General features: G+C 42.5%; 2 protein-coding genes across 2 annotated transcripts; both read right to left on the reverse strand.

The window, feature by feature from the left end:
* Positions 1-10,103: 10,103 nt before the first annotated feature.
* ANKRD33 (ankyrin repeat domain 33) lies at positions 10,104-25,924 on the reverse strand. Its single transcript, XM_020786081.3, has 4 exons — positions 21,731-25,924; positions 19,386-19,515; positions 14,971-15,111; positions 10,104-11,794 (listed from the first exon to the last, which is right to left on the reverse strand). The coding sequence occupies exons 1-4, from the start codon at positions 22,040-22,042 to the stop codon at positions 11,025-11,027; spliced, it is 1,353 nt and encodes a 450-aa protein (XP_020641740.3). The 5' UTR covers positions 22,043-25,924; the 3' UTR covers positions 10,104-11,024.
* Positions 25,925-41,897: 15,973 nt separating this feature from the next.
* On the reverse strand, positions 41,898-57,236 carry LOC144586327 (uncharacterized). Its single transcript, XM_078384398.1, has one exon. It carries the CDS (start codon positions 43,248-43,250, stop codon positions 42,399-42,401), a length of 852 nt encoding a protein of 283 aa, XP_078240524.1. The 5' UTR covers positions 43,251-57,236; the 3' UTR covers positions 41,898-42,398.
* Between the last annotated feature and the right edge of the window lie 14,853 nt (positions 57,237-72,089).

Genomic DNA, 72,089 nt, shown 5'->3' on the forward strand with positions numbered 1-72,089 from the left:
TCTCAGGGCAAGCTCTTTTAAGAGGATGGGAGAAAAAATAGATCTTGTTTTCTCTGATGGTTTTCATAAATAAGGTCCTATCAAATCCCTTCTTCCAAATGGTACTGAGTTTGCTGGTTCAGCCTGAATGGGTTATAAGTGTGCTGTGCACATTGTGTGTGTCTGGGAGGTAGTACAGTGGTGCCTTGACTTACGAATTTAATTGGTTCCGGAATGCTGGTTGTAACTCAAAATGATCATAAGCCAAAGCACCATTTCCCATAGGAATGCACTGAAATGCAATTAATCTGTTCCGGCCGAAGAAAAATTCATCAAAAACAAAAAACACTGCAAGACTCATCAGAAACGCGATTAATCTGTTCCGGCCGAAGGAAAGAAAAAAACAGAAAAGCAAACAAACATTGCAAGTCCCATCAGAAATGCAAACAAAAAAACCCAAAAAGCAAACAGAGAGTGCAAGACCCATCAAAAATGGGAAAAAACACACAAACAAACAAACCCCACAAGACCCATCAGAAATGGGGGAAACCCCCCAAAAAACACAAACAAACCCTGCAAGACCCATCACAGCACAGAAACATAACCCCCAGCCTAAAATCACACTCCAAACCCCACACAGAACAGTTTTTAAAATGTTCCATTTACTAACAGAAAAAGGCAAGGAAAAAAGGCGGGGAATTCAAATTGCTAACTGTTGGTGGCAGAGGCTGCTTCTTTGTAGCTCTTTCGCCCCAGCAGCTAGAGAGTGTGCAATCGGAGGAGGCTTCGGACTGCCTGGTAAGGTGCACTGGAAGCTCCGGTCGCAAGTAGAAGCAAGATTTTGCAGCCGGAACTGGTCGTAATTCGAAATGGTCATATGTTGGGATGTTCGTAAGTCGAGTTACCACAAAAACAATATTGTCTCATGTGAACACATTTTGCCATTTTTACAACAGCCTGTTTCTGTTATCTCACCAGGGTGTTTCCCCCTTTTTAAAGGTTCTGGTCCTGAAATCTCAGGGACTGGAAATCATTTGACATGGCATCTTGGTTGAACCAAATGTGTTAGGACTGTAATCCATCTGTCACTCATTTTCACAAGTGAAATGGAGAGTTTTATCTTGCGTGTCAGACTTTGTCAGTAAAAGTACACACAGGGTACACCCTCTTATCTCCCTTCAGTTCATTGTACCAATTTTTCCGTGTTGTTCTGGCTCACTCCTGCTATTGAAGCTGGGAGGGAAGAAAGATATCTCAAGCAAGCACAGGTAGAGCTGTCAGCACTGAGGTCTTTGTCTGCCAGTCTCAAGGAAGATTTGTTGGCCTAAACCGCTTCTCCTGTTTAGCAGGACTAGTTGAGAAGACACATCTCAAAGGGGAACAGCAACAGAGGAAGAGAATTTTGATTTGTGTGTGTGTGTGTGTGTGTGTGTGTGTGTGTGTGTGTGTGTGTGTGTTTGTTTGTGTGTGTGTGTGTGTGTGTGTGTGTGTGTGTGTCGGGTTGGTTAAAAGCCAGAGCACCATCTCTCTCCATTCCCAGATAATGCTAGGGCTCACCGACCCAGTGCAAAAGTGTTTGTGTGAGTGTTGCTCTAACTGACACAATGGACCCAAGTGCTGCTGGATCCATCCTACCGTTTGAAAGCAGAAAGTAGAAAACCAGTGTCATGACTCAGTAGCATTCTGGTGGCACAAAGCATCGCAGAAGTGCTGCCAAGTCAGCAGGGAAAAAGCAAACAAAGCCAAAAAAGAAAAAGAAAAAAAAAGCAACAACAAACCTCTCCCCTCCCCTTTCAACCCTTACTTGCACTGCATCTGTGATATCACAAGGGTGCACCCCCCAGTCTCAGATTTTGGCTCTGAAATCTCAGGGAACAGGACCTAGTACTGTACAGGATATACTAATACAAGACTTACAGGACTTCCTGAACTTAGTAGCCCTTTGGCACAGGAGGGAGAGAAGACTGAACATCTCTCTCTGTTTTGCTTTTTTTGGTCTGTTGAAGTCAGGTTCTTGCCTGCCCTTTTATCTATGAACAGCTCAGATCCATGAGTCTCATTGCCATGACATCTAGTTTGTCGTCCCCCCCCGCAACACTGACATAATGACAGTTTCTTTTATCTCCCCAATAATCCTTTCCCTCAGCTTCCCCCTTCCCTAGCAGACGCTGAAGACGAACTAGGACAGCGTGTACAGACTGAGTAGATATTTCCCGCATCCGTGTGCTGCACGCCCCCATCCCATATGCAAGCTGTGCTGGAGGAGTTAGATAAGGAAGAAAACATCTCAGAACATAAGAGATGAAATAGAAGGAGGGCAGAAGGGTTGCCTCGAGAAGAGGGCTTTTGCCCTCGATGCTTCTGCAGCTACTCTGCAGATTATCTAACACACAGTGAATGTAACCAGACTGGTGAAACAATGGGAAGGGAAAGGTGACTTCTCTGTCTTTTAAGAACAATGTTAGAATGTTCACGTCTCAATTCATCACAGACACAAAAATTGTTTTTGATGGTACGTTACTTTATTTGGATTTTTGGATGCCAGTACTGAAGGACTGTGGTATTCTGGGGATCAGTTCCAAGCCCCCTCCTATGGATTAAAAAAAAAAAGAAGAAGAAGAAGTATTGAGCGCTATACATTGCATGGTCTGTGGCTTCCTCTAGTGGGCAGTTCTGGTATTAATGCCCTGGGAATTCTTAAAAATGCATGTTTCGGGGGGATTTAATATTTTTAGGCAGTGGATAAGTGAATCAGCAGATACTGATCCCATGGATAGGGGTTCCTACTGTATTCACAACTTGAATTGTGGTTGCACTTCTGCTTCGCTTCAGTTCCCCTTTCTTGCACTCCCCACTATTCTGCACCAGGCAGCCATGCCACACCCACAGTCATGTCCTATGTTTCCATTTGTTCCTGCCCCTCGATTATACATGACTCAAAAATACTTTTCCATCAGAACCATAGAATAGAATCATAGAATCATGAAGTTGGAAGGGGCCTGTAAGGCCATCAAGTCCAACCCCCTGCTCGATGCAAGAAATCAAATCAAAAGGATATCCGCCTGGTGGTTGTCTAAGTTTTTCTTGAATGCCTCCAGTGTTGGAGCACTCACCACCTCTCAAGGTCACTGGTTCCGTTGCTGTACTGCTCTAACAGTCAGGACGTTTTTCATGATATTCAGCTGAAATCTGGCTTCCTGGAACTGAGTACAGTATATGAATCAGGTAAAACCAGCTGTTTGACTTTCACTGTACAACATTTATATTTAATATATTTTGAGGTTAAATCTCAACAGTTATATTCAGCTCGCACCTAGTTAACTTGCCAATCAGAATATAATGACGCATTTTGTCAAAAGATTTGCTGAAGTCAAGATATACTATGTCTACAGTATTTCCTCTGTCTATCGGGGAGGTTTCCCAATTAAAAAAAAAAAGAGATCAGATTAGTCTGGCAGGATTTGTTCTTGACAAATCTGCGTTGGCTTCTAGTTATTACTGTTTTTGCCCATGCATGCCTGCATGCCATCGGTACTAGGGGCTCCTCCCACTCAAAAGCATATACTCAGGAGTGTTTCTAAAGATTTTAGATGGCTCTGCTTTCCAAGAGTGTGGCTGATCTTGGCAAACACAAACCTACCTGCAGTGTCAAACACGGTGTTTCCAGATGTGTGCCCTGCTAGTCCCAAGTAAGTATAGATTGCAATCAAGGTACACTGAAGAATCAAACTCCCAACCTCTGGCTCTGCAGCCAGATACTCAACTCACTCATTCTGGAAGCTTTCCCAGGGGAAAAAAAGGACTCTATTTTTTAAGATTACAGTAGGGTTGAAAGACTAATTAGCTTCCAATGGGATTCAAGCATGCTTTCACATGAAAGAGATGGGTGCCTCCAGATGTTTTCACACTAGGGACCTTTTGGGCCACTGAAGCAACGTAGCAGGCAGCTGCAAGTGGGATTTAAACTGTGGGTTCATCATTCCGCACCACACTTGATAGAAGGCTCTAACCTTCACTGCCTTCATTGCAATCTTTTACTTTCCATCCCCACAGTAAAGGCAAGGCTGGGCGGACCTGATTCACCTAGTGCCGCAATCTGAAAGCAAGATCCCAAATGATTTCCTTCCACCTCGGTAGCACTTAGCACTTAGAAACATAAGAGAAATGGAAGGGGAGGGATAATTTATAGCAGAAATAATATACAGTGTGTGGGGGTGGGTGGGAGAGATTTGTCATAGAAGGAACTGTAGCTCTGATTTGAACTGAGGCAAATATTTCCCTATTCAGTGCTAATTACCTTTGCTTTTGATAAAAATCATGTTCATAGGAATACACAGTATACCAATGGAAAAACATAGTAATGCCAAGGAAGAACTTTTATGTTAGATGTGGACTATTATGGTACAATAATAAATAATAATTATGTGTCTTCAAGTCAATTCTGACTTGGGGTAACCTTTTCCAGGGTTTTCTGGGTAAAAAGTTCTCAAAACTTGTTTACCACTTGTTATTAGGCTTGTGTTACAGAGCAGAAACATTCTGGGGCAGCAAAATACCGAATTGCAAAGGTTTCCTTGTGACCACTGAGTGAATGTGTTTTGTTAATGGTGCATAAAAGGGCTAGTGCGCAAACATGGTTGCTAGAGTGTTCCCTGTGGAAGATAAACATTCCAGGACTCTGACCTGCCCTTGTCCAATTCTTCTATAAGGTTTGAAAAAGATAAAATTGGTTCCTGTGGGTTGTTCTGGTCTTGACAAATTACAATTCTCAGAATGCTTTGGGATAAATGATAATTATTCCCTTGGTGTCAAATGAATATAATTGTGTATAGCATAAAACCTACGCATTGTTCAAACATGCCTAGAGATATGTTAGACACAGCTATTTTACTAGCACAATTGTTTCTAAAAGGAAAGAAAGAATTCTGGACCTGTATTTGCAACATATTTCTTTTGGTTTAAGCTGCTTGTGGGTAGAGGACTAGTGCTATAAACTTTTTGTGTGGATGCAAAGAAGTGTGACAATTGCTTTGTTTGTTCCCACTAGAGCTCTTGTGGCTGTTTTCATACCTCTGTTAACAGTTGCTTGGAGATACTATGGAAATGCTGGGCTTAAAAAAAAATAGACTGCAGCTTGGCACATATTATAGGTTTAGGAATTTGCGTTTAGTTGCCATTTCAGCACATTGTGTAACATTGCTACAGAATGTTCTCGCTGAGCTGTGTTTTAGGAGCAGTGACGAGGTGCGGGAAAATGGAGCCTAGAGTTAGTTCGGATCTGGTAAATAATCGCTTGTGAAACCTTGTGGAAGTAAGACATGATTCTACATTTTCTACAGAAAAAAAGTTTTATTGATTTATAATATTTTTTCATGGAAATTATTTCATTATTGCTGCAATGAGATAATATCACTCGGGGGGGGGGAAGTAGAGGAAAACGTTCTTGTTCATTAAACATTTTAAAGCCGTCTTCTAGTGTGTAGAGAAAATCGTATTTGCCCACCAAATATGTACCAGTTCACCTCCCAAGTAGGAGGGGCAGCTGTCTGCTGATGGGTTGGGGAGGTGGCTCGACTTTACCAATGTGGTTGCATGTCCCAACTGAAGTGGTTAGACAGAGACACACTCCCACAAGGCCCAACTATAGATTTAATGTACAGTAATACATGGCTTGGCTTCCTAATTTGCTGATTTTTTCCCCTGGTTGTGTGCTTACATTTTAGAACAGCAGCCATAGTTTTCAGTCAAGAGCTTGATATGGATCAAGCATCCGGGGAGTTTTTTCTTTTTTAAGGTTTAACCTCTTTTCTTTGCATCACAGGCCGGAGGGACGATTCTTCTCCCCTTGTGGCAGTTTCCTGTAGGTGGGTGGCTACACACCCAGGCAGTCTCACGCTCTGCTGCATCAGGTTCTTCTGCCAGGGCTTCAGGTTTCCTTGCTGTGTCTCTGTCATGCTCATGCATTTTCAGGTATTTTTATAATGGAAAGGTGAGACAAATATTTTAGTAAATCTATAATAAACACTCCCTATTATCCTTGTGAATGAGGAGAATCCACAAAAGCCAGTAATCCTCATTCGTGATAAACTTTATTGATAAAAGCACATGTAGCAGCCAGTGTCAGTTTTTATTTAAGGCAGGTAACGTCAGGAGTTCGATTCTCCACTCTGCCTCCTGCAAGGAGAGCAGCCTATGTGGCCTTGGGTGAAGTTGCTATGTTCCAGCGTTACCCCTAGAAGAAGGGATCGGTAGACCACTTCAGAGTTCTCTGGACCTTGGAAAACTTGGGAAAAAATTGCCATAAATTGGAATTGACTTGATGACACATTATTATTATAATGGGGAGCAGGAGTGAGCCAAGTGACAAGCAGAGGGTTGTATATCATCCACCATGTCTGGTCCCTTTATAATGCATACACAAGAGCCAATGTAATAAATTATTATTATTATTATTATTATTATTATTATTATTATTATTATTATTATTATTATTATTATTATTATTATTATTATTATTATTATTATTATTATTATTATTATTATTATTACAACAGTAGTAGTAGTAGTAGTAGTAGTAGTAGTAATAATAATAATAATAATAATAATAATAATAATAATAATAATAATAATAATAATAATAATAATAATAATAATAATAATAATAATAATAATAATTTATTACATTGGCTCTTGTGTACGCATTATAAAGGGACCAGACATGGTGGATGACATACAACCCTCTGCTTGTCACTTGGCTCACTCCTGCTCCCCAAGTTATCTAGTCATTGAATCCTAGTACAGTATTAGGCAAAGTGAGGTGCGACTCTCCCGCAGCCATCGGAGGAGGAAAGCTCTCAGGATTATAACACTGACGCCATGCCATGCACTGTCCTCCTCTGACGGCTGCGGAGGGTCACGCTCCTGCTGCTGCCCATGAGGAGAAGGAAAGAAGAAGACAGAAGAGAAGGGAGAACAGCAGGTATGTGTGTTTAGGGGAGAAGAGGGGGCCCTCACCTTCCTGCAGCTGTGTGACTCTGCAATGCAGAGTCTGCAAGGGGGGGAATGTCCACTGTTGCGCCACTGCCTCATTGACCTCTGCCCCCCGCTGAATGCCTTCTTTCTGTTGCCAAAGATATGTGTTCAGAGAAGGCTGATTTATTTAGTACAGTGAGTCTTTCAGGACCTATAATTGCATGAAGGATTGAAGAAATGGGGGACAACTTGCATCAGCATTTGCAAAACTCCTCAAAAAAAACTTTGCTATTTTTCGTTTTTGGTTTATGTATAAATAGGCTTTCCTCTATTTCGCACACAATTCCATCACCGCCCAGCTGAATAGGATTTTCTAGCCAATATCCATTTGTGTGTTTCTTTATTCTTGGGTGAATGCTTTTAAGTGTTGGCTGTTAAACAGATATATCAGCAAAAGTTGTACTAATATTCTCTTCATTGAATTACCAGAACAGGATTTCAAGTTAGGCCAATTTTGGAAACTAGTAGAAACAAATTTCTTTGTGTTGAATTTGTGATGTAATATCTACTACTTTATTATCGCATCCAAAATCAAGCCTTTGTATACCTCTTAAAAATTTAATGTATTGCAATTTTAGACAGCAAAAAAGGTAGTACATTCTTATTTTTTAAACCCACTTTTGCCATCAAAATAAAATTCCATCCTCCATTTAATCACTTATTAACATTATAATCATTAATAACTTTCCATGTAAGAATTTCCCCCCACCCCTATAAAGATAACAAAAAAGGACCCGCGTCCTCTTTTTAAAACTTGATCCATCTGTTCATATTTTGTTTCAAACTATAGTCTCCCTCCCCCAACAGTCTGAGGGACAATGAACTGGGCCCCAGTTTAAAAAGTTTGAGAACCCCTGATCTAAAGCCTTGGCTTCTTTAAACCTGTGTCCCTGGGCATTCAAAAGTTCCTTCCTACCTGAGGTACTAAAACAATTCTCGTCAACCAGGCTGGTTATTGGTTGTCCTTCACAGGAAGAGCTAGAATGGTTTCCTCTTCCATGCTGGGCAATGGTTATCTTCATTGTCTTTGAGATGTTCATTCTTTTCTCCTGATTTCTCTCTGACAAGTGCCTACAGCTCAACTGTGACAATCTGTGTGCATAATGGGGGCAAAGCTAGGGCTAGGATCGGCTTCCCTGTACCGATCACCCCAGTATATGACACCATGATTGGGTTTTCCTCTTCCACCTTTTTGAAGTGAAATTCAGACACTTCCTATTTGGCTCTAAAAGCACCATACCACAAGCAGGGGAAATTCCCGGGCATGTGTAACCTTAGAATGGAAGGAAGAACCCATCAGTGTTTGCAAGACCTCCTCCTGACAATTAAAGCTATCGCTGGTTGCGGTACAGCTGTTCCCTGGAGTTGTTGTGTTCAGAAATCAGTGTTTCCTCTTACAGCAAAGCCGGGATTTCTCAGCAGTTTTTCTTGATTAAGCAAAAATAAACCAAAACCAAGAATGACTGTGTAAAGATGTTGGTCCTGACACTGCAGTTGTGCAATATGGGTATCTTTGAAGTTGTATAAGCCGCTCAGAGACCTTTGGGTAGTGTGGGCGGCATATAAATAAATAAATAAATAAATAAATAAATAAATAAATAAATAAATAAATAAATAAATAAATAAATAAATAAATAAATAAATAAATAAATAAATAAACTACATGTTTTGTGGAGACAAAAGCAGGTTCAAGGTGGTAGAAATTTTAAAGGGGATTGGTTTTTTTTTGGGGGGGTAGATGTTTAAAAGCTTAGAATTTCTATAGAGATGGGGGGGGTATCTTCATGATGGTACAGTTGGTAGCCATAGTCTACCGTCTTTCTCCTCTCGTCAGACCTTGAAACAGAATGGTAAGCACCACCGTTTGTACTGGGTGTCGTAAGGGCACTTCCAAGCCATTTGCTTCATAAATGTGACATCTGTCTTCACTCTTATAGAAGTGGCTGCAGAAACCACAGGTTGAGATAGAAAGTTCTGGAAGTGTAACTACATGGTACATGGTAATGTGTGCAGAGTGTGGAATGCTAAGTTTAAATATTAATTTGTTGTTAACTGTTAGGAACTGGAAAATGAACTTGTTGCTGTTAGTGTTAAAAAAGTTGAACCACTTAACTCACTGGATTAGCAGTATTAACTTGTTACTGAAATGGTTACTTCTGAAATAGATACACTACTGGCATGTACAGGGTTCCTTCTGAGCCAGAATTGTACCTTTGCCACTGAATCCCTCAGAAATGCTATTTTTTGTGATTGCAAAATTGCTGTCCCCAATCTGGCACTCTCCATTCTCCCAGATCCCATAGCACAAGAGTAGCCACGGATGGTGGTTCATAGAAATACAGATTACTGGAGTTGGAAGGGGCCTATAAACAGAACAGAGCCACTGAGTCCAACTCTCTGCTCAAGGCAGGAATCCAGGTCGAAGCAGATCTGACAGATGGTCGTCCAGTAAGGCTTAGTAAGGTTGAGGATATGTGCCCTCGCTCAGGATCTCATCTTCCTACTAGCATAGGAAGCTCCACTTACACGGAAAAAATTAGCTTGATACTTTCTAATGCACTTCAGCAGAACACAATGGCAACATGCCCTCTAATTTTCAGCGCTCCGCCTTTCTTGCACGTGACTTCAACCCTATGTGTGCATGCGACTCCGCCCCACCCCCCCACGTGCAGGGTTCTGTTGCGACCGGAACCAAAGGGGCTGAATGCGATTGTTGCGCAGAGGAGGAAGAAAGCTGCACAGCGGGAGGTGGAGTTCCACGAATGTGTGCACGCACATAGCTTACAGAGAATCTTGACAGCTCAGGCTAAAAGTGTGGTCTTATCAAAAGGCTGCACTGCTTCCCACAGCCTTGCTGCCCCCTAGGCTATACAGCTCATAAGGACCAACTTCTGTTCCCAACTATGGAAGTCCTGATCTTGTTGGTAAAGTTCTGCCCATTCATCGGCTAGGCATTGGGCTTCTGGGAGTTGTAGTTCATAAACATCCAAAATGCCAAATGTAGGATTGACTTGAATACTGTTAATTTCCATGGAGAAGCGTATGGGTGTCCTCATTCTTGATGAGGAAGGCAGAGTGTGGACCCACAGATGTAGCTCAAATAACCATTTTAATGAATAGAACATGTGATAGCATATTTTTTAAAGCACTAGATGAATTGATACCCTTTCCCTTGATTTTGTGTGGAAATGTTGAATTAAATGCTAATGGATCAGCACATTATTGCCAAGCTCCGAGTGCAAGAGATTGTGTTCTGACTCTGTTTTAGATCACACCACACTGGGAGGGAGGGATCTGGAGCTGAGAAGTTAAAGACAGGACTTTAGCTCTTTTCCACCTTGTCATTTTCCATCTCCCATTGGCTGATCCTGTCGCCAAGGCTTAGAACACATTTATGAGGGCATACTCCTATTTGGAAGCTGTAGGGCACGAAGTTGGCAAAGTGACACATTCAGAACAGAAAAGCTGCAGGCAGGGAAGAGGTCAGGACCACAAGGAATGCCTTCTATCCTGTGTCCTTCTAGCTGACTCTGACTGCTGATTCTGACTGGCAGCACCTCCCCAGGCAGGATGCTTTCCTAGCCTGAGTGGTCTCCCTTCCGACCCTGCTTAGCTTCCACTATCAGACAGAATTAGGAGAGTTTGGTATGGGGGATGGTAACCAGAGCATGGAAGAGTTACTTTGGGCCCCTGCTGGCTAGAGGATTCTGGGAACTGTCCTTCAAAAAAGTAATTTTTCTCTTTTTCGAGTTAAACACTTCTCCCTCCCCTCAGCCACTTCTCTGTTTGTGTTTCCTCTTCCTGAACCATGAGGGACCTGTTTCCCGTTTTAGGATTTAACATCCCATACAGTTGTTTCTGCTCCCCCCCCCCCGATCAAGAGCTGAAGAAGAATTATATAGGGTAATAATAATAATAAGAAGAATATCTTATATATCTTTGGGCCAGATGTTGACTTCAGTGCCATTGCTTCTTCCCACGGCACCCCCACTGTTTCCCCGCATGCCCAAATGTCAAGACTTCTTCCCTTTCCCTTTCCCTTTGCTCTTCTTCCCTTTCCCAGCCTCTTCCGCCGCCTTCTTTTTCTCTTCCTTGAGCTGCTTGTACCGCCACTGAGGCAGCTCTAGCGTGTTCTTGTTCTTGTCCTTGGAGCGCCGCGGCTTCTCCTTGGGCGCCGACTGGTGAGGTGACTTGGTCAGTTCAATTTTAGGGATTCCTGCGGGGAAGACGCTGTTGCGGCGCATACGCAGTGGAAGGGAGAGAAACTTCACGAGGGTGCTGGGCGGCTGGTATGGCACCAGAACCCGGGTCGGTGTCATGAGCTGGCTGTTGCAGGAGGAGGCACTGGCCATGGATTTGGCATCAGAATCCGGTGTATATTCATTGAGGATCTCTGGCACCGAGAGTCTCGGCTTGCCCACTTCCGGAGGGCTGTCAGGACAGACTGTTTGGCAAGCAGTGGTCACAAATGGACTGGCCAAGCAGGTGGTCATGCGCACCATGTGATCCATCACACCGTCTGGTTCTGGGTCATGTGGGAAATTGATGGTGAAGGTGGAGCAGATTTTGGTGGAGATGCGTTGGACTCTGGAGGCACCTAATGTTTGGGCCACCAGTTCAGGCAAAGCGGGCCATTCGGGCAAGTACTTGGTCGAGAACTGTTCAGCGCGCGGGCGCTCCAGGAGGGTCCGGATCCGGACGATGGTCTCAAAGCGCCCTGTCAGGGCTGCCCATTCTCGTGCGGTCTTTCCTTTTACTGGGTCCACAGCAGTCAGGTCAGCTCCTAAGAGAAACATCAAGTTATTCAAAGCCCAGCCTTGTATGCCATTCATTTGGTTTAAAAATAGCAGCCACAGATGTGACAGCCTGGTTCGCCCTTAATAAGCCCAGGTTCTTTTTTTTTAACCTCATTTTGAAATTTGCCCAATGGTGGTTGGGTTGACAGCAGCATTTTGGAAGGACATCAAAACATGGCCAAAGCAGCTGGCAGATTCTTAGGGTGAATCAGTTTGTGCTGTTTTAGGGAAGGGAGGATGGAGAGGAAGGGGCATTTGAGGGTAGCAAGATTTTATCTTCCCTTCATTTCAATTTTACAGTTTAAAAATCAGTGGCAATTCCGGTGTGCCACAATCAGCAGGAACTCAAAAGATTGCAGCACCTACATGCTGTGGTGGGTAATGTGCTCAAGTTCCAGGTTCAAGTCCCCAGTAAGCCCTGAAAATTTTTTGGACAACATTGGGTCAGTCATGCTCTCTCTATCACACAAACATAAACTCTGCCTGACCTACCATTGCTTTTTTAAAAGGGCTGTCTTTAACGGATTGGTGGTTGTTTTGAAGCTGAGAAGTCGAGAGCCATTGCCACCACCTTGCACTTACTGCACAAAAGATGGGGAAGAAGTGTAACAGAGAGAACTCTAGACAGGGACTTCCAGAGCTCTAAATGGTACAGCAGCTTCAAGTTGTTAAAAAAAAGTAAGAAGGGACAGAGGAAAGAGAGCTGCCTGTCACATAGGCATTACTAAGACATGAAGGAGAGCATATCCACAGAAGGGTGAACCCGAACTCCTCCCTGCCCAACCCGCCCCCCCCCCGTGTCCACCCACACCCATGAGTTACAACTGTTCTGGTTATAAATGATGAGTACTTGCGTTCAGGTTTGAGAGGCAAAGGAAACTGAGCATGGTGAGGTTTGAGTCACAGAGCCATGGCTACCTCCATTGTTTCAGTTTTGCAGCCCATCTAGTCAATTCCTAATGGGTTCAGAATCCTGGAAGGTGGCACTTTCTTCATTATACTGGCCCATAGGCGAGGGAATGATGTCACAGAGCAACCATCCCTGCTCTGGGGCTCTGCAGCTGAGTTGATTTTTTTTAAATCCTACCCAACAGGGCTGTTGACCATGTTGCTGGAAGCTGTCAGCAGTCACCCCTGGAGACAGCTGAGTTTTGATGGCTGGAACGCAGCAGCTCCTTAAGCCTTCCTAATGTGGTGTCAGCAGAAGGATTCCCTCTGTGCTGATAATCACTTTTGTGCAACATGTGATTTTCACGTGGCAAAGAAGAGCTTAAAGTCTACCCAGAAGTGGTCTTGATCCTGATCAGCTCTCCCACTCCACTCAATATGCACTTCCATATTTAGTGTCATGTGTAATTTGGCCTGTTGGTTTCTTCTGGTTGACAGTGTAGCAGCTGCTGGATGTGGTGGTGATGATAGAGAGACTTAAGGACTGTTCTGCTCCAAAGTTGCCAGCAGATGTCAGTAGAAACAAATAAAAAAACATGTACTGTATGGAGTTAAATAAAGACAGGGAACCTTGATTCCTGTTGTTAGCTTTGTTGTCAGATATTTGAGTCCAGGGATTCAGTCCAAACAGTACTAGGACTTGTCAGGTGTTGTGACAAACAATGTGAGTTATGCAATGTTGACAAAAAACGAAGGAAGAACCCTTTGATCATCTTGGGATCGTCTCTAAACTCAGGTATGGATGAGTCCTTGCTTTGTATTTCAGTGAATGCAGGCATGGTTTTTGGGCTCACCACAGGTTCTGTGAGTTCTCAAGCAGCAGTTTGTCTGTGTAGCCCCATTCTTTCTCCCCATTAGTTATAACACCACATTCCCCCATTGTGGCTGCTCTAGAAGGAAGAGTTTTGTTATGATCAGATTCTTTTGATCTACTCTTAGCACCCTTTATGTAGATGGGTTTGGAGAAGTGTCCCAATAATTGCTTCTTCACTTCCTCTCCAGTACTGCTTCCATGACAAATACGAAATCACCCTAGACACCCTCAAACAACAATTGTTTCTGATGGGAGATATGCTTAAGAAGCAGTGGGATGTAAAGTCCTCATCCTTTAGGCCTTGCTGGTTCCTGGGAGTATGGAATAGGTCCACACATCTACCTCTGGTGCTGTTCCTCACTCTGGAGAATGGGAGACTTGTCTTGAACATGTGCCTGAGAGCATGCCTGCATCTCCCACTCAAAGGAGCAGGAGAAAGTCATACACTGCTACTTCTGGGGCCTGTCTCCCATTTTGCCGTAGCTAGGAGCACCAGGAGAAGATGAAGCACAGCTTTCTTAATGCCTTGGTTTCTTTGGTGGTTCTGCTCTTAGTAGGAAATAGGTCACCTCAGCATCTCTTGACATTGATGGGCTCCATTTGGGGGAAAAAACTGATTCTTCACAGTTGCTCTACCATTCCCCCTGCTGGCTCCAGACCTACCTAGATTATTTATTTGTTTGCTTCCCATATATCCTGCCTTTTCAAGATAGCATACCTGGCACTCCTTCCCCCTGCTTTATCCTCAAAACGTCCCAGAATGACAGAGTTGTAGACTTGAAAAGGAACTTAAGGCGCCTCTTCACCAAGTCCTCACTGATGCTAGAAAACCACTGCTGGAGCAACCCTCACAAGTGGCCATCCAACCTCTGTTTAAAAACCTCCAAAAAAGGAGAAGCCACCACTCATTTGAGGCAGATTGTTTGCTATAAAGAAGTTCTTCCTAATAATCAATTGAAATGCCCTTTGAATCCCGTTGGTTCTGGTCCTTTCCTCTGGAGTAGCAGTAGATATGCTTGCTCCATCATTGATGTGACAGCTCTTCAGCTAGATGAAGGTGACTATCGTATGACATCCCAATGTTCTCCAAGCTGAACATACCCACCCCCCTCCTTCACTTGTTCCTCGTACAGTTTGGTTTCCTGCCCCTTTATTGTTTTTGCCATTCTTCTCTGGACGCATTTCGTATCTCCTAAGCTACCTCAGGCTGAAAGAGCATGATGGGGCCAAGATAGCCCAGGCAATTTCATGGCAGAATGAGACCTTAAATCTGGATCTCCTCGTCCAAAACTATAACCGGTTCGGCTAGTAACATCAACACCTGATTTGCCTTTGGAAGAGTTAGCAGGAGACATTCTAAACATGATTAAATCCTGAACTGGCAAAAGCAGAACAGTATACCTGCCAGAAGCAAGGCTGTGACACAGTCGTTTCTTCCTTGTACTGCTGCCTTCATGAGCGCAGTCAGACCCCTGAAGTCTCTCATTTCGAGCTCTAATCCTGGGTAGTAGTTCAGAAGATAGTTCACAATAGTGATGTGCCCTTCGCGGCAAGAGAAAGAAGTGAAAACAGCATTAGGATCACAGCGCTTTCTTCAAATATAGGCATGTGCCCCAACAGCCTAGTAAAAGTCTACATATGGTGGATTATAACCCCCATTATTCCACTGCTTGGTAGGGTGCTATAGTATACCGATTCCTCCTTCCCTTTGAAGCTTCCATTATCACCTCTCCTACGATTCTGAAAGGGCCTTCACCCTGCTTGATAAGATTTCATAGGTATGTGGAATGCATGAGGGAGGAATGTCACAGTCTTGAATTGAATTTTTTTTTTCTGCCAAAATTTTGGGTATAGCTCTTCGGAAATCTATCAAATCACAGTGCATGCAACCAAATTATAGAGCATTAAACCGAGTAAGCCCTTTTGAACATCACTAATTCATGAGGTTGCCATAAGTTTCAAGTAGCTTAATGACACATGATAACAGGAAACAGATACGTAAATAGAAAGGAAAAAAAAGTGTGAACTATAACATATCTGAAGGTTGGGAATGCCAAAAAAAACCTGAATTCATTGATGCATCTAATATATTGAGTTCAGTATGTTATCAGATTTGGTCTTTGCTGTGACAATACAGTGTGGTTCAGATTCTGACTGAAACAATAACAAAAAGGAACTGGTACATCCACCAAGGCAAGAAGAGACTCTGATCCCAAGATGTAAAAGTTATACTGTGCACTTTATTCCAAATTAAAAGCCTGTTTTGGCTTAGCCTCAACAGCCTTCTTCAAGGGCATGAATATTGCACTTTTGTTAGCTATACAGTATTTAGAGAGACTTTTTGTTTATTAGGCCTGTGTCCAATTCCTTTTGAATGAGTGATACTAGCTGAAAGGATCTGATGTGTCACTTAAAATACTTGCATAAGTATACCTACGGTATATGACTTTTGCTACTAACCCAGTTCTGGATTTTAGAGATCTCTTTCCTAATCTGGGCTACTCATTGGCCAAAATCCAGTTGCTTAGCATAGTAAATCGCACTAGAGTACTCCCACTGAACCAGTGGGGATTTGATGAGTTTGCAAATTTTATGGATTCAAATGGACCTACACTATTAGAAGTGTAGTTGCACTAGCTGCAACTTACTATACTAAAATAAGCCACAGAGAAAACCCGTTTGAATCAATAGAGCTTATGGAAGAGTTGACTCAAAATCTCCATTGATTCAATGGGTCCACACCAATAAGATTTTGACCACTGATTGTTTGATGCCTGGGGCAGACCAGCAAGAGGTATCCCTTCCTACTCACGCCAATATTTACATTGCCCAAAGCCTGCAAAGTTATTTTGGTACAGGGGGCAACCTTCCCCCCCCCCAACATACCTCACAAGCATCTCTCCCCATCCTTGGCAGTAAAACTTCAACAATAAGCTGCTCCAAATGGGGCATTTTTTCCTCTCCACTTTATAGAGTTTAGGGCTACTTGGGAGCAAAGGAGCAGCTGAGGGGCACATAGTGTGATCTCTTTGTTTGGTGAAACAACCAGGGGCCACCTTGGGATCCTGACACCCACCTTCTCTTCTCTTCTAAAGAAATTATTCTATGATTTATGACCCTTTGTATGGGAAATATTGCTACTCTAGCATTCCATTTTTGACAGGAACCTCTGATGGTGTCTAACTGTGTATAACTGATACACACATTCACTGTTGCTGTACTTCAGATAAAAAACCAGGTAAGGCTGCCCTTGGGTAGGGAATGCTGCTAATTCAAACACCTCACTTTTCTTCTGTCTCCATTTTTAATGGATCTGGGATGAACAGGCCAGAAGAGAGGACAGAAAGTTTCCATTCATTGAGAAGCCAAACCATCTGCCCTTATTGCTGTGAGAAAAGAATCTCTAAGGCTGCGGCTCACTAAGAATGGTTTCAGCTGACGAGAACGGAGGGAGAGAGAAGTTACTTTTAAAGAAGTTACTCTCTGCTTTAAGAAGGTTCAAGGCAGTTCAACGCCTGAATGGAGCATCCCTTGAAGAGCCTACAAAGGGAATGATGGATATAAAACTGAGAGTGAAGTTACTTAGTTTAGCTTTAGCCTAGTACAGTACTGTGTTTCCCCCAAAATAAGACAGGGTCTCATATTAATTTTTTGCTGCAGAAATGCATTAGGGCTTATTTTCAGGGGGTGTTTTCTTTTACAGTTGTGTCATCTTTTGGTTGCTGCACAATGCTGCACAATGGTGGAGGGTGGTGTTTCACTTAACTGGGGCTTATTTTGGGGGTAGGGCTTATATTACGAGCATCCTGAAAAATCATACTAGGGCTTATTTTCAGGTTAGGGCTTATTTTCAGGGAAACAGGGTATCTCTTTAAAAACTGCAATGTGTTATATATGTTATCTGCTCCTCACCAGTAGCCAAAAAGTAGCTGTATGACACATTTACACTTCATATTCTGTGTGTGTGCTTAAAGATACAGTGGTGCCTCACTTAACAATTGCTTCGTACAACGAAAAATTCACTTAACGTTGGCTTTTTCAGAGCGATTTTGTGCTTCACTTAATGATTTTCCCTATGGGCGATTTTCGCTCAATGATTTTGGGACCATGCTTCACTTAACGATGACAGTTTTAGGTCCCCTTGTTTCACTTAACGTTTTTTTTACAGCCCCGTTTTTGTTATTTTTAAAATATTCTAAAATGTTTAAAAATGTTTAAAATGCTTGGAATCGTTAGTGCACCTAATAAAACCTTCGTTAACTTAATTTGGCTTTGTTCTGAGTCTTTTTGAATTTTTTGTGAATTTTTTTCCCCATTGAAATAGGCTTCAATGCATTTCAATGGGTTTCGCTTTACGTTTTTTCCTATGGGGATTTTCGCTTGAGGATGGTAATCCGTTCCAATTGGAACAGATTATCCGGTTTTCAATGCATCTTTATGGGAAATGGTGTTTCGCTTAACGATGTTTTCACATAGCAATGTTTTTTTTGAAACCAATTAAAATCATTAAGCGAGGCACCACTGTATTTATCTAGAAAATGTATGAAGAGAAAGGTTTTGGAACTCAACCTTCTGATATTTGGGCATTGCCAAAAGAGGACCAAAATTTGTATATATTTACATAGAATGTTGTGCTAATTTATGTTTCAGAAATTAATTCAGACATAATTACCGGGACTGAAATAGATTCTGGTGGCCTGTGTGCCTGTAGCGTTTGCTGTCTTAAGTGCTAGCTCTCTGCGGTCACTTCTTACAATTCTTTACATTTGTAATTTACTCTTGGGAAAGATACTTGGACAATACAGTTAAATAGAGGATGCCTTCAAACAGAGTATATTTTTGTGGTAAAGTAGGCCACCTTATGTGATTTTCTTCTACATTTCTACCACTTCTCTGCATCTCATATTATTCCTGCAATTCCAATGATTTGAAATAATAAGCAGAGATTATTCAAGTCATCTTAAACCTTGGCGATATTGGCATAAATGTAACCAATAAGCTTACCTTCTAAATTAACTAAAGGGTCTTCCAGATACAGCATTTATTTTGCCTTAGTGACCAGCCTGTGTTCTGATCTTATCAGAAATGTTCCTGAATCCAAACAACATTGTTCTCGTATTGCTTTGTACTCCCTCTCTTTAGTTCTTGCACTTCTTTGTCCCTCCCCAAATCAAGGTGTAGGGATTTTTTTTTGTACATAATTTGGCATAGTGGCACCTTCCAAGCATTAGTGCTACGATACTAGTCAACAAGCGTCAGAAGCACATATCAACTGTGATCAACAACAGTGGAAGTGTCCTGGATACAGGCAAGTGGGAAGTTGCTGGGAGCACATGAGTTCAAGCTGCAAGAATAGCGCCAGAAACACTTTAACACTAAACAGTTAACAGGACACGAGTTCTGATAAATCCCGTGACCTTCTGTCACCAAGTAATAAAGAAGAAGGTGAAACAACATGCCATTTGGAAGAGCTCTAATTTGCAGGACTGGAATGTATTGATCGGGAGGTTTCAGAAGAATCATAGCGAATGGTGATACATATATTAAGAGTCTTTTGGAGTAGCTAAACTCCATTTATGTCACTGTCATCTTTTAGAACATAAAGATTTATCTAGTCTTACCTCTAGATGAATGGATATTCTTCATTCTTATAATCTGTACCACTAAGTTCTACAGGTCACTTGCACACCCCAATGACAAGTCATTATTTCATTTGGCACTTTTAAATTCTTGTCAGATGTCAAGTTTCATTTGAATCTTCCAAGTACTCCTGAAAACCCCCACTGCCCATTGATGGAAAGCAAAATATTTCCTACCTGCCTGAGCTGCTATCATGAGTGCTGTGTTTCCATCATTATCTTGATGATTGACATCTAGGTAGGGGCATTTGCTGAGAACGGTGACAATGTCTACAAAGCCCTTGAAACATGCCACCAACAGACCATTCTGCATAGGAAAAAGAAACAGATTTAAGATTTAGCCACTTGGGCAAGTGATAGTCTTTCCCCATAAATTGGCTTATTACTACCCATCCACTCCTTCATGTAGTCTAGTCCTATACTGTAGTCCTGTATGTTGCACAAAGGAACATACTAGTAGGGTCAGCCCATGACTTTTTGGTTGTCTAAGATGAAGGGATGAAACTTTCAGCACTAACTCCACCACCACCCCCCCAGTCTATTTACAGAAGCTGGTAGTGCTGGTAAATGAACTTCACCTTTACATTGGTGGCATAATAGCATCCTCCACCCTTTCTGAGTTTAGGGGGCCCACGACAGGTTGTATGATAGACACTCTATCTTCTTAATAGCATGGCTGGCCCTAAATGCCAGTATAATGATATTATATTGCTGTCCAAGGATAGGAAACAAGTCAAAATTACATGGCTATGATTAAGAACCAGGTGGCTGGATAGCTCAGTGGTTAAAGTATCTGACTGCAGAGCCAGAGCTTGGGGGTTCAATTCCACACGGTGTCTCCTGTGGGTAGAGGCAGTCTGTGTAGCCTTGAGCAAGCTTCACAGTCCCAGGGAGCCCCCAGAAGAAGGGAATAGTAAATACGTTCTGAGTACTGTCTACCTAGAAAACTCTTGAAAGAATCTCTTTCCATAAGTTGAAACTGACTAGGTGGCACACTATATGTGCATGTAAAATATGTAGGGTTTTACCTGGAAGGCAGCTCTGTGTCCTGTTATAAGGCAACAGTTCCTCATCAAAGCTAATATTTGGACTAGAATAGCTCTGTTTTGGGTCTAAACTATATGTTGGAGCTAATGGTCATTAGAGATGAAATCATGTTAGTGTTTTACATATTGCTTCCCTGTACAAGAAACCACTTGGAAAGGAAGAACATGTTTATGATTTGAAGACCAATAAAAACAAGCAAACAAAGAAGCAAACAAACAAGCCAGCTAATTTGCAAATCAGGTGAGATAAGAAAAGTTTCTGCTGTGGCCATCACACAGCCAGCTCTTAAGGAATTCAATGTATTCTCAAAGGCTTTCACGGCCAGGATCTGATGGTTGCTGTGGGTTTTTCAGGTTCTTTGGCCATGTTCTCAAGGAAGAACACGGCCAAAGAACAACACGGTCAAGAAGAACAACCTTCAGAACACGGCCAAAGAATCCGAAAAACCCACAACAACCATCTTAAGGAATTCCTTTTTTCTACTGATGGTTGCCTGTAACTTATGGTTAGGACCTCAGTGTCTTCTGAACTGATGGAATATTTAGCACAGAATAGTAAAGGGAGCCCTGTAGGTAAGGCAGAAGTGAAGTGCCAAAAGCTGGAAGTTGACAGGAAGCTCAAATGTAAACTGGCCACCACTAATGGATTGGTGTGTAATGTTTTGGGGGGAACAGGAATTTAGGTTCTAGCCCTGGGAGAAGGTATCTCAGTTGTGAGTGGGAAAGAGGAGGAACAGCAGCATTCAGGAGAGAAGGGCTAGGAAGAACATCCCCTTTCTCTCATGTATTAAGCTGAGCTATTGCTAGAATCAAGGAGACGGACTGGAGCATGGACCAGTGGCTTTCTTCATATTACTGACTGGTTCACTCATGCTCCCAGATTTTCTTTATCTTGCCATCCATCCCTTTGGGTGGAATCCAGCCATAACTCCCCCAAGGAAGTTGATCTAGTTAGCCACCAATATACCAAACCAATTCAGTGATGATGGTGCAGCCTCTATGAGCACTGCTACTGTTATTGAATCCATTTCTGTACTGATTTCCATATCTATCGTGATGTTGAACATGCTGGGTAGCTAGGATGATTTACCATTTCAGTCTATTACAGACAACTATAAAAGAGGTAGTTTCTTGGACTTGAAAAGCGCAATTGGTCTGTACCTCTGTTCTAACTGGTGGCTGTATCCCATCTGAGCCGGCTGGATAGCTCAGTGAGATGAAGCAGCTGGGAACCAGGGCTGGGGAGTTTTTCCACCACTGTGCCTCCCTAAAGAGAAGCCAAGCTGTGTGACTTGTGTGACACAGCACCCCTAGAAGAAGGGAATGGTAGACCACTTCTGGATTCTCTATAGCTAGAAAATCCTGGATAGCATCCCCATTAGTTAGAAAGGATTTTAAGGCATGCAATTATTATTGTTATATCCCAAGGCCATTTCATCACTAGCTCTTGTATGAAAAATCAGGAGGTCCAATTACCCGTCCATTGATGTCCAGTTCCATGACTTCCTCCCTCGTCACCCCACTTTCAAGTTTCTCCTTTACTAGCCTCGCATCGTTCTTGATACAGCACCGGTAGAAAGTGAGCTCCAAGCCGTCGTTACTGGCAGACGGAGCATGCTCATAAACTGGATAGACAGAGTCATCAGAGAGGATGCTGCTGGTGTCTGACTCCTCCCTTTCATTCTCACTCTCTTCATTTTCATCCTCGTCCTCATAATGTAGCTCCGGATCTGACTCGTCTAGGGAGGGTGACGCACTTCGGTCCCCTTCCTTGCTGGCATCGGTCATCCAGCCCGTTCACAGCAAGCCACGTCGGCTGTTCTTTTGGCTGCCCATGATCTTTTCAGTGGCAAATGGCTTTTACTTTGTGCTCTAAGAAGCTCTCAGCTCCAGGCTGGGCATCTGCAAAACAAAGAAGAAGACTTGACTGCGGCCAACCATGAACCACTACAGAAAACAACTACTTCCCCTCCGCCTACCTCAATATGTGTGCGCGCATGCGTGTTACCTGCCATCAACCAAATTATAGTGATCATAAGGGGGGTTTCAATGTGACCTATGAACTGCTGGGGAGCTCACTGGTTTCAATCTCTTGTTGCAGAGCCAAAGGTTGGGAGTTCAATTCCTCACGGTGCCTCCTTGACAGGGCTTGGACTTCTATAGAGTTCCTTCCAGCTCTGCAGTTCTAAGATTATTATTATTATTATTTTTGGAGTGATATTGTCAGTTCCCCCATCATGAGTTTCCATGGGTGAGCAGGGATTTGAATCCAGGTCCATTTCTTTATCCACTGTACCACAATGGGTGCTATCTTGGTATGATTTTCTTCGAAATATTTTTTATGGATTTGAGAAGCTGTTATTAATATTTGTTAGTTGTTCCAGGACTAGGTAATCTGCTCAGTATCTGCTGAAGTCGTGGTACAGAAGTTGCATGAAAGCTTACTGTGAGCTTGTTAATGAAGAGACAGAAATAGCTTACAATTGTCTCTGAAGGACATGTTAAACGACATTACTGATTTCTTTCAGCTTTTGCTATAGACATGAGAATAGGATATAGGGTAAAGGAACTATAGAGGATATTTTAGGCAGACGTGGGTGATGGTGAGGACCACAAGGGCCTTGGTTCTTTTGACGTGCACCCTGTTCCAGCTTTTCATGGATGGTCTTGGTTCTGATACTCAAACTAGTCATTAACTCTATCTTAGGACTGACCCTTCTGTGCTGTATTTGAGCAATTTACATCGGCCCTTTGCCTTTTGTAGCAGCTGCTGTGGAAATATTCTGTTGTGAAGCTTGTCCTCAGTCTTGCCCAGACTTATACTTACATTTCAAGTTCGAGTGCTGCTACGTTTTCTGCCTACTGTCTGATACCTCTAGTGCTAATAAACACTGGTGTCAGGGCCAAAATAAGGCATTTTGTTACTTGCGACAAAGCAATGGATGTGCTTGTACACCAGCCAAAGCCGAGGTAAGTTGCATCTAAAGCCAGCTGTGTTCTTTCCTGGAAGCATTTCTCACCTTCCCTGGCAGTAAAAACCCAATAAGGATAAATTCAGTTACTAACTATTTGTTGCCCTTTCACTGAAATGTTGATCCATGAGGTAACAACCTCACTTTACCTAATAGTAAAGCCAGCCCTGACTGCTGTGGTATTGGAATTAGACCTGAATCTTCACCAGGAAGACAACAACCTTGTTGCAGGAGACAGGGCTATGGGACAGATGTCTGAACAACAAGCAAATCTCCCTGATCCAAGAGGAGAAAGTGTGTTAGTTGTTCCAATGTTTACCTACATCCAGCTAAGAATAACTGGTTGTGCTGTTATCTGCCCTCATCTTTTTTTCAAATGGGTTGTCAGAAAACTTTCAACATCAATCAGAAGAAAGTGCAGGTGGACACAGCTTTAGGATGGAGTTTTAGTTACTGTACAACCTTGCATGCTGTGTGTAATTTGAGCGACTGGGCGTGACTTTTCTGTGCTGGGCTAATTGTCTGTCTATCTGGCACTAACGAGTTGTTCCTTCCAGCTTTTGAAATTCAAAGAGAGCCCTGCCTTTCTGCTGAGTGTTCTATCTCTCTCTTTGTCAGTTTGTGGCAGCTGGGTTGCTTGTGTATTTGTGTGTGTGTGTTTTCTTGATCTGTTATTTGTGCAGTAAAGAAAGCAGCATGCACAGTCTGTAATTTCAAGCAACTGTTAAGTAAAGAAACATTTTTTATTCTTTCTCCTACCAGTGTCTCAGAGTGAGTTCTTGAGACTCTGAGTGCCAGTTAATGAGAAAGGGGTGGGCTCTGGGGAACTTGCAGCTATTCTCCTCTGTGGATTTCTGTACTTCTGTCTGTAGAAAATATTTTTTTTAACCAGGAATTCAGAACTCTGCAACACTTTATGCAGTGGTCAGTCTAGCAGGCCTGCAAAGTGTAAGGCACGAATGCTCCCTCTTCCTGGCTGCCTCCCAAACACCCAAGGTGTCAGAAGAAAGTTCATCCCATGCCTACTAGCTAAGAAGAGGCCATGCCACACTTGGAGAAGAGTGGGACTAGCCATGAATCTCTTGATAAAGAAACAACTTAACTTGAGCACATCAGAGGTTACAATGATCTCTCATTTGGATCCCACAGGTTATTGGGAATCGGAGAGGGGGGCCAGAATTTCACAAGTCATTTGTACATTAGCACAGGGCCAATGTACATGTGACACATGTTTTTGTGCAACTGTGGATATGCCCCTCTCAAAAGCACAGCAGCAATAGTTGTAAGTCTCCAGAATTGCTTAGCTGTATCTCTTCAGTATCATAAAAAGTAGCTGACAGGTTTATTTAAGAAATATACTCGCCACCAAGTGCTAGCTATTGCTCTTTTGCCTTCTCTCACCTCCACCTGCCCAGGGCTGAGTATCCAGCCTTTACTCCATTTCGTCACTCCCAGTGTCATAGCATCCTCCGATATATATTTTGCTTCAGATAAAGCTGCCAAAGGACCTGAGAATGATGTGGCGTAATCGTCAGAGGGTCAGATGTAGGACTGGAGAAACATGGGGTCAAATACCTGCTCAGCTATGAACCTTGCTGATTACCTGCCACTGTCTTTGAGTTTAACAAACCCAACAGTCGTGAGGACAAAGGTACGAGTAAAACATAAAGCTCTTAAGTACATAAAGGGTGCAACAGGTGGGTGAGAGCAAGGAGAACGTATTCCATGATAGCATTTGAAGGCTGCAGAACCCTTTCGCTTAATGTTCTTTAACTCTCAAGTATTTCAGCTTTCTTTTCTTATTCTTCCTTTTCCTTCTTTTCTCATATCCCGTTATGTCTAATCCATGTTCTCCTCCTTACTCCCCCAGTTACTAGATCAAGGATTTTGTACATCAGACAAAAATGTCTAGAAACACCAGGATTGGTGCTACCATTAAGCAGAGCAGAGCACTTAAAGCACTCTCTGGTCAGTTTGCAGTTTAATTGTGCAGACTACACATTGCCACCCCCAGCAAGCTGGGTACTCAGTTTACCAATCTCAGAAGGATGGAAGGCTGAGTGAACCTTAAGCCAGTTACCTCGGATTGAACCCAGGCCATGAGCAGAGTTTTGGCTGCAATATAACCACGGTGCTCCTTAGCAGAGGGAAGCAGCTGGCATAGGAAGCTGATAAGAGTGTCATAAAAAAGCAGCAGTTTCTTAGGTATTTCCTGTATGTATTTAATGCGGGCCAGGGGGAGGAGGATATGTGCTTGCAGGATTTAGTGTCTCCTACACCAAAATAACATGACAAGCTTTGGATAACTATACATCTTGACTTGTGGTGTAAGGACTGGGGAGCCACTCTAGGCTGATTCACTCTAGGCAGCAAAAAAAGTTATGGGCTGGCCCTTAGAAATAAAAGATGCAGGCTGTGCATCCAGCAGCTTTTGTATGACACTGACAATATTAATACGTATAATTGAACCTTGAAGAAAACTTAGGTGAGTTCAGAAGCCTGTTAAGTTTTTCTCTCCCTGACCAGTAACAGCTTCAAAGGAATTTAGATCTGGACCTTAGTGCAGGGTCTGCTTTTTGTGTTGGATTTTTATTTACAGCCTCACATGCTCTCTGTAGTTTGAGTGACTGGGAGGGACTTTTCTGGCCTTGGGTGAAAAGTCCCTCCCGGTCACTGTGCTGCCTCTCACACACCCTGTCACTCTTGCCACCAGTGTCGGGAACTGAGGTCATGAAGCACCCATACATACCATGTCTAACTTGACAGTGTTAAAAATAGATTTCAGATGTGGGTCTCAACACTGAATGTGTTCCCTGAAGCAGAAAATCAGCCCTCTTTGGACAAGTTGCGCAGTACCCAAAGCCAGGCAATTTATTTTGGAACCTAAGTCAGGAAGCCCCTCCAGTGCTTCTCCCCATACCGGGCAGTAAAAATACAGTAGCGACTGAGTAATGTGAAAGGTACTGCCTCTTCTTGACGCCTGGAATCTGTCTACCTCAGGAGGCTCCTTGGCCTTGTCCAATAGCAGGAACTGTCCAGCTGCCCATCCTCAAAAAGAACATCCCTCCCTCTTGTTTTGTTAGCTGGTTATCAATCATAGATGTTTGCAATTGAACTTGGGCACAAGAATCAGGACTAATCATAACAATTGATTTTCATCTACCAAGTGTCTGTGAGAAAAGGCACATCTCCTTACTTGGGAATCAGGGCTGTTATGTCTTTTAGGGTCTAAGGGTATCCTGAGCAAAAGGCATGCGGATTGGACTGGCCTATCTATCTATCTATCTATCTATCTATCTATCTATCTATCTATCTATCTATCTATCTATCTATCTATCTATCTATCTATCTATCTATCTATCTATCTATCTATCTATCTATCTATCTATCCATCCATCCATCCATCCATCCATCCATCCATCCATCCATCCATCCATCCATCCATCCATCCATCCATCCATCCATCCATCCATCCATCCATCCATCCATCCATCCATCCATCCATCCATCCATCCATCCATCCATACATACATACATACATACATACATACATACATACATAATACCCTGCCTTTTTCCTTGAAAAGACCCAAGGTGGTTATATAGATATATGGCCTAGACTGGGTTGAAAAGAGCTATACTTTCAAGGCTCACTCAGCCTTATGGGGCTTCCCTCTGCATAGAAAGAGGTAGGACTGGGCTGTTAGAACTGCTGATTTGTAACAGGTCACCAGCCTCTGGTATCTTTCCATCCAGTTTCTGGTATCTCATTTTCAGAGTGTTGATATTTTCTGCGTAAGGCTAGAAGCATTACATAACATTGAGTGCCTGCCTGTCTTGGAAGAGCTGGACAGCGAACCAACTTTAGCAGAAATAAAAGCGGCCTTGGATTCCCTCGCCTCTGGCAAGGCACCTGGAAGGGACAACATCCCCATTGAAGTGCTGAAATGCTGTAAGGAGATCATCACCACTGAACTGTATGAAGTCTTTTGTCTCTGCTAGAGGGAAGGTGGAGTACCACAGGACATGAAGGATGCAAACATCGTCACATTGTACAAGAACAAAGGAGACAGGGGTGACTGCAATAACTACCGTGGCATCTCTCTTCTTAGCGTTGTTGGGAAGCTGCTTGCCCGTGTTGTGCTGAAGAGGCTCCAGGTGCTTGCAGACAGGGTCTATCCAGAATCACAGTGTGGATTTCAAGCTAATAGATGCACCACTGACATGGTATTCTCCCTCCGACAGTTGCAGGAGAAATGCAGGGAACAGCCACTCTTAGTGGCCTTCATAGACCTTACAAAAGCATTTGACTTGGTTAGCAGGGATGGCCTTTTCAAAATACAGTGGTGCCTCACATAACGAGCGGCCCGTTTAATGACGAATCTGCATAGCGATGCGGATTTTGCGATCGCAAAAGCGATAACATTGTTTAAATAGGGAAAACATCGCATTGCGATGATGGGTACACATTTCGCTTACCGATCTTCGCATTGCAATGTTTTAAAACAGCTGATCGGTGGTTCCAAAATGGCCGCCGGGTCAACAAAATGGCCACCCGCAGCGTTTTCGCACCGATTCCTTGCTTACCGAGGTGGCGAAAATGGCGGCCGGATGGAAGATCTTCGCATAATGGTGAGTTTATCCCCCATAGGAACGCATTGAAGGGGTTTCAATGCGTTCCTATGGGGTTTTTTGCCCCGTATAGCGGCGTTTCCAGATAGCGACGATTTATCCGGAACGGATTATCGTCGCTATGTGGGGCACCACTGTACTTCCCAAGATTGGATGTCCACCTCGTCTCCTTAACATCATCAGGTCCTTCTATGATGGAATGAAAGGCACTGTAGTTTTTGATGGCTCAACATCAGATCCCTTTGACATCTGAAGCGGAGTGAAACAGGGCTGTGTCCTTGCACCAACCCTTTTTGGGATCTTTTTTGCTCTCATGCTGAAGCATTCCTTTGGAACTGCAACAGAAGGTGTCTATCTCCGGACTAGATCAGACGGAAAGCTCTTTAATCTCTCTAGATTGAAAGCAAAGACCAAAGTCCAACTGAAATGCATGCGGGACTTCCTCTTCGCAGATGATGCAGCCATTGTTGCCCACTCTGCTGAAGACCTCCAACAATTCATGAATCATTTCAGCAAGGCCTGCCAAGACTTTGGACTAACAATCAGCCTGAAGAAAACAAAAGTCATGGGCCAGGGTGTGGACTCACCTCCCTCTATTACCATCTCCACACAAGAATTGGAGGTTGTTCATGACTTTGTGTACCTTGGCTCAACCATCTCTGACACCCTCTCTCTAGATGTCGAGATGGATAAACGCATTGGCAAAGCAGCTACGATGTTCTCTAGACTCACAAAGAGAGTATGGCTCAATAAGAAGCTGACAGCATATACCATGATCCAGGTCTATAGAGCCTATGTCCTGAGCACACTCCTGTACTGCAGTGAGTCCTGGACCCTTTGTGCACGGCAGGAGAGGAAGCTGAACACCTTCCATATGCGTTGCCTCTGACGGATTTTTGGTATCACCTGGCAGGACAAAGTTCCAAATAGAGTAGTCCTAGAACGAGCTGGAATTTTCAGCATGCATACATTACTGAAACAGCGATGTCTACGTTGGCTTGGGCACGTCGTGAGAATGGCTGATGGTTGGATTCCAAAGGATCTCCTGTATGGAGAATTAGTGCAGGGAAATCGCCCCAGAGAGAGACCACAGCTGCGATACAAGGATATCTGCAAGCGGAATCTGAAGGCCTTAGGAATGGACCTCAACAGATAGGAAACTCTGACATCTGAGCGTTCAGCCTGGAGGCAGGTGTTGCATCACGGCCTTTCCCAATTTGAAGAGACCCTTGTCCAGCAGGCCGAGGCAAAGAGGAAGTCACAAAAGCAGCAAAACCAGGGAGCTGGACAGGGGACAGATTGGATTTGTCTTCAGTGTGGAAGAGATTGTCACTCTCGAATTGGCCTCCTCAGCCACACTAGGCGCTGTTCCAAGTCCTCCATACAGAGCACGTTACCATAGTCTTTCGAGACTGAAGGATGCCTACAAGGCCTATCAAACTCAAAATGGTTTGGAAAGCACCTAGAGTGGTCCTGACCCGACCAGATAGGCGGGATATAAAATAAATAAATAAATAAATAAATAAATAAATAAATAAATAAATAAATAAATAGATAGATAGATAGATAGATAGATAGATAGATAGATAGATAGATAGATAGATAGATAGATAGATAGATAAATAAATAAATAAATAAATAAATAAATGCTCTGTTCAGCAGATGCCTTCCCTTACCCCTGTGTCTGAATTGCGTGCTGAATTACAACTCCAACCATTTCTGGCTGCAGGGGCGGGGGTTGATGGAAGTTGTTGTCCAATACATATGGAGAGGACAAGGTTGCAGGTTGCTGGGCTGGGCGAAATCTGTAGTTTTTTTAATGGACTCAAATATTGTGTTGCAGCAGCCAAAGTATTATTAGCAGTACTGGGATAAATGGACTGTGGAGTTGACTTAGCCTAGGGAAATTGCTAGACACTTAAAAAAAAAAAATACAAATGCTTCCTGAAATTCTGGTAAATCATATGTTTTCCCTCATATTTATAGGCTGCCAAAAGTTCATTCACTTATGCAGAGTGTGGGTTCTCAGAATGTCCCTCCTATACCCTTGATCCAGACTGCCTATTTTGAAGGCTTATTTAGTACTCTTAAAAGAAAGGCCTCGCTGACAGCACATAGTTGCCTGGTTGGAATCGTAAGGGCTGCAGAATAAAACACAGAAATGGAAATCCCATTTGTTGGTTTAGGCTGAGGAATCCCATACAGTATATGCATTTGACAATGAGTCCTACCAAATTGGCTCTCTAGTCTAGTCACAGCCTTAGTGGCAGTCATTAACTTCTGACGAATAATACTCACATAGACACTGAACGCTCCTTCTTGCCCTGTCAAGTGCAGTCCACTGAGCTCAAACATCAATCTTTAAATAGCACAGTCATTTAAAACAAAACAAACAAAAAACAAATAATGCACATTTGCACCAAACACAAACCAACAACCTATTCCTTCTTCATCTCACCAATTAAAACCCTGTTGCTGAGTTAAATCAACTGCCTCCTTGTATAGTCCAGATGAAGCCATAGTAAGCTGTTGCCTGAACTCTTTCTACAGAGGCCACATCGATAAGGAGCCATGCATTCTAAACAGGATGATAGTAAGGGGGATGCGCCGGAAAAGCATACCTGGGGATGAAGTGGATTCCCATTGTTTGTTGCCTGCAATGTGTAAATCAGATCTCCAGTCTGAAAAGTTGCCAAATTGCCCAAGCGTTGCTCAGTCACAGAAGTAGATCCCGAAGAATGTATTGTGATCCAGTCTCTGCGTTGAGATCCAATAGCTTTGGTTTGCCTTGAAAGTATTCCTCAGAGCTGTAAATCTCCACCTAATCCCTGCCTCCCAGCCAAGGCTTTGCCTGAAGTACACAGGTGTTCAGCTCTTGTACCTTGCCCCATTGGTTTCTATTGCAGCATCCACTGGGAGGAGCGTCATTCCAAAACACCAAGACATGTGGGACTTTTCGGCAAGAGTCTTCCACCTGCCACCACCAGTGATAAAAGCAACTTCAGCCTTGGGCCTGAGATGGGGATTTAGACTCCTCAGCTGTGACAGCTTGCACGTTGCCATAGGCTTAGCCAAAGGGAAAACATCTTAATTTGTGATGTTACTTAAAACGGCTCTGAGCAGGATTTGGAGTATTTAAGTCAGGAGTTAATTTTAGCCACTGGACTCTCATTAGCATCTTTGTATGTTGGATTCCTAGGCCTAACAAGCAGTAGGAAGCTACTTTGGCTTGGAAGAAAGAAGTCATTGTTTCAAGAGGAAGAAAATGCTCAGCGCTCTCTCATCTGTCACACTTGATGTCACTTCTTTGCAGTGAGGAAGATTCTGCTCATCGGGCAGCAAACTGCAAGATGAGCCAATTGCCAGGGATGTGTCAACAAAGGGTGATGTGCCAGTTTGTAAGTAGTCAAAGCTGGCCGAGCGATAAATAGCAAGAGCAAATTTGTCCAATTCTTGCATGCAGACCTCCATATCTTGTAGCCATGGTGTTGTTTTGCACATGGCCTGCTTTGATGCATAGGAAATTATCAACCTGGTCTCTCCTGTTTCTCCAGGGCCCTGGACTCAGTACAGGTCAAGGATAGTAGGCAGCAGGTCAGGGATTAGGCCAGCTGGGGATTTAGGGTCCGGTGCTGCTGAGGAACAGTCAAGCAGGCAGGTCAACGTGGTCCAGAGTCAAAGCAAGTGAAGAGTACAGTAGAAACAAGAGGCAAAGTCAAGTAGCCCAGCATCATTGGCAGGATTTGCAGTTGCAACCGTAGTCAAGGGCAAACGGGAAGCAAAGTCAAAGGCATCCCAAGCTGATGTATTGTTTGAGGGTCATCTAGGCAAGCAAGAGTGAGGGCAACTAGGCTGAGAGCAGTGGAGGCTGACTCTGATTTCATGGGTGGGTGTGCAGGTAGGATACGTTCTGGGTTTTAGCCTGAACTTTAAAAGAACTATCCAAGATTCTGAAGCTATTTTGGGAATAGGGCTCTCTACCCTAACAGCTTCTAGGAGAAAGCTTCATAGGGAGACTTTTACTTGTGTGGACTTTGTGTGATTTGTTTTCTTTGTTCCATTCTTACGTTTTATCAATATGAGAGTTTTGATTGGCCACTCTGGTAGTGACACTTTCAGAGTGGCTATTCTGCCTGTCTCTGATGCAATATTCCTATCTTCCTGAGATGGTGCACTTTCTTCTGTCTCCCTCAAGGATCCAGGTTCTAGACTATAGGTCAGGTGGTCTCTGGGGTTCTAGAGGTTCTGGGGGCTCTGGTTCCACCTCAGGTAGTTGCATGGAAAAAAGAACATGACCCCTACAACTTTAGTAAGTATGTTAAAGGAGGAACTCCAGCAGCTGAAGCTGACATGAGAAATTTCTCCTTCCACATAACTATCAAAGATGCAAGAGTTATTGAGTCCTTTTTCTGTGACTATTCTAAAACACACCCCATTTTTGTCTGATTTAGGAAGCTAAGCAGGGCAGGTCTGGTTACCTCTTGGATGAGGAATTATTAGGGATCTTCAGATACACTTGGGGAGGGAGTGGGATTCTGCTGGGTTCCCTGGATTGACAAGTAGTCTTGCAGCTTCCCTCCTCTTCCACCACCACCGCCACCGCCACCACTTCCTCCTCCTTCATCATATTCTGAGATGGAATCTTCCAGGAGAGGACATGACCCTACCATTTTACTCTCTGCAGGATGTGCCATTGATTTCAACAGGATTTGCTCAAGTAAAAACTGTTTACAGTCAATCTTGCAAGAAAGTAAGCAGAGAGAGAGTCTTGTGTGTTGAAAAACTGAGACTATCTAATACAGGCAAATATTCAGGACTGTGCAGGTGTCATTGTGCAGCACAAGTCACATACAGACATAGATGTCTGTTGGGCAGAGGGAGCAAGTTGTGCCATTTGACAACTTCTGTGGTGTGAATGACAAGTGATAATCTAACATTGCATCCATGTTTCTCTGTGCTTGTTTCTTCACAGCTGTTTTTGGTAAAACAGTGTCCCTCTTATTTTGTTTCTCAGAGGGTTGATATTGACACCATTTTTCTTTTGAGAATCATTTGTCAGAATCCTACTCATTATGCTAGCTAGTGTAACTTAGTTTGCATAAAGCCCAGTGATGAATTGCTGCAAGTCAAGCCAATGCATCTCCTGTTGTGCACTGACCCACTCCTGTGACGTGGCACACCAGAGCAAAGTCCTCCACTGACTGCTTGACTTGAGGGAATTCTCTGCCAAGGTTACCCTGATTGTGTGTTTGCTGGTGTAAAAATGTAACAGGATACCAGCCACTATGATATGAAACAAACACGGGGCTAAATTCAATTGTTGGTTTGAACTAGAGTAGGCCAATTGAATCTGTAGGAATTATGTTAGTGTTGACTCCCCCAGGTTCCCATTGTTTTTGCGGGTCTATGTCGGTTAGGACTAAACATTGGATTTATGCCACAATGTTTTGTGCAAAGAACCAGCAGAAATTTCATATTTGATAATTTATTTTTACATGTTGAAAGTGTAAAATATGCCCTTCTACAATTGTACACAGACTACAGCAATGCAATTGACATGTTTTTTTCCCTTCTAAACAGTTTTAGGTGGCCATAATGACTAAATATTTAACAACCAAAAGCATCCCTAAACAGCAGGAGTGGCAAAGTATGACCTTGGAGATGCATGCAAGAAACAAAAAGTGTTTTTGCAGCCCCCGTACTGCAACCCCTTTGAAGCCCTCCGAAGTGACAATTCACTTTTTAAATGGGTCACAGGGATTCTGTGCACTTTTACCTGCCCACCTACCCCCCAAAACTGGGAACAGGTTTTAGTTTTCAGCTTAATTTTTTTTTGCATTGTTTGTGATCAATGCCGAAAATTGTCCCTCGGACCCAAGAATATCTACAGGGATTTTTCCAGCCAGGGGAGTCTAATTCCCATTATTTGTGAGCCTAGTGCTCACTTCTACAAAACAGTGGCCAAAGTCCTGTTGCTTAGAATAGTAAGATGCAACTAGAATAGGCCTATTTGAATTAATGGAACTTACAGAAGAGTTAATTCACCAAGTCTCCACTGATTTGCTGGGTCTGCAGAAGTGTAACATACTATGTTCAGCAACAGGATTTCAGCCACAGTGTCTGTCTGCATTGGAATAATAAATACATTGAGAATCTGGGGTGAGGCACCTCCACTCATGGCTGGACCCACTAAAGTTGCTCATCCCTGCTCTGTAGCATTAAAAATGGGCACAGGAGAAAACAGCAATACAAAACATTCAGTTATTTATTTTTACAGACTGATTAAAGCAACAAATGACATCATTGTTCCAGAAAGGAAGATCTTCATCAATGTCTGAAATGCCGATCATGAAACAAATTTCCCTTGGAAAATAAATCCCGAGCCTGGGTGGAACTACTGCCTCTTTATCCCTTAATTCGTCCTCTCCCCCTATTTTCCTTTTTCCTTGTAAAGGAAGGATTTTTTTTTTTAAAAAAAGATTTTAGCAGAACTCTTTGTTGAGTTTTTCAGACTACTGGATTAAAAGCCTGCAAAAAAGAAAAAAAGAAAATAAATGTGCAGAAACCAAAAGTCACTGAGGCGGGGGCACTACCCCCATACTTGTCAGAGTAATAAAGTCTTGAAAGCGAGGTACAGTATAAAGAAAAAATTTTAAAAAACACTTCAAAGGCATTACTTGATTAAAGCTCTTGTGGATTTGAAGGGAGCTTGCTTTTTTGCTTTGGCTTCCTCCGTGCAGAGCCAATGGTGACTAGAGCACAAAACTGTTCTAGCTGAAATTATGTAATCGCCTTAGAAAAGTAGCCGGTCGCCCCTCCCGCCGCCCTTCCAATCCCTCTCCAGGAGCCATGGATGGATCCGAGATGCAGAGTGACACCTGTCCCTTCTGCCTTGTCATCCACGTGCTTCTAAAAGGGGCAAATTAGCTAACCTTCCCATGTCCTCTTATCACAAGAAAAGGTCCCGGAGCAGCTTTATGGCTTACTGGGGTTATCTCAGGGAGTCATGCAACATAATCTGCTTCCTACAGGCTCAGCGGGTCCTGAGCGGGTTATGTTACTTTGGAGAGACCTTAGAAGATGGGATGTCAGGTGTTTGTTTTTCCTCTCTCGACCCGTGCAGCCATGTTTCCTTTAATGTTAGTCCAATACTTCAGCATCGCCTGCCTGTGTCAGTGAATCAGACTAGCAAGACCTGTAACAAAATGGCAAGAGCATCACGTATTCTTGCTCAGGGTGCCAGCCGGTCATCCATCCCCTTTCCCAGGATATTTCGTTCCATTCTCTCTCCCCCCCCAATTAATTTTCAGTGCCCCACAACACTCAGCAGTATCTGTGAGCTATTTCCAGCTCCTCCCTTTTTAGAACTTTGTAAAAGATTTAAGGGGAGGGGGACTTCGGCCATCTCTGGGGCCAAGCCCACTCGTACTGGCCCCTATAGACTGTGCTTCTTAAGAATTCACAACCAAAGAATGGAATTGTTAACAGTAACAGGAAGGGAGGCTGTTCCATATGTTGGGAGAATGACTGTATCTCAGTGGTAGTATTAAAGCTCAGTTCCTAGGATAGCTGGGCACCTTAAGCTTATAACAAAAGGAGAAAAAAGCGGTGAAGCCCTTGAACACAACCCAAAGGCAAGGGGTGGGATGATACCTCCTATCAAAGAAGTCAGGATAAAATTGAGTTTACAGCGGTAGAATTTAAAACCAGCACTCCCGGCTTGACTTTGTAGCTCTCACTTTGAAACTGGCCGAATGGTCTAGCCATGATTTTTGCAACTCTTGAATTTTCATTGTACCATCCACAGATAAGTGGTACCTAGCCTGTTCTTTCCCCCAAACTAGCAATTGTTTGTGATTTTTTTTTTAGTGGTTTGATAGAGATATTGCTGTAAGCCTAGAAAACCATCTCTTAACTTTCCTGTGCTTTTATTTTGCCTTCTCCAACAGCACCCCCTTCTGGTCTCCACTAGGACATCCACATGGTAGGGCCTACATCTGACTACAGTACTTAGAACAGACTAACCTGGTGCTTACCGTGTGTTATGCTACAACCCCTATCACCCCAAGGATCTGACTCTGATGTCAGTTATTCTGTGGCAGGGATGAGGAGTGTGTGCGTCTTAGTTGTTGATGGGCACCCTGGCCTGGGGCAGACGGGAACTGCAATCCAAGAATGTCTGTATGATTTGGATGGTTCTCCAGCTTGTGAAGAAGACGCCTGTGAAGTTTATTCCATTTTTCTCCCCTCTTCCTCCTCTTTTTCTCCTTTAAAGAACTGGAGAATCCCTGACTGGGACAGCTATGTAGCAGAGGATAAAACCTGCCCAAGGAAGGAATACATAGAATCATATATTTTCCTAGGACGGATACACAGGTGACTTGTCTATAGAACCGGGCATGGAGGGCCCAGGATTCCATGGTCGACTTTGTCCTTTACAAGAACCCTGAGATGATTGTGGGGACCATGTTCAGAATGGAAGGAATGGGTCAGAGGGAATGCTGAAACACCATAGTGGTTCGTTAGGATCAAACTGTATCTTTCAAAATGCTTTTTGAGAGCTAGTGGCTTCCATGGATGAGTCGAGAGGCCCCTCAGTAGCCATAGGCAAGGCACTAATCATTTAATTGCGGGCCCACAATTTCACTAATAACAGCCTTACAAGACTCTGTCATAGATGCATTGATTGTTCTTATTTTTTTTAAAAAAAATCACAATCTAAAGCCTCACAGAGCCAAGGTAGTTCCCAAGCCATTTCCATTTGAGATTAAATAATACCTGTGCAAAGCAGATGCAAATCAAAAGGTTGATCTGTGCGTTTACATTCAAGTTATGGCTGAATTCCTGTTGTTAATATGACAAATCACACTAGAGTAGGCCCACCGAATCAGTGAGGTTTCGGGGAGTCAACTCCTCTGTACATTCCACTGAGTCAAATGGGCCTGCTCTAGTGCAATGATGGAGTAAACTAAATAACCAGCCTTTATATCGATAATCTCTGTCCAGCCCCATGCTTTTTTTAAAAAAAGCTGGAGTGCAGGACCTATGATCCTTCCCCTCTATATAGTTTGAATGCAAATCCCATCAGCACTAACTTGGGTGACCAATGATAAGGGGTGACAGAAGTTGTAAAAACATCAGGAGAACCACACAATGCCCTGATCTGACTAAGAATGTGACTACATGGTCAAATATTGTGGGATTTGCTCTGCTTATAAAATGGGTGAATTCTAAGTATTTTTTTTACTGACCACATGATGCAAAGACTGACTCGAAATAGCACAACCTTTTTTGCTCCCAATGTTCACCCCCTTTGCTGGGGGGGGAGCCTTCTGTTTTTCAAGTGGGAACTACAGTATATGAATGGGCTTTTCCCCATGTGGTTACTTATGCTATATTGTTGTAAAGACAGGTGTGTGTCTCTGCAGCGACATTTCAATGATGTATACAGTTGGGGCATGATGTTCAGGCGGGTGGGGAGGGGACATGCAAAAGCAAAAGACTATGATTTTAATGCGGCTGATCAGCTGCTAGTCTTGAATTTCTGTTAGATTGTGTGGGAAGGCACTTTTGTCATGAATAGAGATGGGTATATTCATATATGAATATTCCCCCACAGGTGGAGATAACAAGGGCATGGCCCCATGGAGCCAGACAGTCCACTCATGATTCTGCCGCTGCTGCAAGCTTGATGGAGCCTTCCTATCACTCCGTTGCTCGCGATAAATTAGTCACTCTGCGACCTGGCAGAGAGGCTCGTCATCCCGCCTCCTGCCAGGACTGGCTAATCCATTGCAGACAACGGCGTGATAGGAAGTCTCCGTCGAGCTTGCAGCAGTGGCAGAATCATGAGTAGACCGTGTGAAGGAGCACTAGATCCAAAGGAGAAAGAGCAAAGTGAGCCAACCCCTCAGCTAGAGACGTCGGAACAGGAGAAAGTTATAGACATAGGGAAGACAAAAGAAAGCAGGGAGTTGAAAGTAGTGGAAGGAAAGAAAGAGGGATCAAAGGAGAAAGAGGAGAAGATTGAAATATGTCTAGTGGGAGAGAGAGAGAGAAGGGGAGAGAGGAAGAAAAATATGATAGAACGCGTGGGTTGTTAGAAGACTTCCCGAATTTGCAGGTAGGAGGGTTGCTACCTGATTTGGAAAAAGCCCTAGAATGGATGGTCGTGGTTTTCCGGTGAGGACAGGGTCACTCGAGGATGGTGATTCGACCAGACCCTTCCTTCAACCATCCACCTCCGGAGGGAGATTGGGCACCCTTGTTGTGGGACAATATGTGCGGTTCAGAGTGCTCCATTGAGGAAACCCACAGATCGGAAACGTTTTGGACCAGCCCCTCAATGAATCTTGTCAATGTACAGATAGATTTATCCCAAATTGAACACTTACCTCAGTTGTTTTGAACCATTAGAAGTTGTTGTAGATTCACAAAATGTTAAACTGAATAAATGTGTTAATGTTCAAAAAGAAACTCAGTCGTCATTTCCTGCCAAAAAAGAGGAACTGCTTCAGACTTTTAATGAACCCAATCACAGACCGTCTGGCCCCATGGGGCCAGACGCTCGTTATCTCCACCTGTGGGGGGATATTCATATACAAAGCAAAAACTTAGTGCTGTTAATTACTTAATTGACAAATCTGAATGTGTCCTTAAAATCATCTTCTTCTCCTCAAATATGGTTTAAAACTATTGGCATGAAAAAAATGTGACCAGAGATGAGGTAAAACTAAGGTACTCGCTGTTATAGAATCATTCTCATGTGTGAATTATGATGGGTTTTGCAAATTACTGTTCATACTTTTGATGTTCTATACTCTTAGACAGTTAAGTATCTTTCCATGTTATTTGTCTATAGAAAAGTTTTTGAGAAATGTGCAGCTTTACATGAGAAAGCAGCTTCACAGTAAACCATAAAAGGATCAGCAGAGGTGGAACCAGAGGAAACAAAGAAGGGGAAGGTGGGGGCTGACGCATATTGCATCCAGTATAAACAGTGAACTCCTGAATCAAACGGCTACCCCTGTGTGAGCAGTGATTGTGATTTCAAATGTAATACAAGCTGTGACCCAAATTCCAGTGTAGTCGCATCCTTGAATGGAGGACTGGATCCCAGCTTGGCCCCACTGAAGTCAACAGTAGTTTAGTGCCTTGTTTTGGGGTCCAGGAATACCTGCAGGGTTAAAGGCTCCTCGCCCTATTTAAAGTCAATTGTTCCTCCCTTTCTTAAAGGCATCAGCTATAAGAAGAATCTGAAAAGGCCACAAGGTGGCATTGGTTGATTACAGATCCCATAGAGGGTTGGAAACCCCAACCCCACCCCAAATATCCTCGGGTAGTTCAAAACAGCTACAGTTCCTACAGAACCATATAATCCACATTAAGATCAGTAGCAGGGTCAATGTAAATGAAAGATTAAAAGTTGCATACAGTAATTCCACCATCACCACTACCATGTGAGTTGTTTGGTACTTTCCCCCTCCCTTTTTTGGTTTATCAGCACAATGCAAAAAAAAGCAGCAATTCTTAAAGCTTCTTACATTTGTATCCTTTTTTGTCTGATATGCTTGCACAGCTAGCACTGCTTCTTTGAAAACCATGTTTCTGAACAAACCTCTTGTGGCAATTTCTAGTGACATTTATTTATTTATTTATTTATTTATTTATTTATTTATTTATTTATTTGTTTGTTTGTTTGTTTGTTTGTTTGTTTGTTTGTTTGTTTGTTTTTTTTTTTTTTTTTGTTTTATATTATATTATTTTATATTATTTATACCCCGCCTATCTAGTCATTTCGACCACTCCAGGCAGCTTACAACATAAGGATAACAAGTTCAAGAAAAATTTATAACATTCTAATGTGGGATAGTTGAGTAGATTCTGTGGGATTACCAACACTACTGGATTCCAGCCTTTATGACCTCTGTGCAGGACAGGCCGAAAACGTTTTGAAGTGAGGGGCAAAGCAGTATCCCCACCCTATTCTATATACTGATCAGCCACAACATTAAAACCACCTACAGATAAAGTGAATAGCATTGATTATTTCATTACAATTGCACCTGTCAAGGGGTGGGATATATTAGGCAGCAAGTGAAAACAGTCAGTTCTTGAATTCCATGTGTTGGAAGCAGGAAATATGGGCAAGTTAAAAGATCTGAGTGACTTTGACAAAGGCCAAATAGTGATAGCTGGAGGACTGGATCAAAGTATCTCCAATATGGCAAGTCTTGTGGTATGCAGTGGTTAGTACCCACCAAAAGTGGTGTAAAGAAGGACAACCTATGAACTGGCCTCAGGGTCACCAGGACCCAGGGCTCATGGATGTACATGGGAAGTGAACACTAGCCTGTTTGTTCCTATCACACAGAAGACATACTATAGCTCAAAGTGCTGAAAAACTTAATCCTGACCATAATATAAAGGTGTCAGAAACACATTGTGCATTGTAGTTTGCTGCATGTGGAACTGCGTAGTGGCAGACCGGACAGAGTGCCCATGATGACCCATGTCCACCACCAGAAGTGCCTACAATGGGAACATGAGCATCAGAATTCGACCATGGAGCAATGGAGCAAGGTTGCCTGGTCTGATGAATCACATTTTCTTTTAGATCAGGTGGAATCGCCAGGTACATGTGTGAAGAGATGGCAGCAGGATGCACTATGGGAAAAAGGCAGGCCAGCAGAGGCACTGTTATGCTCTGGGCAATGTTCTATTGGGAAACCTTGGGTCCTAGCATTCATGTGGATGTTACTTTGACCTGTACCACCTACCTAGAGATTATTGCAGACCACATACAAACCATCACGGCAATTGTGTTCCCTGAAGACAGTGGCCTCTTTCAGCAGGATAATGCACCATGCCACAACTTGCAGGACTTAACGGATTTACTACTTATGTCTTGGTGCCAGATACCACAGGACACGTTAAGTGGAGTACATGCCTTGACACATCAGAGCTGTTTTGGCAGCATGAGGAGGAACCACACAATATTAGGCAGGTGATCTTAATGCTGTGGCTGATCAGTGTATATCTCTAGTTTGTTAAGGGTTAAATACTTACTTTAAAGTGGGGGGTGGGGCAGGAGATAGCTTGAGATGCAGGCCAACTGGTGGGCACCAAGTGAACTGTCTAAAATCTGGGCAAAATGTAGCCAATCAGCTAATATGGCAATCTTAGCTGCAGTGTCCCAGCATGGACGCTCCAAGACATTTTTCTGCCTGAGAAAGCAGCAAAGTTTCTTTTCCCCTTGCCAATTCAAAGTCAGAGATCTCAGGAGAGAGGGCAGAATATAGATTTCCCCAACAAACAAACAAACAAACAAACAAACAAACAAACAAACAAACAAACAAACAAACAAACAAACAAATAAGGGTGAGTGGTAGCCAAGTCCAGCTCAAATATTTTGGTATATTAGATAGCAAATCCCTCCAAGTAAAAATGCAATAATATTTGACTGTGTCATCCAAAACTGTCTGCCTAAAGCAGCTACCTCACCTTTGCCTAGTGATATAGCTAGTCCTGTGTCACCGGCAGCTGCAAGGTGTGTTTATTCTGAATTAACTAAAGAATGTAGGTCTGTATCTTTTGCCATGGTCATGTGTGGATTTTTCATAGATAATGGCAGTGACACTTAAGCTAACTCTTGTTAGTACTGTGCAGAAAAAGATATGGAATGTTTAAACTTTGTAGCATTTGTTTGTTTGTTTGTTACTAGCCCGCCTTTCTCCCCAAGAGGACCCAAGGCAGCTTACATCATTAAAACAATATTTAAAAGCTAAAAACAGTAAGTACACAATTTATTTTTTAAAAATTAACATTATATTAAAATAGTAACTAAGATCAATATTAAAACAGATTTGAAACAACAGAGCACAACAATTAATTTAAAATGCCTCTCAGACTGCCAGTCCTTAAGGAAAAGCCTACCTGATGAGAAAGGTCTTTGCCTGCCTGCCTGCAAAGAGGCAGCAAGCCTAGCTTCTCATGGGAAGCAGTTCCAGGGTCTGGGAGCAGCGACAGCTAAGGCTTATTATTTTGCTTGCAATGGCTTTTAGACTGTGTTGATTTTGTGTTTGTTTTAATGTGATCACTTATTTAATAGTGTTTTAAACATTGTAATTTATTATGATTTTAAAAATCAGGACCATTAGACTACCTTCCCTCCTGCAGTGGGGAAAAGTGAAATGTAAATTAAAACATGAAAACAGGAGTGTATTAAACACTGCAGGAAGCCCTGCAACCTATCCAAATAACCGAACTTTCTCTACTTTTGGAGGCTTCCAGAATTAAGAATTCACATTTGGTTTTTTTGTGGGGAAACTTTTTCCCCCCTAGGGGCTGCAAAAAACACCTTGCTGGGAGGGGTGGATGCACCCCCCCAGGGTCACCTTTGGCCCACCCTGCTTGACATGCATTCATCAGCTGAATAACACCCTCAGTCAATTATTATACTGGGGCCAAATGAAAGATTCACAAATGTTTTAATTTAATGAGATCAACTTCCTTGCAGATTTCTTTGGGAGCCGTTTGGATCAAGGTTCTTCCTCAGTGCCGTTCTCCTCCTCCTCTGATGTATCCAGCCCGTCTCTGTCACCCTGAGAGTCTTCGTGACAATGGTGAGTCCAAACCACCGTCAGATTCATATTCTGCCCTGCTGGCATCTCACCATAGCGCACCCCACTGACGAAGAGGCACTGCCGTAAGTTCCAGCAGATGAGGTAATAGGCTGAAACAAGCCAGAGGACAAGGCCAGCAAGAAAACTTGTGAGGACCAGCTTGGTAGCTGGGAGAATGTACTGTTGCAGGGTCGTATTGTCCAAAGGGAGTGGTAACAGCTTCAGGAAGGAAGCAGCCAACCCCCCATTTTCCTCCTTCAGAAATGTCTTTCCGTTCTTCTGGATGGGGCCCTGACAGCTCCTCTGCCTAGGGGTCTTCACTTTGATGGGGACAGCTGACTCTGAGATCCCCACAGTTTGGTTTGCTCCTGGGTTCCATTTGGGTTCCAGGCTCCTGTTCTTATTGAGGCTCTTCTTCAACTCCCTGGACACATCGGGGCGGCCAATTTGTCGAAGAGCTCGGGCCAGGCGGTCCCAATCCACCAGTCCTCTCTGCATCTCCAGCCAGTAGCTTAGACTTTCTTTGCACTGGTCCATATTGGAAATGTCTTGCTGTTGATTCGGAGAGAACAGGTCCTTCTCCTCAAATGGCTGCTCCGCTTCCTTGGAGGAGAAGGTGAGCCGAAGGTAGAGCTCAGAGCATTCCTCAGGGTTGAGGAACTCGGAGATGTAACCCAACACATTGGCCTCTGGACCGTGAACTGCCATATTCATGTTGGGAGTGTGTGTTGCCAGCAAGAGGAGAGCAACGTGTACCAGCACCATCATGATAAAAGTGGTGGGGTTTACAGCTTTGGACAAAGATTAGGCCTAATGTCCAACATCTAGTGCCCAGGGGTGGTGGCTGGACTGCTCATGTTGGTAGCCCTGGTCCCTGTGCTTTCCTTGAACACTCTTGTTTCTGCACCCTCCCTTGTTGGGCCACTATGAGGTCAGTGAAACCTCATAAGATGAGCTCACAGCTCGTGCTTGATTGTTCAAACTTTTGTTGTGTTGCTGTTTCTGGGCTGTGTAGTCTGATATCGCTTATGCCAGCCTGTATCAAACTGGGAGCTGTGTCTACCTTGGCTCCATATGTGTATTTGTGTGCCTGTGTGGATACACAGCTAATAACCAGGCTGATACGGTTACTGACTGGTGTGTTACCTGGTGCTCCTTCCCACAACCACAGCAAGAAGTACTGATACAGTAAAAAGAGGGGTGGGTGGGTTGAGGTAAAGTATGTGCCCTTCTCTGCGTCATTTGCACATTGGTTGATCAGTTCTACAGCAGGCCTTGTAAGCGATCATGTGCCCTGCTAAGGTTTTCATCCTCGTGCAACCCTTACCAGGCCTGGTCCTTTGGGGGTTGTTATGAGTGTGGCAGCCAGATAGATGTATGGACTGGAATTTTTTCTTTTTGTTCCACCCGAAGTCTGCCTGGCCCCTTCACAGGGTGCATTCAAATAGCTACTAAAAACCTGGCTATTGAGACAGGTTCAGCCTTCCCTGAACAAACTAGACTCTGATACAATAGTGCCCAACAATATAACTTCTATCATATTGCCATGTTCCATGTTTTTATATTTTTTTTCTAAGCTTTTAATTGTATTTATTGTAGTGTAATTTTATCCTCCCTGCACTTTATGACTTTTGATTTGTGTCCCTAATGTATTGATATTGTTATTGCTATTTTTGCTCCTTTGTTGCTTTATGTCACTTGTTGCAAACCGCCCAGAGTGGCCTTGGCTGCCAGATGGGCGGCAAGCAAGCAAGCAAGCAAGCAAGCAAGCAAGCAAGCAAGCAAGCAAGCAAATAAATAAATAAATAAATAAATAAATAAATAAATAAATAAATAAATAAATAATTTGTATCCTCATCCTCCTGTTCCTTAACATTTTTATAGCAATTTCTTTTTAGAAAACCTCAGACTGGAGGCAGCAAGCTGCCAACCCCCATGCACAGTAAGCGGATTGTTTTGGTTGGGTGAAAAGAAAATAATGTATTGGGGACTGTTTAAATAAAACATGCAGGCTGATAGAAAAGGTGTCAGATCCAGCTCAAGATATTATGCTGCATGAGTCAAAGGACAAGAAGATGCCTTCTTCTCACTCCACGTACAAAAGCTTACCAGGCATTTATGGGACAACATCCTTTACAGCAGTGTTTCCAAACCTTGGATTACCCAGGTGTTCTTGAACGACAACTCCCAGAAACCCTGGCCAGCACAGCTAGTGATGAAGGCTTTTGGGAACTGCAGTCCAAGAACATCTGGGTTACCCAAGGTTGGGAACCACTGCTCTACTGCACCTGCGGGTACCTGAGGTTACCTTAAAGGAGATAGGGTAGACCGCACAGCACGCAGGGCTGCCCTCCGACTCCTTGCTGTTGCTCTCTACACACACACCCATCAATCTTCTGAAGCACTTGCTTCCCTCTGCCTAATGGTAGGGATGGCCCAAGTCCAGTTTAGTGATAAAGCACTATAAATATGACGTTGTACATAAATGGGGAACACCCTAGAGTGGGCACAAATTACACTCACTGGTTCTTTCATACTGTGGTAAGAAATATTGAAACACATCCTCAGAGTAGGAAGTAACAAGCTGCAAGTAACACAGTTACCTGTAATTTGTTAAATATGCAACTGTAATTATAGCTATGGCCCCAAGAGAGAGAAACTTTGGTTTACAACAAAATGTTATGTTTCCCTAAAAGTAAGCAAATTCAGACCATAGTTTCAATCATAACTTTTTGGTTTAAACTGAAGGGTTTTTTCTTCTCTCTGAGGAATTTCTCTACTGTATATTTAACATACAGGAGCAGGTGCCCCTTAATGCTAGGAAAAGTAAGTCGCATTTAATAAACATATTAAAAAGCGACCATATAAGTGAACAAAGCATGCTGGTCTCACTGATTTCTTCTAAGCAGTTGGATGTGTAAAAGAAACCATATCCACTGAGAAGAAAGAATTGCCATTTAAACATCTCTCCCCAAAAGACAGGGTTTGACATGCTTGCATACAATAGTTGGCTCGCTACCCTTAGTTTTCCCCTGTGAAACATGCACAGGATCAGACAATGTTCCACCAGAACGTAATCCTGCCCAAGGGTTGAGAGGGTTGGGAAACTGTAATTTTTCACCCCATAAACTGCCACTCCAAATTGTTGATGTGTAAAAGGCACAAGTAGAGACCTTCAAGCTTTCAGACGATGACAGGATTGAGAGGTAGGGCTGCTGCATCAGTGACTAATAGCTGTAATAAAAAGGTTGCCAGAATGAAGGATAAAAATTACAGTGTGTAATAGTTTCTATTAGTTTCTGACACCACCACTGGAGAGATAACAGCGCAACTTCACATCAGCTGTAACTATATGTTGCCCCATTTCAAATTTAATGATCATGATAACATTATCTGAGGATTCTTCCCCATCTTTGGGGGCGGGATGGTAGATAATTTTTAAAGTTGATTTGAAGGGAAGTTAATTCCAATTTTGGAGTAATTTTGGAGAATTTTTTAAACTTTAATCTTATTTAAAAACAAAAACAAAAACAAATTGAATGACAAATGCAACCGTAATGGATTTTTTAAAAGAATATATAACATAATAATGGTTTAATGGGGGAGCTGTTATCAAAACATGTTATTTTTTAAATAAAATAATGTCCAAATGTGTGTCACAAAATGACACACGATGACACGCCTAGAGTAGTCGCAAGACCAGATGGTCAGGGTATAAAATGAATGAATGAATGAATGAATGAATGAATGAATGAATGAATAAATAAATAAATAAATAAATAAATAAATAAATAAATAAAAATAAAATGTAATTCCATGCAAAGTTTATAAAAAATGGGAATCCTCTTTTGCCTTTTTACTTGGTGATACAGCTCCTCTTCTTTCAAACCTCTCTGATGACCAGGGTTTGTTTCATAGTTGATATTGTGGCTGCTAATTAAGCACTATGTGAATAGAGAGCACTTGTATTTGGATATTAAGTGCTCGTTCATGAATGGGGTATGGAGAGAAGGCAAATGATTCCTGAACCAGCCTGTTAAGAAACAGCATTAGATAAGGTGCTGATCCCATCCTAGAAGCAGGAGACCCTTAAGAGGAAAGGATTGTTTATTCTAATGTAGATTTGCCTCAGTTTGCATTTAACAAATTAGCCTGCTTTTGTTGATTGGCTATTTGGAAGACCAGGCTTTGTGTCCATGTCTAATGTCTCAGGCAAAATAATACCAAAAACTGTGTGGATTGGAAGGATCACATTGCAAGAGGAGGAAATACTGTTTGCCTTTAAGATGTGATCTGATCCTGGCAGGAGTTAATCATCTTTTCATAATTAACGTACAAGATGGTAGGGGTGTGTGCAGACAAGGACAAACTAATTTCTTCTTATACTTATTGGTGTAATGGAAAGCAAAGCTTAACAATGGAAGTTTTAGATGTCTTGGGTTACAAATCCCCCAATTCTCCTTGATGAGAGTTTTACCTGACAGACAGATACCATTATAGGACAGCTAAATGTGGCTTACCTGGGAGAAAGACCTCAACTGAAAGGCTTTCAGGCTTAGCTAGGCGTAACCCTGTGGAGCTTCTTGTTCAGAAAGACAGCTCCCATCTAGAACTCTAGCAGAAACAGGAAACTTGGGCAGAACTAGACCTAGCTAAGCCTCACAACTTTCCAAGTTGAGGTCTTTCTCCCAGGTAAGTCATATTTAGATTTTTATAAGGTGCCTCTCTGGCAGGCAGAACTCTCAGAAGGGAGAATTGTGTGATTCATTGTCCAAGAAGTAAATAAAAAATCCCATCCCTAGCAAAGCTTTTTCACTATTTGGTAGAGCCACCGATCAAATTGCAAGTCTCCATGGGTAAAACCTCTCTTCTTCAGGCTGGGCACTACCCCTTCATAGATAGCATAGAAAAACTGTAGGCCAGAGTTCCAAAAATCCATGGCAGGTGTCTGTGCCAAGTCTGCTTGTATGAGGTGAGGTCAGACTTAAGGTCATCTGGAACATGTGGTTTCAAGCATGATCCCTTGCAGCATGGTTGGAATTTTCCATTCCAGGAGTTACAGTTTTTCTGCACTATCCATAAAAGGGTGGTGCCCAGCCTGAGGAAGCAAGATTTTACCTACAAAAACTTTGCAATTTTTTTCTTTTTAAAAAGTGTGTCAATAAATACAGTAATGCTCTTGCATTAATGTAATCCTAAACCACACAGCTTTTTCCTAATTCTAGTTGAGGAAGAGTTGCTTCAAATGCTGGATCTGCCTATGGGCTGCCACGTATTCTCCCCTCTCCAATGTGGAGGTATGTAGGTTCCCAAGGTACTAAATGATGAAAACCTAAGTGACTTCTGAAATCCTACAAATCTGTATATCAATAAAATGTTGCAAACATATCTACTTCGTACCTGCAGTAGTTTCTATTCCTTTTTTTTAAAGCATAGCCATTGTTTGTTGTACACTGTGTATGCAGCATCAACAAAGAGGCACATCCCTAGTATGGAAACATTGAGGCAATCACAGGGTGGTGTTGACCCACAGTGGCTAAGGTATGGAACCTAAGGCTTTGTTAGCTCCTGAGACCACCATCGCCACCGCTCCCCGGTTCAAAATGCAAAATGGTCCCATTCTCTGGACAGAGCACGGGCTGCATGCACTGAATTATAGCCATCCTTCTGCCGGATTTAAATACTTAATCTTTCACCTTCGGATCAGGGTGTGGCGAAAACTGCGAATCTGGTGGTCTTACTTGAGGTCAGCTGCCCTTGAGTGCCTGGTCATCACCATCACAAAAAGGGCGCCATAATTCAGGCAGGAAGGGAAGTTGCAGGATTGATTTAGATCCCTGGAGATGTCTCCTCTAACCTCATCCCTCTAAGTGCCAGGTCAGGGCTGGGTTATGGGCAAAGTGCAGCAGGCTGGATAGGGGTCCCGCACCCACCTTTCCACAGCTGGTGTATGAGTATCGCAGTTCCCATGTCCTTCTCTATGGGCAAGTAACCAATCTTCTGTAAGCAGATTTTTTTTCCTGCATGCTCAGTGGCCATCAGTACAACAAGTTCTCTATTTGTTTCTATGGTCGTGGTTTTAAACTTTGGACTCTAATTATTGTCTTCATCATTAGTGTCATCATTTGCACATTGATTTGCCTCTCTTGCTTCATCCTTTAGTTCTAAGGAGCTATCAAAGTGATTTGCAAATTACTTAAGTAGCTGTTATTGAAAAGTTATTTCAGGACTCTAATAGTCTCGATAAGTAACTAATTAAATTAACAGCTGGTGCACATAAATAGCCGAGCTTGATTTGTGTAGAAGGAACATGTTATAATGGATGCAATGGCGGAAAGTAATTTTCATGGAGTATTATTCTTTTGGTACCACAGACCAGTTAATATTCAAGGGAACTATGCAAGGTGAGGTTCAATAAAAGTATTTGATTGCAGTAGTTTTTGTATTTTAATCATTTTTTTAAAAGATAGGAATGATAAAGGAAAAGGCATTGGATTTATTACCAAGAAACTCTTTTTGTGCTTCCTGGTAAAGTTAAATGTGTGACCTAGGCTGGGTGGGAGATTCTGGGAGAGAGAGAATCTCTCTCCCAGAAAGAGAGAGCAGTTTTTCTAAGTTCTGCATTTTATAAAATAATGTTGGTTGAATTAAAAGGAATGATGGAATCTTTGTATATTACAGTCATTTCCATACATACGAAAATAAATACATATTTTACAATTAAGTTAATTTTAATGAGTTTGAGATTAATTAGGTCCCAATTAGGGTGTTGGGGAACACAGTTGATTTGTATTTTGGTTTATGTATTTTATGTTCATGTTCTTTATTTAATAATATTTTTTTTAAAAAATTAAAAAAAGATTAATTTACTAACTGAAGTCTCTCATCTGATTTTTTTTACTTTAGCAATTATTTGCTAGAAGGTATAGAAAGTATTCATTATTTGTCTGTTTCTAAGCATAACCAAACATATATGAGCCAGTGTCCAAGCAGTTAAGTGAGGTATTTACAACAGCATCTGTGTTAAAGAATTACAGTTGGTGGGTAAAAACAGTGACATGTATCAGTAGATGCCAGCTCTGTAAGAACAAATGCTGCATTATTGCAGAAAATTGTGAAAATTTACCAGTTGTTGTGTATGCTTCAATCTGATGCACTGAAAACTAACTGCTCACAAGGGCAGGGTGGGGGAGGGGCTGGAAATAGTTGGAGGCACAAAATTCCAACAGTTCATCAGTTATCTATGGAAAAGTGGCAATTGTGGAAGAAGATTACAAACCATTGGAAATAATTTTCCAAAAAACCACTGTGCCGCAAGGAATCCAAAGATCCCAATTTACAGTACAGAACCAACTCGAAGTGTAACTCCATGGAAAAGATCCTTCTTCACTTTTGCAAGCCCTTTTTCTTTTCCTGAAGAGAGACCTTATTTTCTGGGAATAGGAAAAAACATTAGATGAGGTTGGCTTGGTTTGCTTTATTTCTTTAATGGGAGAAGGGATTCATTCATTCACTTCTTTCATTCACTTCTTTCAAATGTTCTAGGAAAGCTGACATGGCCAGACACCCCGAAATGCCTTATTTGTTAGTTTAAAACAATTTCTTCCTGAAGATTGTAGAGTTTTGCACAACTTTCAAAGATACTGCTTTTTAGGGACAGACAGAAAAAAGAATAGGAGTTCTGGAAGATATCCATGCCAATTGGAACTATAGAGAGGAAGCAGGTCTAGAACAGTGGTTCCTATCCTTGGGTCCCCACACGTCTTGGACCAAAACTTCCATAAGCCTTCATCACAAGCTGACCAGGATTTTTCTGAGTAGTCTTGTAGTCCAAGAACATCTGGGCACCCAAGGTTAAGAAGCACTGATCTAGATAGGCTTGTTTCCCCCTAGGATTGGACTGCAGTGCCCACTGAAGCACCTACAGTAGCTTAAGAGGGTTTAAGGAATCAATGAACATCACCTTCATGTATTATGGAACTATAAAGGAATCACAACAGGCTTTGAAGTTCTGGAAAAGAAATTAAAGGACTTTGGGGCCAAGAAAGTCGTCTCATCCATCCATCCATCCTGTACTCAGAAAGAGGGAAAGGAAAATACTCCGGGTGAACGACTGACTACGAAGGGGGGAACTGTTATGAGGAATTTAGATTTCCATACAATCTTCCTGGAAGATGGGCTGCTGGCAACTGATGGGTTGCACCGCACAAGGGCTGGGAGGAATGTGTTTGGCCACAGCATGAAGAACTTCATCAGGAGGGCTTTATTGGCCTTATGTTAAAAAGTCTGCTTAGCAAGACAGACGACGCTCCCTCTGGTTTCATAAAACTTCATCACAATATTTCCCAGCCCAGTACTCTCCAAATGTATTGAACTATAGCTGGTATCATGATGGAAATTATAGTCGAATCGGGCATCAGTTTGGGAAAAGCTGCTCATTTTTCCAAACATGCAACGATTCCTGCTTTTTGATGGCGGGTGTATGGTTTTCATTTAACCAGTTGGCTAGAGATTGAGGTATTTTGTTTGCACCAAAACCCGCCCCCGCTTTGGGATGGTGAATCACTGAAAAAATCCCTTAAAATGCTATGGAAGAGCAGCATTGATCAGAAATTGCCTGAAAGTGGCCTCTCTGCTCTTCTCCCCAACACACATCCACACCCATGCTCTGGTGGGATCTGTGCTGCTCATGAATAATATAACAAAAGTGGTTTACTCTGGCCTCCCTCTGCTATGAATCAAAGCCCCCATTGCCTGGCTGCTTCAGGAGGAGGGAAGGGTGTGAAGCGATGAGAGTGGAGAGCGACACAGGGGCTGCAAGCATTTAGCGTGACTAACAGATTTATGAGGGGGAGGGGAGCCCAGTGGTCGCGCATCGCATTGCCTTTTTAATGAGCTCTCCAACCCATACAGTAGCCTCTTTGTAGCGGACAATGTGGCGGACATAAATTTTTTGAAGGATTGCTGCAGGGACGGGGGGGGGAGGTTCTGAAAGATCGCTAGACAGACCTCTGAGCTCACATTGTCCATCCTAGTACCCCTGGTCCGCTGTCAGGAGGGTGGGAGCAAGGCCTGGACCTTGCCCCCCATCAATATTCCCCCCTTTTCTTCAAGGAAGTTGTGGGGTGCTGTGTTGGGTGGCCCCACCCACCCCAAATTGACTAGCTGGCTGTTCCCTGCTCTCTCTCCCCCCCCCCCCCCCACAGGTGTTGCTGTGCCTGATTTGTAGCCTCTGATGGAGAGACCCTGGAGAATAAGGGGATGCTGTTCAGGGGGCGTTTCCTACTCAGAGATCATGGTGGAGGGGGAAAGGCCAAGTACCCAGGAGACAGGAGAGGGTGAGGCAGTCCAAGGGCAGAAGGGGATTAAAGGTTATGGGGCTGATGCTTGTATGAGAGACAAAAGCCAAGGCTAGATAGATCACAGGGGCTAATCAGATCTGGAAGTGTTTTATATCCTTGTGCACACCCATGCACACACACACACACGCACGCGCGCGCACACACACACACACACACACACACACACACACACACACACACACACACACACACACACACACACACACACACACACAGAGAGAGAGAGAGAGAGAGAGAGACAGAGAGAGATGCATACCCCAGCTGGACTATAGGGAGGAGACATCAGGTCCTTCACCCTCCTTTCTTGGACTGGCTTGACAGAAAAGCAACAGCCTGGAGTGTGTGAGACCAGAGCTAGGCTGGTAAAGGCAGGTTCTTTTGGAGGTCACTCATTCATAGGGTCCCCGTACATCAGAAGTGACCTGGTGGCACATGACAACAGCAAGTGAAAACAGAACGAAAGCATTGCAGCCCCTTAAAGACTGACAGATTTATTTCTGCAGGCTTTTGTGGATTACAACCTACTTCTTCAGACACATGAAACATAATATTAGGCCACAAGTTTATATGCAATTATACACTATGGAGGTGGGGACCCAGTAAAGGCAAGTGCAGAAAATGAAATTTCAAACTAATGAGCGCATTATTAACACCATTAATAATAATGCTTGATTTACATAATATAGAGGTGACTTACATGATTATAGATACTTGCATGCTGTAGCCAAGGATATACATGCCCACAGATCTTTTTATCACATTCATGTCACACCTTTCTTCTGTTGAACTCAAGACAAGGTCTGTAGGTGTCCCAGGCCATCTCCCACCGAAGCACTGAGCTTACCCAACCTGATTCTTTAAAATAAAAAATGAGGAGATTTTATAAGAGGGTTTTGTTTATATATGTTCCTTTAAAAAATTCTATTGTACACTCCTGTTATTTTCTGGAAGTTGCCCAGAGTAGTTGCCTGTCCACTAAATGGGGGGGGGGGGGGAGTTATAAGTCTAAACCAACCAACCAATAAATAAAATAAGGTTGTTGCACCACATCTTGTTTCTGACCTTGCGAAATCCAGCTGTTTGGCCACTGTGGAAACTATGCCGGACTAGACAAGGCTACATGGCTACTAGTCATGATGGCAATATATTATTTCCAGTGACACAGGCAGTGTGCCTATTGCTACCAGTTTGTGAGGGACAAAAGAGGGAAGATGGTATTGCCTTCATATTGTTACTTGTGGGTTTCCCTTAGCCATCTGGATGAGCACTGGGCGTGAACAGAAGCTTGGCATGGCCTTCAGGCTGATCATTAAGGCATATTTGTATCCAGAATTAAATGAGTCATCTCTCTTTTCACTCAGGACAGGGAACTTCTTTGTTTCTGAAGGATTTGCCACAGCTCAAAAACAATCTTGATAAATGTCTCTGTTACTGGAGAGTGCAAATGGCAGGACTCTGTGGTCCTCGTGTCTTACTTGTAGCCTTCTCATGTTGTCAGGTCGGCCACTTTGGGAACAAAATGCTGGACTTAGATAAACCTTTGGTCTGAATAGTTCTTCTGTGCCTCCTGGTGGTGCTTCAGAATCAGACCATGGCCTGCTGGAGGAAATTTTGGGATCAGTAGTTCAAAAGGGTAATGTTTCCACATTCTATGCCTAAGACTATAGTGCTGCCAGGACAGACAATACTGTGACAGAAGGATGGATGTCCTGACTTTAGAAAAGATAGATGCGTATAAAATTAAGATGGGGAACATACTAGGCTTCTCAGCAAAATAATGATTTCCCCCCCAATTACTCACTTTTTTTCTTTGTTCTTATATATTTGATGCCCTGTCAAAAGTTCCTTGACTAAATGGGGTGGGGGGGGGGTTGTTGAATAACAGGAAGCTTTAATTTTTCACTTTATCATACCTTCACCTTTGTTTTTTTGTTTTTTTGTTTTTACAATGGAGGGAAAGTGTTGTGTTGACTTATTTCTTCACTTCTCTCTCCTTTTAGGTTGCGGTGCTCCCCTCTAGGTGTGAGTATTCTACTCAGTTTTAATTGAATGAATAAGGCTTTAGAGAAGGCGAGATACTTAAGCCCAATTCCTGCACGCACAAATACACACACACAGACAGAATTAATGTCGCTTACATTGATGTTTTGATGTCCAACAGCCTGAGTCCTCTGTAAAAATCAGCAAATGAGGCAGAGCAATGGTAGGCAAAAATGCCTTGTTGCACACAGTAAGAACACTACCTACTACGTTTGCCCTTCACTTACAGTGATTCCACAGGGTGGTGCAATAGTCAAAATTGTGCTATGCATGCCCACCTCAGAAAAAAACAGATGAGTTTTCTGCTCCTTTATACTTCTCTAACTATGATGAGAGTGAGTTTGTGACTATGCAAATAAAAATAATTCAAATTTAATTATTATTTGCATTTTTGTTCTCCTGACTTCTCTCCAAGCCAATTTACACGGTTCCTTCCTATCCAGAATCCTCCTCCTCACATCTCTCTGTGAGGTAAGATAGTCTGAGGAATGGTGGGAAGAGGGATCCCTTCACAATTCAAGTCTGGCATCCCAACCACTACCGTTAAACAAATGAACAAAACCAAAACTCTTTCCCCATCTAGATAAAAGGCTAGATTGTGACTATACTCAGAAGAAATGGCCTGCTTTGCCACCAACAGGCATCACATACTGACACTGTGAAACCTCACAGAAGATGTATTTTCTGACATTTTCTTCAGCGAATTCCCACAAAACCTCTTTGAATTAGGGGCTGGTGAGTTGACAAACACAGCTTTAGGCTAACTGAACGGTTTTAAGAAAACTCTTTGCTATGTTACATCCAAAGGCCTACCAACGACAGGGGAACTGTAGCTGGGTGGCTGGAGATGGGAAGCTTCCCAGAGACTGTGAGGCAAGGAAACCGGCCAGTGTGAGGAGGGGCAAAAATGACAATGGAGTCCAAACATCTGTCACACTCGGCCGATTACCTTCCAGCAACAATGGGGCCACAGAGACGGGAGGCTGCCTTGTTGGAGGATTTGGGAAAGCAAAGACAATTGCCACTTTTGTGCAGTCTTGCAAGGTACTGTCATGCTGACTTAGCACTCTCTTGCCAAGGATGCCCTGCTTTCTTTATAAATTGTGGGTGACAGTTTCAACCCAAGGTACGTTTTACCACAATGACCTTCAATACAGATGTGAGCCATCTTGATGTATCTTGTGCTCACCTGTCAGCCAGTAAGACAGCACTGGGGAGGTAGGGATAAGGCCTACCAATAGACTTAATCTCTTCATTTGGGGATTTAGGGGGGGAAAAAAGAGGCTTCTTATCTCAGAGTTTTAACAACCAGGAAAAAATGAAAGTGTTCAGACCTAATCTCCTCTTCTTGAAAATATGTTAGATTACCAACCATAAGAATGTAAATGTGTAATAATACTCATCATCTTTATAATGAATATGTTTATAGATATGTTTTGGAACTCTTTAAATGAAGTACCTAATGAGCTATGAAGGCCTAGCCAGTATGTTGAAACCCATTCCTAGTGAGCATCTGCAGCCATAAAAAACAAGAAACTTTTTCTATGAAAACCCTTCAGACGGATGCTTAGGAGAAAGCCATGAGAACAGCTGAATCAAAAAACGTCTAGTCTTTATTTAAAAAGATTAAAACTGCAGTTATGTATATATGTTAAATTAAAACTAAAACCCACTGAGTCCAATCCTTGCAATCCTATACAGGTTTTCCCAAGGAAGTCACACTGAACTTGGTGGGGCTTGCTTCTGAGTAGATGTCTACTCACAATCACTTCTGGTTTTTGCTACTACTATTTTGATGAGATTCAGATTGGGATGAGGTGGATTCTTGAAGCTCCTTGAAAAGCAATTGGTCTACTTCCCAGGCGCAACTTCCTTCTGTTGGTGTGTTGCTTCAGACTCACACAAAACTGGTTGCCAAGTTGACTTGTTCCACTATTATGCTGAGTCAGCCCGATGGCTCAGGCGATGAATGCTAGGTGGCAGCACTGAAACGTTGATGGGAGAGCTATCGTGTGTGCTGTGCCGAGTTTGGAAAGGATTACACTGATTGGCCATTTTTAGAACAAGGGTAAAGAATGTTTCTTAAAAACATACAAGAACATAAAGTTTCTCAGTTTGTAGGATTGTAAGGGATGTACATTGTATTCACAACATAACAGTAGCAGATAGAGTGATAGACTAGGACTCAAGCCACCTGGTTTCAAATCCCCATTTGGCCAGGAAAACGTACTGAGGGAACAGAACTATTAAAGCCACTTCTTAAATATTTATTTAAAAAACCCACTTAGGACTGCCATGAGAGGGTTTCTACTTAAGAGCATCTAACATTCAATAAAAAGACATACACAACTCAGAAGAATGTATTTGTAGCACAAATATTGAAATCTTTAACAATGAGCTGATCTGTAAAGATTTTGCATTACACTGAAAAAAAGCCCTCTTAAGCATAAAGCCCTGCTGTCACTCCTAGAAAACATGTCTGTATATTTTAGCATTGTCATTGTTGTTGTTATGTGCCAGCAAGTTGCCTCCAACTCATGGCAATGCAATGAATGAGCAATCTCCAATGTGTTTAGTCCTCAACTGCCCTGCTCATCTCCTGTAGACTCAATCCTGTGGCTTCCTTTAAGGAGACAGTCCATCTTGTATCCGGTCTTCCTCTTCTACAGCCTTCCACCTTTCCCAGCGTTATGTTTTTCCCCAGAGAAATCTGCCTTCTCATGATGTACCTGCAAGGTAGGCCAGCTTTGCCTGTTTCAGCATAGCTACATAGAAACCATGCAGTTCAGATTTAAAGAGTTCCATGCCTCGCTTTGCCATCCATAATGGAAGCTACTTACAGCATAGTGACTACCACAAAATGTAGCTAAGTCAGTATAACTCAAATGTCCAGTAATTGTGGGGAAAAAAGCAATACATGTTTTCACAATAAATCTCCTGCTCTTCAGCCTCTGGGGAAGATGAGCCCAGGTTGATTTGCATGGATCCTTGTCTAAAGCTTTCTCTCTAGATTCTCTCATAGTCCTGAAGGAGCAAGTTGGAGAGGGGGGGACCCTGGACCAGTGTATAAATGGCTGCAGTGTACTACCTGTTTGAATAAAACCAAACAAAAGCACACACAATAGAATGACATAATTGAGGGACATTTTAAAAAGCTCTTAATGATTAACATCTCTTAATCCTGTCATTCTTTTGTGTTTTATTTTATTCAAAGAGGCTATATGAATAAACATTTTGATTTAATATTTTATTTCGGCCTCAACAGTGCTCTGAGCTCAGACAAGAACACACAGACACAGGATGAAGTAAGAAAAAGGAAACCATTTTTTTCCATAGCTCTTATGACATTTTCCATGTAACACAACTACAACAACACTGCTTTTAAACCTGCTTTTGAACATTTAACTTCAGCTCATTACTTCTTAAGCCTAGTGTCCCTGTGGATGCAATTACAGGGCCTGCTGTGCATTCTCTAAGGCAGTGGTCTCCAGCCTTTTTAACACTGCGGACCGGTTGGGGAAGGCGGAGCGCCCCTCATGATTGCGCACATACCGAAGGGGCTGTGCAAGGGGGGGAGTGCGTGTGGGTGGGCAGGTGGGATTTTGTATCCTCATCCCAGTCCAGCCCAGGCCATGGACCAGCACTGGGCCGTGGACCAGGGGTTGGGGACCCCTGCTCTCAGGTAGCTTATTATTGCTGCAGAAGCGTGCAGTGAGAGGTATTGCATGGTAGCAGCATCCAGCACTCCGTAAGCCACTCCACATCCAAAGACAGGGATGCCTCAAACAAAAAATGATAACTATGAAACTGGACCTTGGACCTCACTACCATTCACACTTGTTGAAAAACAGCCCTGACAATTGCTTTGTGTTTGGGTGAAAAGTGGTGAACTGATTAAAAAAAGGAGTCAGCTTCTGGATTTTTTCCCTTGTGTGGTGTCACTTTATGAATGGCAGTGAGCAGAAGAGGGTATCCTGTCGGCCATCTTGACTGCTGCCATTGGTGTTGTCAACATTCAGGCCGCCCTTTGCTATGTAAAATTAGGCATCCGTTTTCCTGCTGACAATGTGGGCATGATACAGTATTGTGCAGGAATACTGGGTGATTTCCTGGCTTTTTGAATCATGTGTACAGATGCACAATATCCCACATTCATAAACTAGATGTTTTTTTAAAGAACTAGATTATTTTGAGGGATGGTAGAGACCTTTCCCTCTCAAATGCTGGACTGCTCAAGTCCTAAATCTGTAATAAAGAGGTGGGGCATTTTTTTTTGTGCTCAGATAGCAAAAGGGATCTGCCTGTAGGATCAAAGTGACTTTGCAGTTTTTCAGAATCAGAAGCAAGGGGTTATTATTAGATGGCTGGAAAGGAGACATTTAAGGTGAGTAGTATATATACTTTTTTAATTTTCATAAATACAAGAGTAGAGCAGGGCCAGCTAAGGTATGTTGATGTCTTAAGGTGGAGCAGCCCCGAGCGACCCAAGTCAGGATGCCTATCAACTTAAACTTGCCAAGCTATTCTAACACAAGAGGCAGAATAATCCCACAAGCACCTCTATTCTATAGGCAGTGGAAATATAATAGCCATTAGCTATCCTTTTATAATAGTCAAAATTGACTGCCTGAGATGGCTGCCTTACTCTGTCTAATGGTAGGGCTGGTATTGGACTTGGAGGTGCTGAAAGAAAAGTATCACTTCTCTGCTCCTTCCAGAATGTAGGGTGTATTCTCACTTGTTAGAATTAATAATGGGTGGGGGACCGATGCCCTGAAATGGATATTTTACTGGCCCAGTACTGTGATTACTCATTTTCTGTAGGTCATTGTTAGTTATTTTTTGGGAATTGTAGTACTTTTCTACATTAAAAAAAGTGAAACAAAACAAACTCTCTTGTGTGGAAGGGTAGCTAAATCTTCCTCCTTCCTTATTTAACATGGCTTCGTTTTCTCAAAAGCAATATTCCATCACCAAGACTGCTGATCCATTCCCCTTGCATAGGCTTTAGTTTTGACTTTTTAACATAATCTTACAGAAAGACACTGTGCTGCAACTTCATATTTCCTTTTTAATATGCATGATTAAAAATACAGAAAAGGCAGTAGGGAAATTTGTATGTTATATGCAATCAAGTTGGAACTGACTTACAGAGCTCCTAATAGGCCTTTCAAAGTAAGTGAGATATTTAAGGAGTTGTTTCCATGTCTGAGCTGAGATATGAACCCAGGTCTCCAAGCCTTTGTCTGTCATTCTGTCCACTGCACTACACTGAGTACCACAAGGGAAACATGGGCGGTGGTAATGGAATCTGGAAACCCTAACGGCACCCCGATCTAGCATGAGGGCACTGCAAGATAAAAGCCTTATCTGCTGGAAACTTCCCAGGTTTCAGTCCTTGGGCAGAACCTAGGAAGGATGTTACAAGCATATCCCTGCTTGATCAGTGAAGTCTCGAGGGTATGACAATGGGGCCCATCAATGGGGCCAGTCCTGTCCAGCTAACCGGAGCGAAACATCTGTCTCAGACAGCAAATGCGATGGGACGGCAATAAAGTGTATGCTTGCCATCTGAAAAATATTAGAAAACTGACTGTAACAACAGAGACAGAAAAGGCTAGTAGCTATTTCTCTCCACTGGGAAAATAAAAGCCAGACGGTTGGATGATGGAATTATTAATGTGAACTGAATTATCTCAAAATAGCAAGAAATCGTCAGAACTCTGCTTCAGGCTGGATGTTCAGCAAGCCTCTCTCTCTCTTTCTCTCTCTCTCTCTCTCTCTCTCTCTGTGTTTGTGTGTGTGCGTGTGTGTGTGTGCTGTGCATGCATCCTATCGCATGGACACACAATGGGAAGAGTGCAGAGGGTGAGGGGGAAAGAGAATGAAGAAAGAGAGAAATTGTCGGGGACAATTTTTTCAGATGGAATGGAGGAGCACTTATGCAGCTATACGGCACAGTCCTATGCATGTCAGTTCAGAGCTGAATCTCAAATTATTTCAGTGTGGCTTCCTGTTAAGCAAGTGCACATAGTATTGTGACTTTAATTATGTTGAACCAAGGTAGCTGTAAACATGTCTAAGACTCCCACAAATACCACTGAAAGAAAGAAGTGATGGATACTCTCTTTTAAGTTAATACCATCAATTATTCTTAATGGTTTATTTTTATATACAGCAGTAAACCTTCTACAGAACTTTCTTATCCCTATATATATATCTAGGGAAACATACAGTATTAGGAACAGAAAACACCAGTGGAATGACTCTTTCCCATCCTGCTTGTCAACATTGTCATCACTTCTTTCTTATATATATTGGGATAAGAAGGTTCTGTAGAAGGTTTACTGCTACAATGGACCAAGGGGTACTTGTAGGGGTACCATTCGGTTCCACAGCGACTTCAAAGTGTTGATGCTTACATACAAAGCCCTAAATGGTTTAGGACCTCGATATTTGGCGGAACGCCTTCTCCCACCAAGAACTACCCGGATCACTCGATCGAGTCAGGAGTTGAGGCTAAGGAGCCTGATACCGAGGGAGGCCCGAAAGGAAAAAACAAGAAATCGGCCCTTCTCGGCGGTGGCTCCTCGCCTCTGGAACAACCTTCCTCCAGAGATTCGTGAGGCCCCGTTGCTGGGTATTTTTAAGACCCATCTTGAAACTTGGATGTTTAAGTAGGCTTTCCCTCCAGATAACACCTAATCTCTTCATCTTTAATCTATTTTTTGTTATATTGCCATCTTGAAAAATATGTCTATTGTTTATTGTTGGCTGCCTATTGTTATTGTTTAGTATATTGTTTTTTTGTTATATGTACAATTTACTATGTTTTTATATGTCTGGAAGCCACCTAGATTGGTCATTTTGAACAGATAGGCGGGGTATAAATAAATAAATAAATAAATAAATAAATAAATAAATAAATAAATAAATAAATAAATAAATAAATAAATAAATAAATAAATAAATAACGGCAACTCAAAATAAACCCAACAGTATTTTAATGACATTGTTGACAAGCAGGATGGGAAAGAGTCATTCCACTGGTGTTTTCTGTTCCTGCTTCAGACTTTACCAGGGCCAAGGCATACGCCCCCCTCCTTTGACGATTTAACTTTAAATTATGGGGAAGGGAGGGGAAACCTGTGTGTATCTTAGCAATATTTGTAACAGGCTTCTCCAATAGGCAAAATGAACACATTCATTGTCTAGGAACAGTTATCATTAAACAGAGGGAGAGGGAGCATGGAGGCTTAGCGTGGTTACTGACATTGTATGTTGTAAAATTGTCATCTGAGCTGAGACGGGTAAAGCTGTATTAATATTTGGAACTGAGTGTGTTGCCCATTGCAATGGATGTTGCTGTTGTTGGAATCCAATGCATTATCCCTCCCTCCCTCCCTTCTAGTAGTTAGAAATGTGGTATTTATGCATTTTCTCCCAATTGGGAATTTTCCTTGAAAGACGATGTTAAAACATCTATCATAAAATGTCCAGAGTAAGATAATCATCTCAGTATTCTTTCTGTTTGCTTTTTTAAAATAATAAAACGAATGGAATAGCGTATGCTTTCCTGATTAAATTCTAGCTGCCTCGCCAGCAAAGGCAAATGATCAATTTCAATTTCTCTTTATTCTGGGGTGGTTAGGAGGGTAGAGGTACTGAATTACACTTGCTAATTGCAAAGCTATGCTATAGTGGAGGCAGGAGAGTCCACCAGGTCCCATGTGTGCGGGTGGGAGGAGGGGGAGGGAAGGGTGAGTAATTTAGCAGAGCTGTGTAAAAACCATGGTGAAATCCAGAAAGGGAAGGGGGACTCTGCTTACAATAATTGTGTTTTTGATGTCACAGATGGGGCCAGCTGCAGATAGTCCCTATAAAGAAGATGGATCGCCTTTTGCAAGGAAAGGCAATCACAGAACCAGCGACTTGCCAGCAATGGGGTGAGGTGGGTGCTGCCCCCTTTTGATTACGTCCTGTGTTCCTTGGGATTCTTCTAAGGCTATAGAGCTGGTGTGAATGCTGCCCACTAAAAAAGCTACAAAATGTGTGTGACCTTTCTTGTTTTGTCCCCATAGTCATCATGAGCTTGTATTGCCATATAGTTGCCCCTTCAAGCAGCCACAGCATCTGGAATCAGGCGTCCCCCCAATTGGAGCACATAATTCTTAGTGGAATTCTGCCATCGCCTGACTCCCTGGCTTGCTTGTAGAGAACAAAATCAGATGTGAGCCAACTAGCAGGAACCATTCTCTCAAACTGAAATAGAGATTTTGTATCCTTGGTTCAATCATCAATTGAAATGAAAACTGCAGCCAAGAAATCAGAAGGAGATTTGAAAAGGCAGCGATGGAATTAGAAGAGTGCATCATGTGTAAGGATGTGCCACTGGAGACCAAGACCAAGATAATCCACACTCTTTTATTTCCAATCACCATGGATGGGTGTGAAAGACGAACAGTTAAGAAAGCTGTCAGGAAAAAATGATCCATTTGAAATGTGGTGCTGGAAAAGAGCTTTGCAGGTACCTTGGCCTGCCAAAAAGATGAACAAGTGGGGCCCTGGATCAAATTAAGCCTGAACTATATCTGGAGGCAAAAAAATTGAAACTGAGGTTGTCCTGCTTTGGGCACATCACGAGAAGGCAGGATTCTTCGGAAAAGACAGTAATGTTGGGAAAGGCCGAAGGCAGGAGAAAAAGAGGAAGACCAAATCTGAGATGGACTGACTCCCTAAAAGAAACCACAGGCTTGAATATACAAGAGCTGAGCAGAGCTGTTGAGGACAAGTCATTTTGGAAATCACTCGTTCACAGGGTCACCGTAAGTCAAGAGGTGATTTGACAGGACCTAATGACAACAGCTAGCTGGATAGTTTGGTGAGTTTGGTACCTGGCTATTGAACCAGAGGTTGGGAGTTTGATTCCTCCCGGTGTCCCCTGGGGGAAGGATCCAGCCTCCACAGCCTTGGGCAAGCTGTACAGTTCAAAGCGTTCCCAGAGAGAGAGACAGAGAGAGAAACAGAGAGAGAGCATGGACTGCGCCTGAGTATACAGAATTCACCTCCTAATTTTGGAAGGAACACCTTGCCCTCCCCTTTAGGTCACAACCTGACTATGCTCCTGGCTCATGTCACACCAGTAAAAAGTTGGTTATTGTTACTAAGGTCACTTCAAACCCTCACAGGATTTTCAAGGAATGTTAGGTGGCCAAGTGGCGGTTTACTATGTGAATTTCTATGGCTGAGTGCCAATTTGAACCCTCCTGAGTTCTAACCTGATTCCCTGTTGACTACACCACAATGTAGTGGATTATTTACAGAACAGGAACACCCAAGGTGATTAATGCTGGTGCTTTTCTGGATTACTAGATGCAGCAAGACAAACAAAGAGAGGTGCCAAAAATGAGACCTTGCATCACAAGTATAGAGGGGTGGGGAAAAAATTGAATGAATGAATGAATGAATGAATGAATGAATGAATGAATGAATGAATGAATGAATAAATAAATAAATAAATAAATAAATAAATAAATAAATAAATAAATAAATAAATAAATAAGGACTATTAAGGCATGAATAATAATTTCCTAGAAGTGTGTCCCTGCCCTATTCCTTCAGTGTTGTTCCTAGAAAGCAGGGGGTACAAGAGCAACAATTCTACAAGGACATTTCTAGAAATGAATAATTAAATGGCCAAATACATTGTCTTTTCTGAAACATCTATATGTGATGACTCTGTTAAGCTTGGTGGCCTGCTAGGATAGGAGTATTAACAGCCGTCTGTTGTGCTGCAGCCTTTCTAGTTCCATTATGAAGATAATTCATGCAAAGTAAGACTCGGTTCACACGTGCAATAAAATGAAATGACAGAATCTTGCGATGGTACAATGGACTCTACCATTGTATCACTATGGTGGGAGGAGGAGATACTTGTGAGACCTTCTGAAAATTAAGAATCAAGCACATATGCTTTTCTGATGGATTTCTAGTTACATATTGCTTCTAATACTTAAAGTTAAGGCAGCATTCACGAGCGTGATCCCCCCTCTCACCCCTATGTTTTGCGTGGCATAGTCCATTGTTTCCTTCCAGGTAACTCTTCTGCCTCATTCCTACCTAATTGTGCTGTATATATTTAAAGTTGATCACAGTCGCGTGTGGACTGCAGCCTAACCCCCACCCCCCCCCTCTAAAGCCAGTTACAAACATGTCAACTATTTGTCAGTGCATACTGCACTTGCCGGATTGGTTCCTTTCAGTCTTGACCTCTCATATCTCACAGTGCTCTTTAACACTGGTCTCACTTGACTCATGTAAGGTTCAGGATCTTACATGGGGTTTTACGTAACAGTTTGCTGTTTTTAGGTGGCCTGGACCAACCATCCAATGGTCCCTTGTGATATCTCTGCTTTTTGGCAATGATCTCTTGTATTCGTTCTCCATTCCACCTTCGCCTTCAGCACCTAAAACAATAAGACATGTATTGGGTCAACCTCTTTGGGATTTCTCAATTCTAGACAAGAGCTCATTGGGAGACTAAAAATTAATTACCACTCACCCTTGAAGAGGGTGGCCTTTGTAGGTCGAGAGGTCACCAGTGTATCATGCCGTTGAAGATTTTATTTCATCTGGGCAAGGGTGAACTGTCCCTGGTCCACGGCTAATGAATTTGCGATGTCAAGTTCCCAGGCTGTAATGCCTTGTGTTAATTAACCTTCCAAACATAGGCATGATATTTTGCCAGATCTAATAATGGAGTATTTACATGGGAGATAGGCAAATATTTTACACAGGAATAGGGTGACAAGCAGTTTGCTGGCTGGGCTGAACATGGGTAGGTAGGAATGTGCTTTAGAACTTTTCAATCTACTGTGATGTTCATTGCATTTTGTAAAATTTAGCTGTGTTAGTCTGATTCAGTATAGCAAAAAAGAAGAAAGAAAAGGAAGAGTCTTGTGCCATCTTAAGACTAAAAAAATTAAAGCTTTCATGAGTTGCAGTCACTTCTAAGATGCATAGAGACCAATATACTGTATTTGCAAATGGAGATAGGTTCAGAGTGAAATGAGATAACAGAAAATAACAAACTGTCTGATTAACAAAGATCATAAACTTTTAAAGGGTAAATGGGCATAAACATCCTAGCAGTAGAAAGTTCCTACCCTAGGGCTTCAAAAAACAAAACAAGACCAGAGGCTTTGAGTATTCTAGTACAGAAGGGTTTCAAGCATGTGTGCGCCACACTCTGCACAAATTATGGGATCATTTTTGTGTGCTGGAATCAGAAATGTCCTTCAATACATTTGTCCAGAAACTTCCTTGCATGAATGACAGTGAAACCCAAAATTGGTCCAGTGTTGACTATCTCAGAGAATGCAAATAATTTTACAGGGACATCTGTAACAATGAGTTTTTAGATCTTCACAAAAGTAGGCTGAGATTGTCAACTTTCTCCATCAATGGTAATGCCTGCTACAACTTCTGAATTTGCAAACATTTCAAGAAAATGGTAATGATTTGTTGATACCACTATATGATTGGGACAGTATTCACTTATGCACATTTGGAAATGCAGAAACCAATATATAACTTGAGGCATTTGTAATATAGAATTTGCTATGGCATCATATATGTGAATTTCAATGATTCACCATATTTTGAAAATTTGCCATGACAGATGTACTTAGCACAAATAGCAGTTCAGCATTATTTGTATAAATGATGTAGAAACATGAAAAGTCAGAGGTGGGTTCATTTACTACTCCTGATCTTCAGCCCTGCATGATACGGCCCATTAAATTCTCTCCATTTATTGCTGGATTATTTTTCAGAAGGGCATCTGGTTTTGTTTTGAAGGTTGCAAGTGACTGAGAGTAGAGTCTTCTTATGTAATGGATCATCACCCACACCATTACAGTCCCCTCAGTTACTTCTAATTGCAACAGACCTGCCTGAGAGTCAGTGTAGTATAGGGCCATAAGTGTGCATTTCACATGAAATAGGTAACCCTTCATTCAAAATAGTTCCTTTGCTTTAGACACATCAGGTGGACCACTCTTCTATCTGCCTCAACACCTCATCTGATACATGGAGATAAAATATGGCCCTATCTTTCCAGTCCACTGTGAGGACTGTTGAAATTATGTTAAAATGATGGCAGCTGTAATATTGCTTATTGTTTTTCTAACATCCTTAACTGACATGCCCACCACTATGCTAAACATATCTGTCTTGGATGAAATCCTAGTTCTTAAATTTGACAAGTACAAACATGCATGAGGAAAACAAACAAATTCTATCGGGCATATTTAAAAGGAAAAGTATGAAACAGAATTCTTTCCACTTTGAGTTTTGAGAAACAGTGTGCCTGAGGCGAAAGCATATGATCAGAGAAATCAATTTCTAGAAGGAGTGCTCACACAAGTAGTAGAAAAGATGTAACTGTGGAAATACATCAAAAGGAGAAACACAAGTGACCTTTGGGTTATCTTCTAGAATGCAAACAACAACTTTCTCTGCATGTCTAATTTCAGAGTCACAGATAACAAAGAAGATCATATGGCTGGGGAAAAAGTATGCTAAGGACACAGTTCTCTAAATGTGTATTTTGATAAGATCATGTGTCCAGGGGAACTCCTGTGCAAAGATGGAATGAGAAGGACAGTGGTTGTTGTTTTCACATGCCATACAATGGCTTCATGCATGGTGTGCCTGGTGGCCTCATGCATGGTGGCAGTTTCAATACTGTACTTGACTTAGCCTCCTTTCTGGAGGTTCTGTTGGTATCTGAATGAGTTCTGGAAGCCTGTTGCCAGAGACGAACAGATAACAATGATGTACCACCCAACACTTCTGTTTCAAATGAGTCATCTAACTAGGCTGACCCTATGAAATGGAGGACAGAACACTTGTACCTTTAACAGATGCGTAGAAGAGGAAATTGCCCTGAGTGTAGCATGCCACTGAAAGTTATCTGTTCAAATCTCTTCCTTTATGCAACTTTTGAAAGTACAGCAGTTCTCTTTTCAGTTTCATGCAACCACCCTACTTACAACCCTCTGAAAACTGGGAATTTAGACTGAAGTTGCAGTTTCTTTTTTTGAACATTTGCTGGTCAGCAGTACCCGTTATCAGCTCTTGGTTCTTTCTTTATTCCATCCACCCACTTCTGCCTTTGTACTATTCTGCTTCTCCTTGTGCCTGGAACAGCCTCTTTCCCCTTCTTTGTTCATCAAGCTCCCAGTCTCTCTCTCTCTCCTCTTCTCCAAACTCACTTCTTATGTAATGCCTTTCCTGGAGTATCATAGTTTCACCCTTTCTGCATTGCTGGCTACCAATTAACCCCTCCCTTCCCCCATTTGTCCTGCTCCTTTATCAAATCCTGTCATGCTTCTGTCACCTTTGTCCTGTCCGTCTTCCTGCACTGTAAGCCCCTCTGGGCAGGAAACACGTCACATCTGTGCTTCTCTGACCCCATGCATTGTACATTGTTAATGCTTAATATTTTATAGCAGCAACACCACATACTAAATACAGTTTCTTTATGTTCTTGATGGGTTTTTCACTGAACACTCAGTAACAGCTGTCAAAAAACAAAGCGAAGCAAAGCAAAACAAAAACCTCTGCCAGGCAAGCAGCATTTATGAATGGGGTTTTGAGCTGAGAATGGGAGGGGGGAAAGTGGATATTTAAATTCCTTTTAGAATGGGTTGGAACAGGGAGGGGGGGAAGCTAAGCTTTTCTAAAATGTATTCAGATATCCAGATCTCAAATCAGTGCATCTGATCTTGATGTCCACTTCATGGCCATACACTTGTACCCTTTAATTTTTTTTTTAAAAAATGGATATTGGTAAATTGCTAGTAGCCATCGCTGCCGCCACAAACATTGGTCCGAAGGAGACAACCTCCCCCACCCCTTTGCAAGTGAAAGACAGTTTGAGCACAGAAAGAGACTTTTCCTGCTTTGAATGGTAAAGAAAACGGTCTTGGACAATGTTCCCTCTAATATTCAGCCTGACTGGGCAGGGCTCTGCCCCGCATGCACACAGACAATTCCCCCATTGTGCGGGGTTCCATTGCAACTGGAACCAAAGGGGCTGAAAACTATTGCCATCAGTGTGTGGAGGAGGCACAGAGAGAATCTTGGTCTTGTATGAATATCCCCCCTTCCTTTTAACTCTGCTCTTCACAATACTTTTCAAGTCTTTTAAAACCTGCTTCCTCCTCCTGATGCCATGCATGAGAAATACGAAAGCCAAGAACTGAGAGGGAGAGTGATGCAGGGAAATAAGGAAAAGGAGACAAGTGAGTAAAGGAGAGAAGAGAAAAGGGAAGGAGGAGAGAAGGCTTACACCAATCTATTGCTATATCACCTTTACTAATAATTAAAAAAAGGATAGGGGGTGCTGATTGCCCCAAGAAACAGTGGAGAAAATGAATCGATTCAAAAATAAAAGCAGTGTAGCCTGCTATAATGGTTCAAATATAAGGAAATGAATCAACACAGTTCTAAATAATGAAAATGCTCCCACTGATATATATACCACGTAACCACTCAAAAAAAAAAAGTATCAGTATAAGAGAGGGATGAAATGAATCAGTATAACTTGGGTTCTTTTCTTAAGTGTGATTGAGCTTGCAGGCAGACAGTTACATTCAGAAGGGAAACCCAAAAGGATTAAATACAGTACTGATTCACAATGAAGTACGTAACTAATATGGGGAAATACAGGCTGACACACAAAAGTGAAGGCAGATAGGAGAGCCACCAATGTGTGAGGAAAATACTTCCAGCAGATAGATAAGAGGTGACAAAGACAATTTCTTCTTAGTCTCATTAGACTGTTTCAGTGTTAGTGAGTGTTGGAACTCTGGGGGCAGAATCAGCTGGAAGGTTTCAGGCAGAGATATAGGGAAAAAATTCATCTCAGAACTTTCCTGAACCTGAACCAACCAGTAGAAAAACAATGTGACAATTAATGTGCTTAAATTGCATAATAAGGAAAGAATCCAGATTAATTTGAGTAGCGCGTGAGGCTGCCTGATTTACCTAACATACAAATTCAGGTACCTGACCTGAATTTGAAGAAACAGACTCTAACAAGCCCGCTGGATTCACAGTTTTTCAATTCCACAGCAGAACTTAAATAGCCAAAGAGAATGGGCAAAAGGGACAGGAAGGGCATTCCTGAGGCTGGAGAATATTTAATGGGGCTATGCAACTTAATTCATTGTGTCCGCCCATAGCACAGACTACAACACACATTCAGTCCTCTTGTTTGTGTGCTGCAAGCTGTGAAATATCCACACTCTAACTCATGTAAGGACGCAAGCAATCTCTGCTGTTTTCTGCTTCATATAATTAGTTCAATGTCCGTATATTCAGTTTATGCTGGTAAAAGGCTTTGTATATAATGTTATGGAATAGTCTCACACATTGGTTCATGGGGTACGTTACGCTTTACTTGTCTAATGTTTATTGTACTTATCATGGTGTGGGTGCTACTTATTCAGGATCCAAGACATCGTGGTGCCAGTGATGGACCATCCAGTTAACATCCCATTCGGTGGGGGTGGAAGTTCTTAATTTCCAAAAATTGGTGCTGATAATACAATCATTCTGGTAGTGGCAGTTTTCAGAAAGGGAAGTTTCTCCTTCTGACTCAGTGGCTTCCCCATGGTGAAAAAGATTGCAAAAGAGCCTCAGGATCTTTGTGGCAGAACTGAAGATTTTTAGTTTTTGAAAAAATGCTGTAACTGTTCACATCATCAGCGTTAGACAGTCTAAATATGTGCAATAGGATTTTTGCCACAGTATTTTTATACAGTTCCTAGCCATTTCAGTGAAGCTTGTGGAGAAGAATTTTCCAGCACTCATAGGTCTAGGACGACCATCTGGAAAAGAGGATAAGGCACCTCTACCTTTAATACCTGTGCAAATGGGGGAGATTTCAGCAGGTAGAACCTGCTGTGAAAATTATACATGCAGAAACTCCATCCGTATTTGCTCATGCTTTCAAGTACGTGGTGCCCACATGTGCCTCAGCAGTGTGGCAGCTTCACCCTCCTCTGTTTTCTCTAAATCACAGAAGTATGGCTGACTGAAGTAGGGAAGCTGTGATTTTCAGCCTCTCCCTATGAGCCAGAAGCCTATTAGGAGTCATGTTCTTCTTTGTGGCCTCTGTGAATGCACACAAGTGGGTTGTTTTGCATTTGCATGGGACGTTTCAGAAGTTTCTAGAGCTTAAAAGACATTTTGCAAGGAGACATCCCCCCCGTGGAGCGCAAGCTCCGCCCTCCAATCTTCCCCTCAGTTCCTTTTTCCCGCCATGTTGGTAGAACATACAGGAACACCTAGAGCATTAACAGCAAATATTAGTTACTGAAAATATATAATTACTTTATAATTCTATTAGATTCTTACATAATTATTATTATTTTACATTCCCCCTGTGATTAGCCTCTAATTTTCTCCCTGCATACAACTTTTTTCAGTTTCCCATGTTTTTTCTCCCCCCTTCCCCCACAATGACGGTTTCCCTTCTCTCCCATTTTTATGGCCCCTCAGGGACCGTTTAAATGGTGCGTTCTTTGTCAGAGGAAATTTCTACTTACTGACGGGCACGACAAATGCTTATTTTGCCTGGGAGAAGAACACCAGACCCAATCGTGCCCTGAATGTAAAAAGCTGACAAAACCTGCTATAAAACAAAATTTACAAAGTTTAAGATCACATCTGTGGGAAATGTCCCTTCGCCTGACTATGGAGACACTTACCTCACCAAAAGATTCAGCACATCCAGAGCCAGACTGATCCATATCGAGCCCGACGGCTCGCTCGATATCGAGCCCGACACCAACCCCAACAAGACAAAATGAATCTTCCAAAGCTCCATCGAATTTGGGCTCGACGTCCATCTCTAAGACCCGGACTCATTCTGATGAGGCCACTAAAAAGAAAAAAGACAAAATCAAGTCATCTAAATCTTAAAAATTATCAAAATCGACACATATAGAACTTCCACAGCCTATTCCTCCATCACCAATCTTAGAGGAATCATCAAGAGAAGCTCCCATTTCAACTTCTGACAGAGATGAGCATAACTTAACTTCAGCAGAAGCTACACCATCAATAGCGAGCCTTTCGCGTAGCACAGGCCACTCACAGGCTGAAATCCACTCCAGCCCAGCCTTGGCCCTTTCCAGCCCTCATGGGCGTTAAGTGTGCAAGCCTCAGGATCAGAATCTTCCCGGCACTCTCCTTGTAAACACAAAGAAAAGAGATGGCATATTTCTCCACCTCGATATGCCCCTCAACATGGAGAGAGATATTATTACCCAGAACATCACCAAATTTTTTGAAACCTCTCTTATCATCACGGCCACCACTACTATGACCCATATTACCCAGGGATGTACCTTGAGGGTATGTGCTATGACGAACCAAAGAGAGTACGATATGCCTCACCACCATGGCATTCAATATCGAGATCACCATCTCCTCCAACGCAACATCATCGCTCAACACATACAAGCCTAGCACAGACTTATTCACCTTCAAAGTCTGTCCTCAAAAGACCTGCTTCGGTATCAGAAACACCGATACTGACTAAAAGAACAAAGCGATCACAACAAGTATTCTTTACAAGTATCCCCAATCTATACAGGACCATCTTTACGCACCAGTACTGAAACTCAATCAAACCTGATCCAATCATCAAGGGAATAAATACCAATAACATCAACATCTAGACTACAACGTTCACCATATATTTCTTCGACATCATCTCAAGACTCAGAGTAGACTTGCCGCCCAGATTAGACTATCTGTATAAATCTAATAAAATAAATAAATAAATAAACAAGATTCTGACTCCACTGGATCTACAGACTCACCTCCCAACCTCCCTACCCCTACATCTGATGTTGGAGAGAATCACTCTCCCTCACCTTCAGAAGATTACACATCATATTCCCAACTGATTCTTAGAATAGCTGAAGCACTGCAACTAGACATCCAAGAACTACCTACTCAGGAAAAGGACTTAGTTTTTCATGATTTAGACCAGGATAAAACTCCTCCACTGAGCTTAAGTTTAATACCAGCCATGTTCGAACTGGTGCAGGACTCATGGGACAAACCTCCATCATCCCTCCAAATTCCACACAGAGTGGAAAATCATCATAAGACCAATGGACCC

This window comes from Pogona vitticeps, chromosome 2 (genome assembly GCF_051106095.1).
Source record: "Pogona vitticeps strain Pit_001003342236 chromosome 2, PviZW2.1, whole genome shotgun sequence".
NCBI classification, from domain to species: domain Eukaryota; kingdom Metazoa; phylum Chordata; class Lepidosauria; order Squamata; family Agamidae; genus Pogona; species Pogona vitticeps.

Bases quoted from the DNA above. Each gene is read 5' to 3' on its own strand.
- ANKRD33 (XM_020786081.3), bottom strand. From the start codon at position 22,042: ATGACCGATGCCAGCAAGGAAGGGGACCGAAGTGCGTCACCCTCCCTA. The intron at 19,516-21,730 runs GTAATTGGACCT...TTTCCTATGCAG, and splicing joins AACTGGACATCAATGGACGG to AATGGTCTGTTGGTGGCATG. The intron at 15,112-19,385 runs GTAGGAAATATT...CTTGCCGCGAAG, and splicing joins CATGATAGCAGCTCAGGCAG to GGCACATCACTATTGTGAAC.
- LOC144586327 (XM_078384398.1), bottom strand. From the start codon at position 43,250: ATGATGGTGCTGGTACACGTTGCTCTCCTCTTGCTGGCAACACACACT.